Here is a 72,089-nt window from a genome sequence, read left to right on the forward strand (position 1 = left end):
TCTCACAATTTTAGCTTAGGTTGAGTTGAAGTATGATTTTGATGGCAATGAAAAAGGATTGTTGTTTTTGTTTGTTTATTTCAATAGATGGGCAATACATAGCATGTCTACTGGTTATTTTTGTTTGTTTGTTTATTTCAACAAATAGGCAATTCATAATCTGTTACATGTTACTGCTTTTAGATGAATTTAGTATATAGCATAATGACTTATATGGTTAACTAAACTTTATCTTATGGATATTTGAACATGGTGCTTGATATTCTCACTTGGGATGAAAATTGTGTTGTTTCAGGAACTGAATGCCCAAAAGGAGAAAACTGTGAAAATAGAGGAAATAGGAACTGAGTATTTGCAATACAGTATGACAGGGAAATATTTACACTATTAGCAAAGTGGTTTCTTTTATTCGGAATGATACATTAGACATTAAAGATGTTTCTTTTATTCGAAATGATACATTAGACATTAAAGATGTTGAAATGATATGTTTCATTGAATTTAGTTTGCTTTTTAATTTTGGAAACTACACATTTGTTCTTTTTATGAATTTTAGAAGCTTTGAATATTTTGATATTATATTCCTTTTTTAAATGATTTGTGCATTTAAATTTGAGGTAGCAATCAAATTACTACTAGATACCTAATTGTGTTATGGAGAATATAATATAAATAAAAAAAATCTATAATAGGGGCGGTTTTAACCGCTCCTATAGAATCAGTTTAAGGTATTTCAGAATCAAGTTTAGGGGCGGATAAAACCGCCCTTACCAATCTGTCGTTACAATTTATGCTAACCTATCGACAATGATTTTTGTCGCTAATTTGTAGCTTCAGTCCCCTTTGGCGACATATTTGGGGCGGTTGGCAAATTCACCCCTATACCTTGTAGGGGCAGTTAAAACTGCCCCTACACGTAAAAAAAAAAATCTCTGTAGACCGATTTTGTTGTAGTGGTACTTCTTTTTTTTGGTAGAAACAGGAAAGAAAACAAACCAACACCGAGACAAAAGCTAACCTGGGATCAGCCTAGGAAAGCTAACCCCAACTCTGTCCTCTAAAAGGAGAGAAGAAAGATAGATAGGAGGATCAGAAAGGGTGGAAACACCTAACATCCCCTCGTGCCCAGCCGCCGCCAAGCGATCTGCAATTCGATTTTGTTCTCTGTAGATGTGGCTGAACTCTAAGGACTCAAAGGAGGAGCCAAGACTTCTTATTGCTTTGATAAGGTTCTGGCTACTAAGACAAAAAGCATGATTATTAGAGATCATACTAATAGCCTCCATATTATCAGACTCCACAGCAAGCCTTTTAATACCCAGATTTCTGGCAAGCTTGACTCCAGAAAGAATACCCGAAAGTTCCGCTGAAAAGGATGAGCCCAAACCCAGGTTATGGGTGAATCCAAACAACCAGGCACCTCCCGCGTCCCTGAGCACGCCTCCAGCCGCGATCTTTCCATTGTTGAGACAGGAGCCATCCGTGTTCAACTTAACCACCCCATCCTTCGGCCTACACCACCCAACAAGTTGAACCTCTTTATTCTGGGTAGAATTGGCAAGGGGGTCCCCTTTGAAGCTCCCCGTAATGGTAAGGAGCTTTTTAGAGAAGAACTCGGGTAAGTTCTGAATAAAAACAGTCTTCTCACCAAAGATCTCCTCGTTTATCCACTTCCAAAGGTGGTGGCAGATAATAGCAAATAAAATGTCTCCCTGCTCCATGCTAGCCATTAACCTACCTTTAACCCCATTGGAGAACCAGTCATTCTCAGGGTAGGCAAAGAAGGAGGGGAGAATGTGGTGCGGAAGAACTTTCTGCCAAACCTCCTTACTCTTAGGGCAGTCCCTAAGGGCATGGCACAAAGATTCAACTTGGCCTCTGCATCTACTGCAAGCACCTGAATCCGCCAAGTGACATCTATGTCTATCCGAATTAGTCAGCAACCTGTCCTTGACTCCAAGCCACAGGAAGCTCCTCATTCGGTAAGGGATTTTCAGAGCCCAAATGGATTTCCAAGTGTCCGAAAGAGGGTCGGATCTGTCAAGAGTAAAAGCTTCAAAGGCAGACTTGCAAGAGTAAGCTCCATTTTTTTGTCAGGGCCCAGCAATGCCTATCCTTGTCCTCCTCAAGGTTACTAATCTTCACTCCCCTGATTATGAGGAGAGAATCAAGGCTCAAGAAGGAATCAAACATAGACCAAATCCAGTCCCCATCAGAGTCCACCACATCGGCAATCCTCCAGTTGCGGAAATTGCTAGGCGGGGAGAGCAGCAAACCTCTATAAGAGGTTTATCTCCGATCCAGGTGTCATACCAGAAGCTTATGGACTTACCATTACCCACCTCCAGGCCAACCCCCGTGCAGAACTCAGCAAACACAGCACTGAGCCCTTTCCAAAGGAAAGAACAATTGCCAATCCTCTCTTTAGGGCCCCCAAAGATTTTGTCCTTTCGATACTTGCCACAAAGCAATCGAACCCAAAGAGAAGAAGGGTTCTGCCACATTCTCCAGAGGAGCTTCATCAACAAGACCTTATTGTTATCTTTAGCTTGTTTGATGCCAAGACCCCCCCTGCTTTTAGGCTGGCAGACCTCCTTCCAAGGGACTAGGTGAATCTTCCTACCCTCTCCAGACTCACCCCAAAGAAAACGCCGGTTGATTTTATCAAGGTCATTGAGAACCGGCTCAGGCAACTTACATGCTTGCATGATATGATTGGGAGCTACGCAGTTGACAGACTGAATTAAGGTTAGACGGCCAGCCAAGGAAAGAGAATTGGCCTTCCAACTAGCACACAACCCATTAGTTTTGTCCAGAGTCTCCTTAAAGGAGGCTTTGGAAACTCTGTCACTATGAAGGGGGATCCCAAGATACTTTCCCAAGGATTGAGTAAGAGGGATACCCGAAAGATCGCTAAGCTTATTACAGAGGCTTCTATCCATGTTCTTAGAGCAAAGCATCCGGGACTTGTGGACATTGATCTTCTGGCCAGAAGCAACGCAAAAGCACTCCAGGATATTCATGACCACACCAATTTGCTCCTCATTCCCTTCCACAAAGATCATCACATCGTCAGCGAAGAACAAGTGGGAAATAGGAGAGCAAAATATGTTAATGGACACAGGATGGAGACTCCCCTTATTCACAGCTTCTTGAATTAGGTGAGCCAGCCTTTCCATTGCTATCACAAAAAGGAAAGGGCTCATAGGATCTCCTTGACGGATACCCCTAGAAGGAGAAAACTCATCAGACATATCTCCATTGATCAGAACCTGGAAAACAGGAGAAGACATGCAACCTTCAATCAAACTCCTCCAGTTCTCAGGAATACCAGCTTTACTTAAGCTATCCAAAAGAAAGCTCCAGTTTAAACGATCATAAGCTTTCTCCAGATCAAGCTTGAGAGCCACGATCCCTTTCGTACCCTTCCTCATTTTCATGGAATGGACCATCTCTTGGGCAATTACCACATTGTCCATCATTTGCCTACCAGGAACAAAGCTACCTTGATTTTGGCTAATAATCTCAGGAAGAATCCACCGGATCCTATTCGCCACAATCTTAGTGATAGCTTTGTATAAAACATTACAAAGGCTGATCGGCCTCATTTGTAAAAAGAAGGAGGGCTTTTCAACCTTAGGGATCAGAACCAGGAGGGTTTTATTCACCAGGCTAATCTCGTTGGAACCGCGGAAGATTTCAAAGATAAAATTATAGACACCTTCCTTCACCGAGTCCCAGTATTTATGGTAGAAACTAGCAGGGATACCATCGATCCCTGGAGCTTTAGTAGCTCCAATACTGGTGAAGGCAAGATCAATTTCTTTCCGGTCGATAGGATGAAAGGCATCAACAATTACCTCCTCCTCCAGCCTATGAAAGGTGACCCCAGAGTGGGCTTTGTCCAGATCCACAACTTCCTCTTTAAAGAGGTTTTTATAGAACTCAAGAGCAAGGCGACGAATATCTTCTTCCTCATAAATCCAGTCACCATTAGAATCTTTAATAGCATCGATCTGGTTCCTTTGCCTTCTAATAATAGTAGAAAGGTGGAAGAATCTGGTGTTCCGGTCACCATCCTTAATCCAATCCTTCCTAGATTTCTGGAACCAAAGGAGCTCTTCCTGTCTAAGGACCGCTTCCAGCTCGTTCTGGAGAGATCTAAGATGACAATTCATACTGTGGTCAAAACGGATCTCCAAACAGCGTTGAATGCCTTCCATCCTCCTTAAGAGTTTATTTTTCCTTCGGATAATATGGCCAAAGATGTTTTTATTCCATCCCACCACATTTCTTCTAAACTCCTCAGCAGCAAGGAGAACATTAGAATGGGGTTGCCAATTATCCTTAACAAAGTTCCTGAACTCAAGATGGGTGTCCCAAGCAACAAGGTACCTAAACGGTCTATTCCCTTTGGGCCGATGACCTTTAACCAGCTTAACGAGGATAGGACTATGGTCCGAGTGGCGAAAAGGGAGGTTCAGCACGTTTACCTCAGGAAATCTATAGATCGCCGCTACATTCGCATACACTTTATCCAACCTAACAAACACGTTGTTCCTTTTCCAGGTGAACTTGTGGCCAGCCGCACCAAGGTCCGATAGCCCGCAAAGATCCATATTCTGCTTATGGTTAAGGCACCGGTTGATATAATGATTGCCCCCCCTTTCTGATCACTCATCCGGGCAATATCATTAAAGTCACCAGCGACCAACCAAGGATCCAACATATTCGTACTAATAGAGAACATGATCTCCCAAAGCCTCTTCCGGTTAGTCAGGATCGGATCGGCATAGACAAAGGACACAAAGAAAGGTTTGTTGCCAGGATAACACACCTTGCTATGAATGAATTGGTTATCAATAGTAATAATATCAATACTTACACGACCTGGCTTCCAAAAAAGCCAGATCCCCCCTGCTCGACCAGTCGCCTCCGACTTGAGATAACAGGATGGGTAGATTCATCCTTGTCAACTGTTCATCTCATTGGTATTACTAGGTATAACTAATCCTCAGACTCAAAAGAATGTTAATTGGTCATCCTGAATTACTGAATGTGAGACTTTGATCCTGCGGTCCCACGATCCTTAACAGAGATGACTCTGGGGTGTGAACTGCAAAGGTTGGGTGTCACAGGAAGTAATTTCAGGGTAGTTATACATTGGATTGAGCATTTATCACTCCCGATTAATGGGAGATACATCCAATGATCGCTTGTGGAAGACTCGACTCTAAACCCTTGCAAGGTGATAGCTTAAGAGTAGAAATATAGATTTCACTTAACCTATCTTTTTGAGTTGACTCGGCCAAGAACAAGTAAAACGAACGCCTCGCTATATGTGACTTGACATTACCCATAGTCATAAGATTCAGTTCAAGGATGTAGTTGATAAAGGATCGTATTATACCGTAACTAATACGGAAGGGTTAACGACAGAATCAACCTGTCTTCTTAACGGACTCTGGGGGAATGATTACAGACTTGCCTATAACATACTCAGTACATCATTCCGTTATGCAAGGATTAAATATAATTCTTGAAGAAATTAATTTAATAGTTGCATACGGCCAGAAGTAGTAAGGACCTAATGGATCACACATAAGACTTGGAACCAAAAGAGAGATGGATATGATTAATAGATGGAAGCCCAATTGAGCCCAGTAAGGCCCAAATATATGGAGGGGGCCGAAATTTATATATAGAAATAAGGAATTAATTTTATTCCATTAATCCTAATTTGATTAGGATTATGAATTAAATTAATTAAGAGATAATTAAATTAGGAGTTTTAATTAGATTAATATACTCCTATTATTATCCAATTAAGTTATTTATTATTATCCTAAATGTATTAGATATATAGTGAGATAATAATTAGGAATCCTATTCCGAATTGGATTCCTATTAAGTAACCTATTCCTATCTAACTAGGGTTTAGATACAAGCAACTATATATACCCCTCCCTATAGGAATTTCGACTAAGCCTATCCCTCCCCCTTATAGTGATTTTCGAAATTGCTAATTAAAGAGAGAAAAAGAATTCCTATCCCCTAGTTCGTGGACAAGAATTCATACGGCATTCCATCGATTGATTAATCTTATTCATCCCTCTTTCTCCTTGATCTTGTGTTGGTTAATTAGAGGCAATCTAATTTGGTTGCATCTCATAAGGGTTGATTTTATCTTAACCTCACCGTATTCTACTTTGCGGTTGGAACCTCGGAGAAGAATTGTGGGCGCTTCTTTAACAACGGTAGATTGTTCATCGAAAGGTATTCCTTCTTATCCCTCTTTATATGAAATAACGATTAACGGATCCTATGGTTAAAAGGAAATAGGCTAAAATTTTATATTTCCGCTGCTATACCTTAGCCCTAATTTCCTTCAGTGGTATCAGAGCCATCGTTAAATCCGTTATTTCATATATGAAAATATAAAAGTTTTCAATAGGATTGAATAAATATTTATGGTTAGAATTAATTGACAAATAGTTTTGATTAATTAATTCTAAAGATAAATAAAGTTTTGATTAATTGTTAATTAAAACTGATTATGCTTATGTTCCTAATTATTTTGGTTGATAATCATTATAACAAAATCTATTAGTTTTATAGTTAGGTTGATAAAATTAGTTTTATTAATTCTAAATGATAAAACGGAAATCTATTGTAGTTTTTCCTATTTCTGAAAATCGTTTTAAAATTATTTTAGAACTGATATATATACATATATATATATATATTTAATAAAAAAAAATTTATATATAACGACAGCAGCCGAGTCGCGCCTCGCGGCGCGACTGGCCGCTGTCGCGCAGCTGCTGCCTCGCGGCAGCAGCCGCGTGTGGCGCAGGGGCGTCGCTGCCGCAAGGCAGCAGCGTCCCGCGTGCCCTAAGGGCTGCTGCCAATCGGCAGCAGCCCGCTCTCGGGCCCGGCCCGATACCCACTTGATTTTAAATGGTTTAAAATCGTTTTGTATTTAATGTATATATATGTTTCAGAAATTAATAGTTTTGTGTTTTGATTATCGAATGAAAAATTCGTTTAAATGTTTGTTTTTACCAATATGTAAATCAAAGTGTTAAATGAATTGAAATCAAAATAGTTGGGACGTGCATAATCAACGTTTTATATGGTTATATTAATCTAAGGATTAATATAAAGATACAAAACGATTAGAAGTAAAATTGGATGAAAGTTAATTTGACGAGTTAATGTGATTAACCTAAATATTACATAAGCCGGTTATGTAATCAACCAATTAAATTTATTTAATTGAGTCTATGCATGGTTGGAGTTATGGACATATTTGGACCCTCTTTTAGTCTTTTGGTATTTTTGAAATAGGGCCTGCGCGTCCTGCCTTTCTACTATCTATTGTAATTTCTCCTCTCATCTGATTCTCTTCAATTCAATTGAAGTTTTCTTATAGTAGTATAGAAATTAATATGTAATTTCAAGGCGCCATGGAGAAGACGGAGGACCTAAAGAGAAATATGTAATAGTTAGTATTTCCTTAGGTTTGGCCTTTTATTCCGTCTCTGGCTCGACGGAATAATTTAGATGATATGTCCATAACGCCAATGTATGTGAATGTATGTATGTCTGATGTATGCTAAAGCAAATCAAGACTAAGTTAGATTATGAGACTTAAATAAAATCCCTCGTTAAAAAGTTAAGTAAATAAGCAAGTTATTAAAATCGGTTGCCCCTCCCTAATATTATAATTCAGCCGGCAGTACTGGGGGCCTTTGGGTTGTTGAGCAAACTCAAGCTCGGGGTCTTATGGTAACACCTGAATTATCGAAAGTTATTCTTTCATGAATATGGGGTAATACTTAAATTAGATTATGATAATTGGATGAGCAAACTCATGTTGTCATAAACTAATGGGCAATATGGTTGGGATTAATATGAGTAACATATTAGTTACTAATGTGGTTAGTAACCCAATAACCTAGGAGTCACATTCAAGATGTGATTGATTACATGAATCTACCTAACAAATGGGACTAGCTTGTTGAGCAAACTCAAGGCGAAATCTCAGGAGTTAGGATCCTAGCTCACTAAAGGATTTGTGAAATTCTTCGAATTAATATGGAGGGTTATTAATTTGGCAAAATAGTGGGAGCAATCTGAAATAAATTAAAAGGCCTATAATTTTAGATTGTTATACTTTAAAGCAAATGAATGACATACGTTTACTCTTTCTCACTCTCAGGTTTTGTTTAAACACACACTCTTAAAATCATGACTAACACCGATCTGCGTTACATCCTTACCGATAACAAATTGAATGGTTCAAACTTCACCGACTGGTTTCGTAACCTCAAAATTGTTTTGAAGTTCGAAAGGAAAGGGTATGTACTTGATACACCGATACCCCCTTACCCAATGGATGATGCTCCCTACCAAGAGGTTTATGCTTACTTGAAGCATAAAGCTGATGATGATCAAGTAGGGGACATCATACTTGCATCATTGACACCGGAAGTTAAAAGGCAACTGCATTCAGATATGGATGCCTCTTCCATGGTCAAGCACCTTAAAGAGCTATTTGTGATAGAAACTCGGTGCGAGCGCTTCGAAATAACCAAAGAGTTATATAAAAGCAAGATGCAGGAGGGCACATCTGTGATGGTACATTGTGCCAAGATGATCAGCCTCATAACCAAGTTTTCTAGTATTGGAGATGCGATGGACCATGAACTAAGTGAAAACTTACTTCTACAGTCCCTCCCCGAGAGCTACTCACAGTTCATCATGAACTATCAGATGAGTGGCTTGCAAACCTCTCTTGTAGAGCTTGCACATATGCTCGAGTCAGTCGAGCCCATTATAAAAGAAAACGAGGAAATTTTGGCCCTTGCTATTGAAGGATCGAGAAAAAGGAAAGGGGTCGCTCCCGATCCAAACCATCCTGATAAATGCAATGGGGCTGTGCTCACCGAAAGGAAGGGAAAGGAACCAAAGAAGCCCAAAGGAAAGTGTCACTATTATGGTGATTTCGGGCATTGGAGGAGGAACTGTCTGGAGTACCTAACCTTCCACAAGAAGGCAAATAACGGTGCTTCAGCATCTGGTATGTTCTATATTGAAATAAATACGGTTTCATTGTCTGAATCTTGGGTACTTGATACCGGATGTGGATCTCATATTTGTACAAATATGCAGGAGCTAAAACAGACTAAGGAACTAAAGAAAGGAAGCATAAACTTGCGAGTGGGAAATGGAGCAAGAGTTGCCGCCCTCGCAATTGGAGATTATGTTTTACTTTTGCCCTCTGGGCTTGTAATAGAATTAAGGAATTGTTTATACGTTCCTGAGATGTCTCGTAACATTATTTCTATTAGCCGTCTCGTTGACGACGGTTTTCATATTTCAATAAAGAACAATAGTTGCAATTTTTATAAAGATTCGATCTTTTATTTTTCAGGAATATCACAAAATGGGATTTATGTGTTAGATGATAAAACTCCTGTTTTTGCAATTGATACCAAAAGACATAAGCTAGATAATTCAACTTACTTGTGGCATTGTCGTTTAGGCCATATAAACAAGAGACGCGTGCTAAAGCTACATTCAGATGGGCTTATAGATCCAATAAAGGTGAGCGTGTATCAGACACTCTAGGACTCATTCATTCAGATGTATGTGGTCCTATGTCAGTCCAAGCAAGAGGAGGATTCAGATACTTCATTAGCTTCATAGATGATCATACTCGCTATGGTTATATCTACTTGATGAGGCACAAATCAGAAGCCTTTGACAAGTTCAAATGCTTCAAGAATGAAGTGGAAAATCAATTAGGAAAGAAAATAAAAACACTTCAATCTGATCGAGGTGGCGAATATCTTTCTGATGATTTTCTGAATTATCTAACTGAATGTGGGATATGCTCACAATGGACACCTCCCTATACACCACAAAACAATGGTGTATCCGAGAGGAGAAACCGTACCCTATTAGATATGGTACGATCCATGATAAGCATGGCCTTACTTCCAAAGACGTTCTGGGGCTATGCCTTAGAAACTGCCCTCTTCACCCTGAACCGAGTACCAACTAAATCCGCTGTTTCCACACCATATGAATTGTTCGTTGGTAAGAAACCTGTGTTCTCATTCATGAGAGTATGGGGTTGTTCAGCATATGTCAAACGCGTTGCGTCCGACAAATTAGATTCTAAATCTGATAAATGTTTCTTCATTAGATATCCCAGGGAAACCATAGGGTATTACTTCTATCATCCAGATGATCAGAAAGTAATAGTATCCAAACACGCAACCTTCTTAGAGAAAGAGTTTCTCGAAGAAACACAAAAGGGAAGCGTGATTGAACTCGACGAAGTTCAAGAGGAAGAAACAACGACTGAAACAACAGAAGCGGTTGAGGTACCCGAAGAAGTCCCATTAGATGAGACTCCAGTGGCACCTATTCATAGATCATGAAGAGTTCGTGAACTCCCAGTTAGATATGGTTTTCTAGTGGGAGATGATGACGAGGTTCCCGTGTTAGACGACGAACCCGAAAACTACGAAGAGGCTCTTACTAGTCCAGATTCTAAAGCATGGCTTGAGGCCATGGATTCTGAAATGGATTCCATGTATACTAACCAAGTTTGGACTTTGGTTGATCCACCCGAAGGGATAAAACCCATTGGGTGCAGGTGGATCTTCAAAAAGAAGACTGACATGGATGGAAAGGTTAGCACCTACAAAGCTAGGTTAGTAGCGAAGGGATATCGTCAGAAACAAGGTGTTGATTATGACGAAACCTTCTCTCCTGTTGCTATGTCCAAATCAATCAGAATCATGCTTGCAATTGTCGCTCATTTTGATTATGAGATTTGGCAAATGGATGTGAAAACAGCTTTCCTAAATGGAAATCTGCTTGAGGATGTATACATGATGCAGCCTGAAGGTTTCATATCAAAGGATGCAAATAAAGTTTGCAAACTTCAGAGATCCATTTATGGACTCAAGCAAGCATCTAGAAGCTGGAACAAGCGTTTTGACGAAACCATAAAACAATTTGGTTTCGAACAAAATTGCGAAGAAGCTTGCATTTACAATAAAGCAAGTGGGAGCTCTATAGCATTTCTCATACTATATGTGGACGATATACTGTTAATGGGAAATGACATTGCTCTATTACAATCGGTGAAAATATGGTTATCCGGTAACTTCTCAATGAAAGACCTTAGTGAAGCAGCCTATATACTTGGTATAAAGATCTACAGAGATAGATCACGTAGACTGCTTGGTTTTTCACAGGCTACATACATTGAAAAGGTGCTAAATCGGTTTAGCCTGCTTGAATCGAAACGAGGTAACTTATCCATGGTACATGGAGTAAAGTTAAACAATCATCAATGTCCTAAAACTGATGATGACAAACGACGTATGGCTGTAGTCCCGTACGCCAGCGCGATCAGTTCGATTATGTATGCTATGCTATGCACTAGACCTGACGTAGCGTTCGCGTTATCTGTAACGAGTCGTTACCAAGGGAATCCGGGAGATGAGCATTGGATTGCCGTCAAGAACATTCTTAAGTACTTGAGAAGGACTAAAGATATGTTCCTAGTGTACGGAGAAGGAGATCTGAAAATACAAGGATTTTCAGACGCTAGTCATCTCACAGATGAGAATGATTTTAAATCCCAATCAGGATACCTGTTTATCCTAAATGGGGGCGCGGTCAGTTGGAAAAGTTCCAAGCAGGGAAGCGTAGCTTTCTCTACGACCGAGTCAGAGTACATCGCTGCTGCGGAAGCAGCAAAGGAAGTAGTTTGGATTAGAAAGTTCATTACAGAACTAGGAGTGGTGCCTGACATTGTCAATCCCATTACTCTGTACTGTGATAACAATGGAGCCATTGCGCAAGCAAAGGAACCACGGTCTCATAATGCATCCAAGCACTACTTAAAGCGATACCACATCATTAGAGAGATTGTGGCTAGAGGAGATGTGAGAATAGAAAGAGTACCTACAGAGGACAACGTTGCAGATCCGTTGACAAAGCCTTTAACCCAGAAAGTACATGATCGTCATTTAACTTCTACTGGGATAAGTTTTAGAAACAATTGGCTTTAGTCCAAGTGGGAGTATGTTGGGGTTTAGTGTCCTATAGTCAATTGTTGCGGGATACAAACTTATTGTAAATGAATTGTTCTTTATATCATTTGTTTTAATGAGATATATGTTTTATAACTATATAAAGGCAATCCCTTTTAAGCACTAAATAAAGTCTAATAAAAGGAAATCCGTAAGTTTGTTTAAAGTGATTATAAAGTGTTCATACAAGCATGAAGTGAGACAAAACTTTATAATAAACTAATAAACTTAAAACCACCCCAAGTCAAGTGATATGTTTAGGATTGATATATCACAGTTGAGACTTGTATGTAACAATGTCTTCTGTCCGACAGAAAGCTGATCTCACAAGCTTCATATATATAGATATCTGGACAGTTACATAGATCCGGTGAAACGTTGTTCATTAGGATTGGGGATCCGACTTGAGATAACAGGATGGGTAGATTCATCCTTGTCAACTGTTCATCTCATTGGTATTACTAGGTATAACTAATCCTCAGACTCAAAAGAATGTTAATTGGTCATCCTGAATTACTGAATGTGAGACTTTGATCCTGCGGTCCCACGATCCTTAACAGAGATAACTCTGGGGTGTGAACTGCAAAGGTTGGGTGTCACAGGAAGTAATTTCAGGGTAGTTATACATTGGATTGAGCATTTATCACTCCCGATTAATGGGAGATACATCCAATGATCGCTTGTGGAAGACTCGACTCTAAACCCTTGCAAGGTGATAGCTTAAGAGTAGAAATATAGATTTCACTTAACCTATCTTTTTGAGTTGACTCGGCCAAGAACAAGTAAAACGAACGTCTCGCTATATGTGACTTGACATTACCCATAGTCATAAGATTCAGTTCAAGGATGTAGTTGATAAAGGATTGTATTATACCGTAACTAATACGGAAGGGTTAACGACAGAATCAACCTATCTTCTTAACGGACTCTGGGGGAATGATTACAGACTTGCCTATAACATACTCAGTACATCATTCCGTTATGCAAGGATTAAATATAATTCTTGAAGAAATTAATTTAATAGTTGCATACGGCCAGAAGTAGTAAGGACCTAATGGATCACACATAAGACTTGGAACCAAAAGAGAGATGGATATGATTAATAGATGGAAGCCCAATTGAGCCCAGTAAGGCCCAAATATATGGAGGGGGCCGAAATTTATATATAGAAATAAGGAATTAATTTTATTCCATTAATCCTAATTTGATTAGGATTATGAATTAAATTAATTAAGAGATAATTAAATTAGGAGTTTTAATTAGATTAATATACTCCTATTATTATCCAATTAGGTTATTTATTATTATCCTAAATGTATTAGATATATAGTGAGATAATAATTAGGAATCCTATTCCGAATTGGATTCCTATTAAGTAACCTATTCCTATCTAACTAGGGTTTAGATACAAGCAACTATATATACCCCCTCCCTATAGGAATTTCGACTAAGCCTATCCCTCCCCCTTATAGTGATTTTCGAAATTGCTAATTAAAGAGAGAAAAAGAATTCCCATCCCCTAGTTTGTGGACAAGAATTCATACGGCATTCCATCGATTGATTAATCTTATTCATCCCTCTTTCTCCTTGATCTTGTGTTGGTTAATTAGAGGCAATCTAATTTGGTTGCATCTCATAAGGGTTGATTTTATCTTAACCTCACCGTATTCTACTTTGCGGTTGGAACCTCGGAGAAGAATTGTGGGCGCTTCTTTAACAACGGTAGATTGTTCATCGAAAGGTATTCCTTCTTATCCCTCTTTATATGAAATAACGATTAACGGATCCTATGGTTAAAAGGAAATAGGCTAAAATTTTATATTTCCGCTGCTATACCTTAGCCCTAATTTCCTTCACGTGCCATCATTCGGGGCCTCGCTTTGGGCATCCACCTTTAGTGCCGGCAACCCCGCGTCGCTGCCTACACGCGTAGGAGCGCCAGGCGAAGGCCTACCGCCCTCCCCAGCCGGGGCGATAAAATCCGCAACGCAGGCCAAGGATCCCGCCCCCCGCTCATACTCTCCCTCTCCTGCAGCCGACAGAGAAACGGAGCCAGCGCTCCCGCCTACACCATCAACCAGTCCCAGCGCCCCCGAAGCCATGGCCGTAATCTGGCCACACTCCGAGCCACCAAGCCCCGCCCCGGCAACGCCTTCCTCCAGAACAGAAACCCGTTCCCTCGACCTTTCACGGATACGGTCGGTACTGAACCGTCTAACCCGCGGAGAAATATCCGCCGATCTCCTAGCCTCCTCCGCCAATCTTCCATCCGGATCCAGATCCACGCCCAGCCCCTTCGCCGCCACACGAGCCGCCGCCTCCTCCCATCGTCACCCTAGACCTAGCCTCCCGTTCATTCGCCATGAAAAATCGCCAAAAGAATCGCCCGTTTGTTTTTAGGATTTAGGTCTTAAATTCTACTATTAGTTATAGTTAATTTAGTTATAACTAATAGAGAGAGAGAGAGAGAGAGAGAGAGAGAGAGAAAATTGAGTTATAAAATTGATCCTGTGTTTTAGAGAGAGAAGAGAGATCTGAAAGAGAGGAGATAGATCTAAAAGAGAGAAATAGATCTGAGAGAGAGAAGATAGATCTCAAAATTCTCCATCTTCATAAAAATTCTTCACCATGACAACAGATCTGAGAGAGAGAAGACAGATCTGAAAAAGAGAAGATAGATCTAAAAGAGAGAGAAAGATCTAAAAGAGAAGAGATAGATCTCAAAACTCTCAATCTTCATAAAAATTCTTCACCATGACAACAGATCTGAGAGAGAGAAGACAGATCTGAAAAAGAGAAGATAGATCTTCATAAAAATTCTTCACCAAGACAACAGATCTGAGAGAAAGATCTAAAAGAGAAGAGATAGATCTCAAAACTCTCAATCTTCATAAAAATTCTTTACATGACAACAGATCTGAGAGAGAGAAGACAGTTGTAGTGGTACTTCTAAATAATTAATATATTAATAAATAAAACATCTAATTTATTCTATATTTAGTAAAATCGTAATAAAAATGGATGTAATAAGAGGAAATATAGTAATAAAGAACTCAATTTACATTGAAGAGCTAAATTGGATAATAGAAAGAACTTCTAGCTAATTCATGGGTTGCTGAATCTGCTTTTGTTTAATATACTTTCAAATAATTAATATCTTAATAAATAAAACATCTAATTTATTCTATATTTAGTAAAATCTTAATAAATGGGATGTAATATGAGGAAATGTCTTAACGAAGAACTCTATTTACATTGAAGAACTTAATTGGATAACAGAAAGCTCCCCGCTCAAGATCTGTCTCGTCCCAATTTCTATCAAAAATAATTGGATAACAGAAAGAACTTCTAGCTAATTCATATGCCACCAAATCTACTCATTTTAATATACTTTCAAATCATTGATATCTTAATAAATAAAATATCTAATTTATTATATATTTAGTAAGATCGTACTAAAGAAGGATGTAATATGAGGAAATATATTAATGAAGAACTCAATAGCTGAATTGGATAACAAAAAGAACTTCTAACTAATTTATGAGCCGCCAAATTTACTTATTTTAATATGCTTCTGATTAATTAATATCTTAATAAATGAAACATCTTCTATATTAGTAAAATCTATATTCAGTAAAATCGTAATAAAGAAGAATGTAATAGGAAAATAATGATGATTTATTAATAAAAGAATAATTAGTATAAGTTTTGAAGAGTTTTTAGTCATAATTATTTTATGTCCCCATATAAATTTTGATGATTATTTTTTTTAGGGAAAACTTGAAGCTTTAATTAGAAAGTAGGACAATTGACGAGAAACAATACAGACTCTAAGAAGTGTGGAATACTGAAATAAACAGATTAGTATTGGAACAAGCACTCCTAGCTAAAGTATGAGCTACTTTGTTCGCTAACCTTGGACAATTTTAATGATTATTGAACAATTTTGATGATTATTGAACGATTTATATTTTAAGGGGGAGTTTGGTATAAATTTCGGAATCGGAAATGGAATGCAGCGGAATCAGAATTGGAATGACTATTTATTTAATATGTTTGGTTTAATTCGGAATCGGAATCTAATTCCTTTTCAAATTGTTTGGTTCTTTAATGATCGGAATCAGAATGAATAAATTTTTTTTATTAAAAATGATTAAAATAATAATAATTATAACTTCAATAAAAAAATAAATATAAAAAAATTTAAATTATCCAAAAATTAAATTTATGGGTTGTATATTTTGGGCTTATCACTAATCCTAACTAAATATTTATTTATGTTAGGGATTTAATTAATTAGAGATATAATCATATTAAACCTTCTAATTAATATTATAACATAATAAGTTAATTTAACTATAATTATCAATTAAATTAATTAAGTCCCTATATAATTATAATTATCAATTGAATTAATTAAGTCCCTATATACATAAATTTTGGTCCTCTCATCCTCCACTCTCTCAATTACTATTTCATCCTTCGATTCCAAGTCCCATGTGCAACTCAATAGGTTCTTACTGCTACTAGTCGTATATATTTATTAGAATTAATTCAACCAGATTAATTTCAACTAAACATATAACGGAATGAGTTCGAAGACTATTACTAGCAGAATCGTAAACATTCCCCCAAAGCGATAATAAACCAGGTTGATACTGACGTTTACCTTTCCGTATTAGGTCCAATATAATTCGATCCTTCATCAGCTATATCCTTAGACGAATCCGTAAATATGGAATATGTCAAGTTACATATAATGAGACGTTTGTTTTACTTGTCCATGTAGAATTAACTCTGAATAGATAGGTTAAGTGAAATCTCCATTTCTTACTCTTAACCCTATCACCTTGCAATTATTTCCAGTTAATTCTCCACAAGAGGCCATGGATATATCTCTTATTTATCAGGAGTAACGAATATTTCCAATTTAACATTAACTACCCTGCAATTACTTTATGTGATACCCAACACCTACTTGCACACACCCTAGAGTCATCCCTATTATGGAATGTGTTTAAACAGAGTCAAAGTACCACACTTCATAATCCAGAATCACCAATTAATGTTTATTTGATTCTGAGGATTACTTATATCTACTAATACCATTTGAGATGAAACATGTGTGATATTAGATAAATCCATCTATCCTGTTATCTCAAGTCGGGTCTCCAAACCTAATGAACTCCTTCACCGGATCCATGTAACTGTCTAGATATATCCATATATCTAAAGCTTGTGAGACCCTCTCTCTGTTCACAACAGAAGACACTATTACATGTAAGTCTCAACAACACTATATTAATCCCATGAACATATTATTTGACTTGGGGTTGTTTTTATTGATTTATATAAAATATAATCTCACTTCATGCTTGTATGAACACTTTATGATTACTTAAATAAACTTGGGATTTCTTTTATTTAACTTAATTAGTTCTGATAAAAGAATAATGTCTTTATATAGTTAAACATACTATATCTTATAAAAGAAATTATAACGAACGGTTCATTTACAAATAGTTTATATCCTACAACAATTGTCTACAAGACACTAAACCCCAACACACCGATGCCAAGACGGGAAACAATTCTCCTTTTTCTTTACTTTCCCGTTTCCCATTGAAATTAACTTGGGTCTTTATTTTGCCTTTTCCTATTTGATCTCCTTTCAGATGGTCGAGATGGTTCTTGAGACGATTCTTTCCATTTTGATCGAATTAATTACAGATCCAATCAAAAGATATGTTTTTACGCTCTTCAATTTCAACTGTGAGAGCGAGGTTGAGAGACCACCGCGGGGTTCATCAGTTTCAGAACAAGAGAGTCAGGCTGCGGATAATGTTATCGAGTGGCTGAGTAAGTGCTCTATTTGTTTTCTTCAATTTGAAGACTCGTTGATTGAGTATGCAAGAAACCATGTAACAAAATCTAAAGCCACTAGTTCAACCAAACTAGTTGCAATGTTATTGAATTTGGAAGATTCATAAATATTTGAATGCAGCAGATTCAAAATTCTAGTGCATTCCTTGGTGTCATTTGTGGACTCGATAAATATACATATGTCAAATGTAAAATTGATGGATTGATAAATATCATAATTTCTTCAACATCTCAAAGTCTTGTGAAGATCCCAGGAATGAGTATTGAAGGATTGCAAGAAATTTGTAGCAGCATTCCATCAGATGGGATTAGACTTGTCCATGGGTCCGGGTACCCGTCCGCTCCGTCCAGGCCCGTGTCCCTTGGGCCAGGCTTGGATAATGATAATTGATGTTAGGCCCACTCCGGCCGAGGCCCGCTAAAGCCCACTTATTTTTTGGGCGGGCTTGGGATTAATAAAAATAGCACGGGCCGGTCTAGCCCGGCTCGGCCCGCCTATTAATATTAATTAATAAATTTTTATATATTTACATATTAAAATTTATTTTTTATAATTAAAATTTTTTGTATGAATGTTTAGATGAGTTAACATGGACTGAGCTTGAGATTTCATTTTTGGAAAAATTACAGCAAAATTCAAATTTAAAAACTTATTTATAATTTTTTCAATCACTTATTCCAATTATATCAAGTATAAAAATATGGCAGTTAAAAGAAATTCTTTCTATTATTTTCTCACGACTATTTCATCAGTTAAAAAGTTATTTTGACATTTACGGTATAAAGATTTATACTTTTGACATATTAAAAATTAAACCACCATCATTGATAAAACAATGATATTATTGTTATATATGATTTTCATGTAAAGAACCCTTGATTTTTAAGCCCGAGCCCAGCCCGTCTAAATTACAAGTGGGCTGGGCTGGGCTGGGCTTGGACTGAGGACTTTTATAGAAAAGCCCGCCTGGTCCGGCCCAGTCCGACCCATGGCCAGGTCTAGGTGGGATGGTGTAGAATCTTCATGCCTCACATGGGATATCCTCTGAACCCAATTATAAAGATCTATATTCACCGCACTAATTAATGAGACGTTGGATCTTCAAAGTTGATCGGATACATGAGGTGGGGTTGCTTCCATTCCGGTCGTATGACCTGTGGAGGCCCTATACATTCCCTTTATAGGAGCATTTATAATACATAATATATGAGCTTACAGGCTTAGAGGGCTTTGCTAGTCTTGGGTTTGATCGGTTTGGACCTAGTGGATCGTTTTAGATCCATATTCCTCATCATTATCTATAATTTAGTGTAATAATAAGTTACATTTAGATCTCATTGTACAATACTCAAAACTTTATCCTATAATTAAGCAAAATGTAATGCATCCCTTTGTGAAAAGGGATTTTTCAAATTTTGCCACACTTGTGCTGCTGTATAAGATCAAATTATAGACTGTTTAATAGAAGGTGACAGTTAATATTTTATCTATGACAAGACCATCTGATTACACCTATGTCATGTATGTTGATTCTGAATAGGAATTGCAGATAAAAGAAAATATCTATCAACAAAACAATATTTATTCTTGACAAGTAAAGATCCTTTAATTTATCGACTCCAAGAAAAACAGTTTCGACTATTAAGAGGCTATGTAACTAGAACCAGATTAGGATTTTCTTCGACATGTATAAAGAATGGACTAGAAGGATTTTGAGTAAATGTTATAAATTTTACAATTGAGGGCCTAATATTAGCAAACTGGCCACTTTCAGACATCATTAGCGGAACCCTCTCCTTAATTATAATATTCCAATCTACTTATGCGTCATGTTATCACTCATCAGTAAACAAAAACACGTGACATCATATGAGTCTCATCTTGTTTTGATTTTTTATCAATTGTTTTGTACATATTGTAAAAATAATTAAATGAAAAAATGTTCTACATCGAGCTTAAGGTATTCCATCCCTAAGCTCAATCTAAAATCATAAAAAACGTGTTTTTTTTTTTACTTTCTAAATTATATATAATAGGTATAGAATAAATAAGTACATTTTTATTTATTATTTTTTAATGATATATGAATTTGTCTAACTTTCCAACATTAGGTATTTAATTGTATTATTTATACTCAAAAACTTCATTCTTGGTTGAATATTTTAGAAGTTGTCAAAATGTTACAATTTTTTTTTTTTTACATTTACTCTTAGGTTTTTTTTTAGAGAAAATTTAATTTTAGCTTTTGATATAAAATAATATAAACCTTGAACAAGAAGAAGTATATATAGAATAAGAGGAGGAAGAATATATAAAGGAAAACAAAGTATAAATAAAATATATTTTTGCAAAGAATTTATTCCATCTTTAGCTAAAGAGAAATGATTGCTTGCATTATAAGTTTATGATGATTCACTTTTCCAATTTTATATAGTTTATATTTACATTTTAATAACTAATTTCTTTTCCATGGTATCTCAATACTTTGATGAATATAGATAAGTTAGGGCATTGACTCATCAAATAATAATAATAATAACAACAATAATCAATGTACGTGATGCTATTATAATTGATCGAAAGTTCAATATATCAACAGGATATATAAAAATAGGAAAAATAATTCTTTTAGATATATTAATACTATAAATATATAGTGGAGGAAGGAAGCGGTTTAGAAATATAATAACGTGGATAAAGTATTAATTCAGGCCTTTTGTAAGCCAAAATAATATGAAATAATAGTTACATATAATTTAACTAGTGAGCGGTTAAATACCGCCTCTAAATTACTTATCACCGTTTTCACCGTTTTCATTGGACTTTTTTGCCCTTCTCATAATTTTGATAAAAAACTGAAAATTCTCTCCCAAAACCATAAACCCAAACAACAATAATTGAAATTATGAAAATAATTGATATGTGACAACTTGAACCCCGAAAATGGAAGATTATGAGTTGGAAACATTAAAATTTATATTTTCGTCACAAAAAATTGGAGAATTTGCATTTTTCAAAATTTGGCCTAAACGGATGGCGCATTTCCCCCCAGCCCATGGCAGGAACGGATGGCGCATTCCCCTCGACCCATGGCGGGAACGGATGACGCATTCCTCTGGCCCATGGTGGGGGCGGATGCGCCATCCGTTTAGGGCAAATTTTAAAATTTTCTCTCAATTTTTTTTTCCAGTTTTGCAAATTTTTTATGCAAAGAGCAAAATTATCCAAATAGGGACGGTGATAAGTAATTTGGAGGCGGTAAATAGTAAAACCCTTTAACTATTGTGTCAATATTTGTTTTTATTAATTTGTTTAAAATGATTATCATGGTTTATAGTGCTATAAAGTTTCTTCTCATAAGCCAAGAATATGGGTGAATATCGGTTTGGTTTAGATTACTAACCGAATCGAACTATAGATTGAACCAAAATCTTCTTCAAAATTAAAACCGAACCAAATCGAATAAACTTAATAACCAAAAATAACAAACCAAATTTTTTTGGTTCAATTCGATTCAGTTATTAACAAATGACAGGCCAAACTGTTAATCAAATAATTCGCCAAAACGAACCAAACTATAATTTCAATTCGTTTATCGGTTATTGGTCAATTTTGACCACGCCTAGCGAATAAGCCTATAAATGGGTGGTTGTAAGACCCAACCATTTTATTCTTCTTTCTTTCTCTTCATGGCTTCTTCTTCTCTACAGCTTGTTCTTCTTCTCTCTTTACCTTTTCTTCTTGTAAGCTTCACTTCATCCACCCAAATTCCTCAGGTAAATTTCCTTATCCTCCATCATTTTTATTTGAAATTCAGTGAAACTGAGTGAAAACAATTGAAATTCAGTGAAACTAAGCGAAAAACAAAATACATTTTTCCAATGAAGTACCCATCTACTAATTTACTTGTTTTAAACATAATTAACTCATACCCATTTCAGAAAAGGTTAATTCAACCATATATGCATAAATTTTAATTCACAATTTTACAAATGATGGCAGCATTATGTAGTTTATATGGGAAGTTCATCAAATGAAGGCATAGTTTCAGAATCAGCTCATTTGGAATTACTATCTTCTATCATACCAAGGTTATCATAATCATCATCTTCTTCTTATTTTAATAAAATATTATTGTTTTGGGGTTCTGAAAATATATAATTTTTGTTTTGGACAGTGAAGAAAGTGAAAGAATATATGTTATCCATCATTATAATCATGCTTTTAATGGATTCTCTGCCATGCTGACACAGAGTGAAGCCTCTGTTTTGTCTGGTAATTTTGTTTCTTTATTGTCCTCTATTTTACTTTATTCTTTTCCGATTTTGCCCTTACTACTCGTAAAGGTCCTGGTTAAACATTATACCCGTTCGAGGGATTCTACTAATCGAGGAGAATCAGTAGTTAGTTTACTGGTTTCAATTTTTCAAGGAAACCAATAGATTAGCTACGAGGTCCTGGTTAAACATTATACCCGATGTATGACTTCTATTAATCGGGGAGAAACCAGTAGTTAGTTACCGATTTCAATTTTCTAAGGAAACCAATAAACTAGCGAGTGGTTTCTAATTCACTGATAGTTTTTTTTTATATAATTTTAATTTGAAACCAGTAGAAATGGTTTTAAATTTGTGTCAACCTGCGGGCTAACACGGATCCTGCTTTATCAATCAACTAAAAAAATTACAGGTTTCGATGAATGATTAATATACCAGTTAATGTGCTACCGGTTTCCAAAAAAAAAACAAATAAATACATTTTGGTAAATTAGAAATCCGTAATTTGTTTATTAATTTTTTTTACAATTTAAAACCGGTAGAAAAGCTGCTGGTTTTATTCTGATTAGCAGAAACTCCACAGTAGAGATTATGCTTAACCAGGATCTTCATAAAAATTAAATTCTCATAAGGGCACCATTGGGGGCAAAATCCATTATTTTATGGTTCAATAAATTAGTTATGGAATGGACAGTGACAGTGACGAAATATTTGTATATAAATAATTTGACTAGATTTGTCTGTGGGTTTGAATGTCTTCTTTCAATCAATCCCACGTCAATTAATTTTTTCATGTGTTTTGTAGTTTAATTAAAAAATGTATTTCAGAATATAGACATGACACATGTTCTTATTTTTCTCATTTAAAGATTATATGTGGGCATGTGTAATATAGAAGATTCAAGGCATTATACCTATTTGGATAGGGGTGAGCGTGGTCCGGTTCATCCACAAACCGAACCAAATAAAATTGGATCGAATGAAATTATCTCTAACTTTTAGGACCAAACCAAACCAAGTTATAATTCGGTTTAGTCTGGACTGAACCAAATTATTTCTGTCCGATCCGGTTTAGTTCATGTTTGGACCAAACAAAGCACTAGAGACCTATTGTGCATTGACTAACTAAACAATTATATAGAGACAATAATCATATAATTAGGTTTTCTTTTGTATATATAATTAGTTGAAAGAAAAAAAAACATATTTAATTGTTTTTTTGTTTTCTATATATAATTAGTTAATTAATTTAAAACCTTAAAACTAAAAATAGTATCTATTGTATTTCAGTTTGGTTTTATTTGGTTTTGGACCGAACCAAACCGAAAACCAAACTAGCTTAAAAATTAGGACCGAACCAAAATATAATTTGGTATGTTTTTTTAGTCCGGTTGTTTTAGTCTTTGGGTTTTCGGTTCGGTTGTGCTTACCCCTACATTTGGGTCCCTAAACTAAAGTTTTAAAATCAATTAGGATCCTAAACCATTAAAATCATCAATCAGGTTCTTGAACGAAGCAAAAATCATCAATTGAGTCTACATTCTATCAATTGAGTCTACATTCTATCTTAAAATAAAAAACTGTGACTATTTGATATACACTGTGATAATATGTGTGTTGGTTCAAAATGAGTTTGGAGAAGAGGACCTGAAATTGTTCAACCGAATAATTTTCGATGAGACCTCAATTGATGATTTTTGTTTAGAATTTGGACTCAATTGATGATTTTTGGTTAGTTTAGGGATTTGCTTGATGATTTTGATAGTTTAAGGTCCTAATTGACTTTCAAGCCTCCTAATTGACTTTCAAGCCTTAGTCTAGGGAGCAAAATGGGTATTATGCCAAGATTTAAATATATATTGGGTATTGCTATATACCGCAATATGTTTTTCCAACCACCGCACTATTTTGACAATTATGCCCTCCTCATAATTTAAACTCAAAAACCAAAACTTTTTTTTCCTCTCTTTCTCTCCCAAGCCTAAAAACTCTAATTGGACGAAAATGAACCCGAGCATTCCCGAAGACCATGATTTCGTACACGAGGTAATCCTACGATATAAATGTAAATTAAAATTTCGTTTATTAAATTTTGATTTTTTTTTTAAATGGATTTGGCCTAAACGGGCAGCGCGCACCGTTCCACCATAAGGTGGAACGGATGCGCTGCTCGTTCCACCGTACGGTGGAACGAGCATGCCGTTCGTTCCACCGTACGGTGGAACGAGAGCGCCGTTCGTTCCACCGTACGGTGGAACGAACGACGCGTGCCGTTTCCACCACGGGTGGAACGGGCAGTTCGTCCGTTCCACCCGTGGTGGAAACGGCACGGCCCGTCCGTTTAGGCTAAATTCATACGGGTTCCGCCTCCGATTCGGAGGCGGAACCCGTGATTTTGGAGTAATTTTTTTAAAAAAAACCTTACTGGAGCATTCATGAAGCCTTTACCCGGTCCTGCCTTTGGCGGCATGTCGTTTTAGGTCGGGTTTTTTTAAAATCCAAAAAGCTAGAGAGGATTTGAGATTTTTGATTTTTTGAGTTTAAATTATGAGGAGGGTATAATTGTCAAAATAGTGCGGTAGGTGGAAAAAATATTGCGGTAAATAGCAGCGCACATTTTATCAATATTTCACATGTCTTTTTTGTAGAATTGTAAAAATAAAAATTGAATAACATATTCAAATAATTAAAAAAAATTAGTTTGCCAAAAAAGCATCATTTGATACACTTTGGGTGAGATTCTAATCTATTATTTTTATTTGAACATATCAGACTCTCATTTATTTATTTTTTACATAGTTCTTGTTAAATTAGTTAGTTGTAGTTAAAATAATATTAAAAATAAATTTATTTGTATCTGGAATGATATTTTCTACAATTTTTCAATATTCATATTCCATATAAATCAAAACAATAAATTTCAGTAATGCTTTGTTAATTGAGTTTTATATTAAAAACTTAATTTATTTTTACTTGATGTAACAAATAATAAAAGATGAGAGAACTAATATATTAAAATAAAAGATATCATAGTAGTGTTAATCAGGGTCATTTTAAATATTTTTGAGGCCCTGTACTAAATGAAAAAAAATTTGGACCATATTCATTAAAAAAAAATGAATACTTTCATATAATAATAACGTTTCTACAAAATGAAACACCAAATTAATACTTTTAACTTGATTTTTAACATTATAAATGTGATTAAATAATTAAATTAGATATTGTATAATAACAATAAAAAAAATTGGGCCCTTAAGACTCTTAGAGCATTAATTTTCTGAATAAATTAACATTCACTTAATTTTTCATATAATAATTAATAACAATAATTTATTTAGATTTGTATAATAAAAAAAATCAGGTCATCTTAAATTTAGGGCCATGTGCGGGAGAGCTTCTTATACACTTTTCCCCTACTCCCCTAATGTTAATCATGTAATATTATGAGCTATAAATATACTTATTTTTCCTGTCAATATCATGAGCAGACATCAACATTAAATACACCATAACATGTTTGCTTTGATATCACTACAACTTTAATTATGGAATCTGCTTGATTAATGATGTTGGCTTCAATTTTTTATACCTAAATTTTTATTATCTAAAAAAAAAATTACCCGATATCTCACATTGTATTTTATTTTTGGCATGGTCCGTATCTAAAATGGATATATCCAATATAAATAAACAATAGATGCTGATGTGTATCGTGTCATAAATTGATAGATTTCTTCAATGACAGGTTACGAAGGAGTGGTATCGGTGTTTAAAGATCCGACTTTGAAACTCCACACAACACGCTCTTGGGATTTCTTGGAGGGTAATTCTGGTGTAAGAAATACCCATAAAAATAAATATCCACATTTATCAAGTGATGTTATTATTGGCATAATTGACACAGGTATTTTAATTTTTATTATTAAGTTTTGAGAGAATTAATATTTTTCACGAATATGTGAAAAAAATATGGAAATTAAAATTTCCAAGATCATAGGATAGTGAAAGGAAAATCATTATTGTTGATTTTGAGATATAACTAATGGGCCCAACATCTACATTTTGTTGGAAAGCAACACCATGTCTAGACCACCTTTACCAAAATCCATGTGATCAATCCCTACTTGTTTTCATTGATTAATGTAACGGATAGGATCTATACCCTATCCTCATTCATAAATATATCGTTATTTTTATGGATGGTTTTTTTTAGAGACGGGTTGTAGATCTTACAGTTCAGGGATAGTAACATTCATCTCTGTCCAAATTTAATTTATGAGTTAAAATTATCCCACTCTCAGTCCTGTATTTAAAAATTTCGGTTTTTTTCCTGACTATGTCGGTTCGGATCCCAACGGTTTTCGGTTTTTTCCTACCACATTGCCACTCTCAGCTCTCAGTTATACCAATTATGATATTAAGGATACATTATTCTTAACCAATAATAATAATAATAGGAATATTTTTGTACCGTATCTCATTTAAGTGTTTATTTATTTATTTAAGTTGTATGATTTCTGTTTGAATGTCAATAGATTTTATCTTTCAAATTAATTAATTAGTGATAATTTAAATTAATTTTGGTGGTAGGTATATGGCCAGAGTCTCCAAGTTTTAGTGACAAAGGAATTGGGGAAATCCCTTCAAGATGGAAAGGAACTTGCATGCAAGCACATGACTTCAAAATATCTAACTGTAATAGGTAACAATTTTTAATTCCAATTTTCTTTTTTTTTTCTTACAAAATAATTTATTGATATTTCCAAATAAGTTGATTTTTTATTTTTAGCAGATTACAAATATAATTCTATATGCTTGATTATGATTTTATCAATAACTTAATTTATCAAATTGAAAATCAGCAAAAATTAAAAAGATTAGGAGTCTCTAAATGCATTTTTCCCAACATATTAACATTTTGAATATTCATATAATTAATTAATTCCTTAAAATGATATCTACGTAGAAAAGTTGACTGCATCTATACTGTTAATCGGTTTGGATCACATGGATCCCGAGGAACCAAATGTTATCCTATGATAAAAGTCACTTATTGACTTATTGACTTTCTGAATTTTCTTAAATTAACTTATTATCCTCCGAACTTGTTTATAGTGATCTATTGACTCTCTAAACTTGTTTATGTGATATATGCTTCAATTTTTTCAAAATCGGCAATTATTCTACCATGTGATCCTTAAGAGGAATTTATAGACCACTTTAAGTAAGTTAAAGGCGTTAGTTATCTCAAAATTGTCACTCAACTTTAATTTATCTTAATAAAATCATTTAACTTTGATTTTTGTCTCAATCAAGTCACTCTGAGGATTTCAAGAGCAAAAAGACATCGGAAAATCAACTTTCACTGCGGACCAAAATAACACGTGGTTGCCACCTAGATAACATGTAATTGCCACCTACATGACCGAACGATACGTGTCAGCTAGGTGGCAGCCACATGTCGTTTCGGTCAACGGTGAAAGTTGACTAGTGCTGACATATGTACGCCATGCCATATTTTCTGTGTCTTTTTGCTCTTGAAGGCAATAGAGTGACTTTATTGAAACAAAATTCAAGTTAAATGATTTTATTGAAACGAATTGAAGTTGAGCAACCATTTTAAAATACATGTGATAATTCAGTGATAATGGTGCATTTAACCCGAGATCAATTAGGCAAATAACAATGTAACATCATTAACTTCCCTAATACACAACATTTTCACATAGGAAATTGATAGGAGCAAGATACTATGATGACATTAATCAAATCACAATCAAGAACAACAACAACAACAAGACCCACATGACCAAACCAAGTGGTTCACCAAGGGACTATGTTGGACATGGAACTCACACCACATCTATAGCCAGTGGAGCCATAGTGGCTAATGCTAGTTACTATGGTTTAGCCAAAGGCACAGCAAGAGGTGGTTCACCAGCAGCTAGAATAGCAGCATACAAAGCTTGCACATTAGATGGCTGTGCTGGTTCTACAATTTTGAAGGCTATGGAAGATGCAATGAAAGATGGAGTTGATATTATATCTATGTCTATTGGGATGAGTTCAATGTTTTTTCAAGCAGATTACTTGAATGATCCAATTGCAATTGGTGCTTTTCATGCTCAGGAAATTGGGGTTTTGGTTGTTTGTTCTGCTGGTAATGATGGACCTGATCCTTATTCTGTTGGCAATTCTGCTCCTTGGATTTTTACTGTTGCAGCTTCTAGTATTGATAGAGATTTTCAGTCTACTGTGCTTTTGGGTAATGGCAAGTCTTTCCAAGTAAGTGTCCGGTTTTGTTTCTATTTTTCGGAACTGCTTTTTGCCTTTTAATACTAAACAGGAGATAGAAAGTGGGGTAAAAATCCGAAACAACTGCTTTTTGCAGAAAAAAACAACTAATATCTATTGCCTACCAAAAAAAGCAAACAGCAACAACAAATATGAACAACTAAAATAAAAAGGCCCTAAGAACATTTTCTTATTTAATAACGGGATAATTGTCAAAAAGTACTCTTATTGTTCTTAGAGAAGTTGAATTTTATCTGTAATGTACAAAATGAGTTAGTTGAGGATTCAATAACCGGGGCTATAATCGAGCTGAACATCAAACAGCTCATGAGTGGCTCCACTCATTTACAGCCCTATCAATGATCAATAAGGAGAGTAAAGATATTGACCAGTGACTTTCTCGATCATTTTAATCGGAAAGAGTTTAAGGATTACGAGTAATCAGTGGTATTCCCCATATAAGTGACTATTTAAATAAATTTAGTCGGTCATCATTACATCTAACAAGTCTAAATTTAATAGTGACTGATCAAATTTATTTGATAAGTACCTGATCAGTGAACATCATTGTTAATTAGTAATATGACTTCAAAATTGTTAAAAGTATTCATTGATGAAGGACATAGTTGCCCTTATTTGATAATGTTAGATCCTTCATCAAACTGTGAGGGTTTGGACGGGCCAACAGACTCATGAATAAGTCTATTTTGCACCAAAAAGTAAAATTCAAATTTCTTGGCAACAGGGGTCTGCTATTAATTTCTCAAATCTTACTAGCTCAAAGACATATCCTATTGCATTTGGTGAAAATGTTGCTTCAAATTTCACCCCTGCATCAGAAGCAAGGTAATTACGTTTTCTTACTTTGTTTTATCTACTAAATTGAATATTTCTATGTAATGGATTTATTTAATTCTTAAATAAATTGGCAAGTTGATCAAATTGACAATTTATCCTTTGTTATGATTATAAAAATGCAGGAATTGCTACCCAGGATCATTAGACAGAAACAAAGTTGCTGGCAAAATTGTAGTATGCATTGACAGTGATTTTAGCATTCCTCGGCGAATTAAGAAACTAGTCGTAGAAGATGCTGGAGCTAAAGGGATGATCTTGATCAATGAGGATTTAAAAGGTGTACCCTTTGATTCAGGTGTTTTTCCATTTTCACAAATTGGCAATTTTGCAGGATCTCAACTCCTCAAATATATCAATTCTACCAAGTAAGCATTACAATTTCAAATAATAAGCTCCAAATTTATCTTTAACGTTTTCAATTTCGAGCAATTTTGAGTCTATATAACAATATATGGGACACCTTTAGATCCAGATAACAAAACCCCCCAAAAAAATGAGATTCTTACTTGAGTTCGGGGAAAAAGGGCAAGGGAGTGCGGGCATACCTGTAACAATCTGATCCAATATCATGTAGATGCGTTTTAAAATCGTGAGATTCAAGGTGTTGGATTTGGGTAAAAGCGGACAATATCTATATAGTATTGGGTCAGGTTGTTACAATGGCTTAAGCGGACGAACCAGGCCGAAGCTGGTGGGCAGGTAACGACTCGGTCTGGAGTGGGTGGCACCAGGTAAAAGGCTTGGCAAGAAGTGACCCTAAGAGATGACGATGGGGGCAATAGTAAACTGAATCCCACATCAGAAATAGAGGGAGTGAGCTGTGTACTTGATACATGCAAATGGAAGGCCCAATATGTTGTACATGGTGGGTCAAAGAGGGCAATAACTACATAGTATTGAGACAGGATGTTGGAGTACCCCAACACCTCTCTGCAGCCTTCCATCTTCCTATGAAAGATGTTGATTGCACCCCAATAGTTAAAGGGGTTTTTTTTTTCTTTTGCTTCAGCCCGGGCGAAAACAGCTTCATTTTTTAGCGAGTAGTGATAAGAAAAAAAGTAATAATAAGAAGTCCAGCTCATATGGATTGGATTTATTTCTTACACTCTAAGCAATTAAAGGTTGATTGCGCCACTGTTTAAATTCAAAATTGCTTTACATTGGAAACATTGAGGGTAAAATTTAAAATTTCTTATTTTAAAGGTATTTGTACTTCCCAAAAGACGTTAGTGACAAATTTGAACTTTATCGGGCAATTTCAACTACTTCCTTTTCTTTCATACTCCCTTTAGCAACATCCAAATTACATTTATATATGTATTTATTTTGGCAGAAAAGCAAGTGCAACAATCCTTCCTACAACTGATATTATGCAGTATAAACCAGCACCAGTTGTTGCATATTTTTCTTCCAGGGGGCCTGGACAGCTTACTGAAAACATTCTCAAGGTTAATTGTTATTTACATTTTGCATATACATTTGATTGAGAGTTTAAACCTAGGCTTTAACGTATTTCGGGAGCTCAGTTATACCCTTATCGTTTTTTATTGTGCAATTTTAACGATTTCATTTTCAGAGTTTGATTTTTTTTTTTTTTTAAAAGAGGTTGCTGGCTGAGTTCGGGGCCAGCTGAGTATTTTGACAGAGACCAAAATCCTTCACCCACTAAAATAAACTTTTAGGTTGGCTGGGAGGCCAAGGCTCCTTGGCCTCCCCAGCCATAATGTCGGTCCACCTCTAAACATTTTTATCCTAAATCCACTCGAGGAATCAGAACTAAAAATGTTAAGGGTATAATTGAGCATTCCTAAATATGTCGGGCGAAAAATTGGACCCTAACCAATTAAACATGATTAAATTGCTAATGGTTAATAGTGATTATGCAAATTGATCAGCCAGATACAATGGCTCCAGGAGTTGCAATTTTAGCTGCCATGATTCCAGAGAATGAACCTGGAAGTGTTCCTATTGGGGAAAAGGCATCAGGATATGCACCAAGATCTGGTACTTCTATGGCTTGCCCTCATGTTGCTGGAGCTGCTGCTTTCATCAAATCTGTGCACCATGGATGGACTTCCTCCATGATCAGATCTGCAGTTATGACAACAGGTATGTACGTAGGGCTGTTAATTTCTAACACGAGAACACAATTATACGGTCAAACTTTGCATTCATTATGGTCGCTGAACTTTTAAAATCGAATATTATCTCTCTGAACACTTTCTTTCCCCTAATCAAATATGACCTCACAATCAAAAAGTTCAAGAATTAAAATTATTTAAAATATATTTCCATAAGTTCTACAATAAAGAATTACCTCCTGTCGGAGTAGTCATCCTGGTCAACTATAAAAGAGTTTAATATTTCGGTTTTGAAGTTCAGCGACTACAGTGAAAGTAAAGGTAAAGTTAAAGGGCCATGGTGTAATTTATAATACATCAAGTCCATTGTACTTGTTCAGATTATCTGATTACAATGACCTATCACTAGCCTATAAACTTGCTTACAATGACCTACATGCCCTTAAAATTGCTTAAAGTAACCTATTCACCTTCTAAAATCATTACAATGATATATTTGTTTCCTGAACTAGCTTCTTAAAAGTGATACATGTTTTAACTTGTCCAATGTCTTTTTATTATGTTACGTGGATTTATGAGGCTAATGTGGCGTGTTAAGCAAGTTTAGTGGGTAATAACAAATTTTCAAACTTCATAGAGCCAATTGGATAATCTAGATAAGTACATGGATCCGTGATGTATAAATTATATGACATCACAGCTCATTTTTTGACACCCTACTACAACTATGTTTTTGTTATTGTATAGAAGATATTTGAGTTAATTTCTTGAAATTTTCTACAATGGGTTGGGATCAGTACTGATATGTCTGCATGTGACATCATCTGAGTGGACAGAACAGTCACAATGGAACTTCTCTAATCTCTTATGTTTTCTTTGCAGCAACTATTAATGACAACCTGGGAAAGCCCTTGAAAAACAGTTCAAATTCATATTCAAATCCACATGAAATGGGAGTTGGAGAGATAAACCCAATTAAAGCTCTTAATCCAGGATTAGTATTCCAAACCACAACCAATGATTACCTCAAATTCCTATGTTACTATGGATATTCAAACAAAAACATAAAATCTATGGCAAACAATAACAACTTCAATTGCCCCCAAAAAAGCTCTGAGAACCTAATCTCCACCATAAATTACCCATCAATTTCCGTCGGTAAACTCGACAGACACAAACCTTATTTCACCATTGAAAGAACAGTAACAAATGTTGGACCTCCAAATTCAACTTACATAGCCAAAATTGAAGCTCCAGAGGGATTATTGGTTAAGGTTTTTCCAAAGAAACTTAGTTTTGAAGATAAATTATCAAAATTACCTTTCAATGTTAGTTTCAATGGTAAAATGGCTAAACATGGGTATAATTTTGGGTCTGTTACATGGTTTGATGGTAAACATTTTGTTCGTTTAATTTTTACTGTCAATGTTGAGAATAATGATAAAAAGATGAGATAAATATGGTAGGATTTTTTTATTTTTTATTTATTTAACAGTTGCATTTGAAATTTGTTTTGTAATATTGTATAGATAATGATGGATTGATGTTAATCAATTTTTATTCTTTTATTAATAGAGAAATTGGGATTGCAAAGAAATGTTGTATTTTGGATTCAACATATTCACATCTTGCTTCATAAAGTAGTTGTTTTTTTATTTTTATTTTATCAAGTTGGATGCGGATGGAAAAAGGGAATCCGGATATTCTAATTAGATTGGCATCATCAGGAATCTTGATAAAAGAAAAGAAAAAACTAAAGTCAATTAATACAACTTGGAAAATAGGCAAATTAACTAAATCAAGTTGGCTTAAGCACAAACCAAGTACTTGTAACTTATCTATAAATCCGGTTTGATATTCAGTCTGATTCCGAGAAACATTGCTTTTAAACAAGTGAACTACATATGTAGAATCTATCTTCAGCCAAAGACATGCCAACCATTATTTCAAGTTTTGTTAATTGCAAAAAGAAATTGCTCATCTTAGCTCAACCTTAAAAGCAAACGAAGAATTAAAGGGAATGCAAAGTCTCCGTGATGAAAACCCCTCGCATTATGGAAAATTCCCTCCAAACTAGCTTCACCTTGGAGCCCAAATCCAAACCATCCATATTGACTTTCATCCATCCACAAGATGGAGGGTGCCATCGCACTTCTATCACCTCCGATGCTTTTGGAATTCTACCCGTCAAAGTAAGCTATCGAGAACTTGCTTCCCAGTATGAGAACGAAACATGCTTCCATCGTTACTCAGATAGACCTCTGGGATCATACTCCACAACTTCTGTAAAGTAACAAAGATATTCGCAACTAAGGGCAATAAACATGACTATGTTCCATTAACAATCGTCTTCCACAGTGGTATTTAGAGGATTCCAAATGAACATATTTTATATGTGGATCATTGGAATCATTATGGACCTATGGTGTTTGGAAGTGTGAAAAAAATATTAAAGGTTGGAAGAATTGTCGCGGTGGAAGTCCACCAGCCCGTGCCAGAGCCAACAGGTACGCATGCGAGCCAAACTTGGCAGTAGGCCCAAATAACCTCAATTTGTCCGAGGAAGAACCCCAAGATGGCAGCGTGCACGAAAAGTGCGCCCAGAAGCTGCTAGTAGCTGCAAGAGATGTCTGGAAGCTTCGAGGAACATCAGGTCAGCGAGCCACAAGACCAGTATCTGCCAAACGGACCCAGTGTGTGCCAAAACGGCGTGGAACCTTTTAGGACCGTCCAGAATCGCCCTTACACTTCTGTCTCTAGATTTTTCATGGCTTTAAATATAGCCAAGTATCTAGATCTTTCCTAGGTCGGTTTATAGCCTATAAATAAGACATTTAGGCTCATTTATGAGCATCCAAGTGATCCAAGTGAGATGCAAGTGTAATCAAGTGGCATGAGAGTTAGCTAAGTGGAAAGTCAGTGGCTTGAGTGATTCTTTGTAAAATTAATCTTTGTAAAGCATTTTTTAAGCAATAAAGAATGTTTCCTCACTTGATTTCATGCAAGATCCTAGTTACTCTGCTGCATTACATTGCCTAGCAGTCTAGAAAAACAAGTTGGGGTTAAATCTGACTACTAATTGAGTCAGAAATTAGTAGTGTGCACGGTCGACAGATAGCAAAAGGTTGTGTGCGTGTCACAATACACTAAGAGCTACTTCATGAGTGGATCTCTTGTCTTCCATTTTGAATAACAATATAATGCATACTATACTTGTCACATTTATAGGGAAAAAGTTCTGTTGCGGATTAAATTGCTAAGATTAGCTGTCACATACAAGCGAAGGGATAAAGTTAAAGGACTGGATATGTAATTATTCAAGTCCTGTCATTTTGTTAGTTTTTTATTTCTTTGTGCTTTATGCATTATTTATCTTAAATGAAGGTTATTCTAGTCATTAGTGCAATTGGTAGGTGACAGCTAGCTTGTTTGTTATCTTATTTTGTCTTTAGTGAGTTTGTTAGCCTTGTGGGCCAGCTGTGTGATGACACAGGTGTACTAGTAACCGTTTCTCCTCATTGTACTCTATTTAGAGAACAATTTGTACTGAGAAACCTTAGGCAATTAATCAAGAATTATTCCCTCCTTCTATCTTCTTCTCTCCCTCCTAATTCTCTTTCTTTTCTCATCTAAATCCATTTCTTCTATTATCAGAACCCTAAGTTCTGACATTGGTATCAGAGCTCAAGGTCCTTGGCCATCACAACTTGTATGGTAACTAACGCTAAAAAGAAAACCAGAGCAGCCATTAAAGCACAAAAGGATGCTATGGATATTTTCGATCAGCAAATTAAGGAGATTAATGCCCAGATTCTGGAAATTCGAGAGTCTACTGCAGAGCAGATGCAAACCTTGCAGATTCAAATGGTGGATAGGCTCGATGCTCAGCAGCAACGCATGGACTCGTTCAGTCAGGATCTTGTTCAAAACAGGAAGGATCATCTTACCACCCAACAAGCACTGCTGGAACTCAACAAATCCATGGCTGCAATGGCCAAACTCGTTCAAACCTCCTCAGAAGGGTCATCTGCTGGTAATCACTCCTCATCCTTCATTAACAAGGTTATTCTGAGCACTCCTCACTCTTTCCAGCTAGGAGACAACTCCCAAAAACCACCATATTTTAACAAAATGTTACCCAGATGCGATTTGCCTCAATTTGAAGGCACAGATGTGGAGAACTGGGTTGGCAAGTGCCAAAAATACTTCCAGTTATTTGAAGTTGCTCATGAGAAGAGGAAGGACTTGGCAGGCCTATACTTACAAGGCAAGGCGGATAAATGGTTCAATAACTGGTTCTAGGTGAATGAAAGGGCCAGTTGGGAGGAGTTTATTGAGGAAATTAGCAAGCGATTTCAGGAGACTGAGACAAGTGATGTGGTGGAGGAGATGACTCAACTTAAGCAAGAAACAACAGTTGCTCACTATCAGGAGCTTTTTGAAGCCCTGAAGCTTAAGATGGAGAAGAAGTTTCCATCCCTCGAGCAATCTTATTACGTTAGTAGTTTCATCGCAGGGTTAAAACCTGAAATCAGGTCTGCAGTAAGGGCGACCCAACCTGCCGAGATCTTCACAGCCATTAAACATGCCAAGCTCCACGAAACTCATGTCAGGGAGTTGATCGATGTTGTGAAACCCAGAACATCCTTTAAGCCAAACTTTACCTCCAAAACCTGGAACCCTGCCCCAATATCAACTTATAAACCATCAACTTCTTCAGCCATGGTACCCAAAGCACCAGATCCTAATCCTAAACCACCCATAACCTTTCAACCCTTCAAAAGAACTCCGGGTGCTTGTTGGAAATGTGGAGATAAATATTTTCCAGGGCACCAGTGTGCCACAAAGAAACTACATATGATTAATATGGATGAAGGACCTGAGGAAGAAGAGGAAATTATGGAGGACGGAGACTGTAATTCCAAGGAAGAACTGCAAGGGGAAGCTGAACCTATTTCCTTGTCTGTTAATGCTCTTGATGGAGGAGTTAATCACAATACCATAAGGCTGAAAGGAGTGGCACATAGAAGGCCAATTATGATCCTCATTGATAGTGGAAGTACCCATAGCTTCATAGACCAGAAGTTGGCTACCACAACAAGGCTTCCTCTCTTCAGTGTCAAGCCTGCTGCAGTAACAGTTGCAGATGGCAGACAACTCACTGTAAGTGCAAAATGTGATGAGTTCTATTGGACAATGCACCACACTAAATTTGTATTTCCTGTTAGGGTGTTAGAACTTGGTGATTATGACTTGATTTTGGGTGTGGATTGGATGAGGAGTCACACTCCCATCACCTTTGATTTTGAGGGTAACAGGTTGTTGATTCAAAAAGACAATAAACAGTTAGAGTTATTGGGGTTAACAGGGGAGCCTAAGCTTAAGAGCATGTCCCTTAAGGCTATAAACCAATTAGTTTCCAAAGGGTGGAAGGGAGTTACCTCTAGACTATTCTTAATGTCAGTTTCTGAAATGGAGGAATCTAAAAAACAAACCCAACCGGACCATACACCAGTGGTACCTACAACATATCAACCCTTAATTGACAAATACCAAGCTATTTTTCAACCACCAACAACCTTACCTCCTCAAAGGTCACATGACCATGCCATCCACCTAAAAAACACCACTGAACCCATTAATGTCCGACCTTATAGATACTCTCATCATCAAAAGAATGAGATTGAGAAATTAGTTAAGGAAATGTTGTCTAATGGAGTGATACAACCTAGTCACAGCCCATACGCCTCACCAGTTCTCCTAGTAAAGAAGAAAGAGGGTACTTGGAGGTTTTGTGTAGACTACAGGGAGTTGAACAAGGCTACAGTTAAGCACAAGTTTCCCATCCCTATCATTCAAGAGTTGATCGATGAGTTAAGGGGAGCTAGAGTATTTTCTAAGCTGGATCTAAGGGCAGGATACCACCAAATCAGAATGAAACTTGCAGATATTCATAAGACAGCATTCAGGACTCATACAGGGCATTATGAATTCCTAGTTATGCCCTTTGGCCTAACAAATGCCCCAGCCACATTTCAGTCACTGATGAATACGATATTTGAGCCATATCTCAGGAAATTTGTGTTGGTATTTTTTGACGACATTTTAGTTTATAGCAAGTCAGAGGAAGAGCACTTGCTCCACCTTGAACTAGTGTTTCAAATCCTATCCAACCAACAGCTGTTTGCTAAAGGGTCCAAATGTGATTTTGGCACTTCCCAAGTAGCTTACCTGGGCCACATTATCTCTGCTGAAGGGGTTGCTACTGATCCTGCTAAGATCATAGCAATGCAGAAATGGCCATGTCCATCTAATTTGAAGGGATTACGAGGGTTTTTGGGTCCCACAGGCTACTATAGAAGATTCATCAAGGGGTATGGTGCAATCAGTAAGCCTCTCACTGAATTATTGAAAAAAGATGGGTTCAAGTGGACTACAGAGGCTCAGAAATCTTTTGATCAACTTAAGGATATCATGACCAAGGCCCCTGTGTTGGCCCTTCCTGATTTTTCCCAACCATTTATTATGGAGTGTGATGCTAGTGGCACAGGGATTGGTGCAGTTCTGATGCAGCAAGGGAGACCCCTTTGTTACCTTTCCAAATGTTTAAGTCCTAGAAATCAGAGGTTATCTGCCTATGAGAGAGAGCTCTTGGCCATCTTGCAAGCCTGCACTACGCGGAGACACTATTTGGAGAACACTGTCTTCATCATAAAAATAAACCATGAGAGTATAAAACATCTCCTAGAGCAAAAGTTGCACACATATCTTCAACACAAAGGGATTTCTAAACTACTAGGGCTTGATTACACAATTCAATATAAGAAGGGGGTAGAAAACCGAGTTGCAGATGCCCTATCCAGGCAGCATGAAGGGGAAAAACAGTATCAGACTCAGTTGTTAGCCATATTTATGAATATTCCTACTTGGATGGCGGAAATCCAGTCCTCCTATGAGAAGGATGAGTTAGCTTCTGCCCTAATTCAACAGTTGACAATCCAACCGCAGTCACATTCTTCGTATTCTTATTCCAATGGCATTCTTCGATTTCATTCCAGACTTTACATTGGGTCTGCTACAGAATTAAGGCACAACATCATTAGGGAATGTCATAATTCTCCCTTGGGAGGTCATTCTGGAATCAAAGGTACCCTCACTAGGGTTCAGCAACACTTTTATTGGCCACATCTCTCCCAATTTGTGACTTCTTGGGTGGCTCAGTGTGACACTTGTCAGCGTTGTAAGGCTGACCATTCTGCTTATCCTGGGCTTCTCCAACCCTTACCAATTCCTGCAGGAGCATGGCAGGACATCGCCATGGACTTCATTGAGAAGTTACCTAAGTCCTATGGCTATGACACCATCCTAGTAGTGGTTGATCGCTTCTCTAAAGCAGGACACTTCATTGGACTGTCTCATCCCTTCAATGCAGCTACAGTAGTAAGGGTTTTCTTGGACAACATCTTCAAACTTCATGGGATGCCTAGATCAATCGTTTCTGATAGAGATCGCATCTTCACAGGGGTTTTTTGGAAGGAACTTATGAAATTATTAGGCACTCAGCTCCACTTCAGTAGCGCCTATCATCCACAAACAGATGGCCAATCTGAGCGCCTCAATCAATGCCTGGAGAATTATTTGCGTGCTATGTGTTTTCTCCATCCCAAGCAGTGGTCCAAGTGGCTCAGCCTTGCAGAGTTTTGGTACAACTCTTCCTATCACAGTGCCCTTAAGATGTCTCCCTTTCAGGCATTATATGGAGTTGTTCCCCAACTTCCCATTCTTCCATTAGGCTCTTCGAATGTGGCAACGGTGGAAGACTTGTTACAGGAACGCACTCAACTTTTAACTCTCACATTAAGGAATGTTTGTCTGCTGCCCAGAACAGGATGAAGCAGTTTGCTGATTTACATCGCACAGATAGAGAGTTCAACATGGGGGATTGGGTTTACCTAAAACTGCAACCTTATCGCTAGAAAACAGTGGCCCTGCGCAGTTCCCTTAAGTTTTCTGCTCGATATTATGGACCCTTTCATATTGCTGCCCGCATTGGTAAGGTCGCCTACAAACTCTCTCTTCCACCTACTTGCAGAATACATGATGTGTTTCATGTGTCCTTGTTAAAGAAGAAACCTGCTTCTACTGCTACTCCTCTTACTACTTTGCCCCCCCACAGAGGCAGGAGAGTTTGTGATTCAACCAGCCAAGGTCTTGAATTCTCGCAATGCTATTATCGAAGACAGGGCAGTTCCACAGCTTCTCATTCAATGGGAGGGCATGCCTACCATTGATGGTACCTGAGAGGACCACGCTACCATTGCTGCTCAGTTTCCAGCGTTTTTTCATTCTTGGGGACAAGAATGCAGTAAAGGAGGGGGTATTGTCACATACAAGCGAAGGGATAAAGTTAAAGGACTGAATATGTAATTATTCAAGTCCTGTCATTTTGTTAGTTTTTTATTTCTTTGTGCTTTATGCATTATTTATCTTAAATGAAGGTTATTCTAGTCATTAGTGCAATTGGTAGGTGACAGCTAGCTTGTTTGTTATCTTATTTTGTCTTTAGTGAGTTTGTTAGCATTGTGGGCTAGCTGTGTGATGACACAGGTGTACTAGTAACCGTTTCTCCTCATTGTACTCTATTTAGAGAACAATTTGTACTGAGAAACCTTAAACAATTAATCAAGAATTATTCCCTCCTTCTATCTTCTTCTCTCCCTCCTAATTCTCTTTCTTTTCTCATCTAAATCTATTTCTTCTGTTATCAGAACCCTAAGTTCTCACATTAGCACCGCAACTGTTTATTATCATTGTTGGAATTCTCTCCTAATTTTTGTTCTAGTTTCGTTTATAGTGACATTCGGACGATTCTTTCTTCCATTTTTCTTGTTAATAAATTGGTTTCTTGGCCTTTTTAAAGGGTTTTTCTGGTACCAAGCTAGTTGGGATTAGAAGTTCACTTCTATAGCTTTAACGATCCACTTCAATTTCAAAGAAACAGTTGAACAACAAAACAAAATAAAAAAATATCCTCCCATATATATACTATTAGTAACATCATTCCATTAAAAGGCCATTTTGACCAATTCAGAGATAATACAACCACACATAAAATCAGAGATAATACAACAAGCTCATAGAGCTTTAATACATGAACAAAATTAATATCATCTAAAGCCAACACATGACATTACTAGAATTCAACTAAGAAACTAAAATAACAGAATCAAAATCAATCATAATCTTCTACCGCCACAATCTTTATCATTAATTCTCAACATTGACAGTAAACATCAAACGAACAAAATGTTTACCATCAAACCAAGTAACTGACCCAAAATTATACCCATGATCAGCCATTTTACCATCAAACTTTACCTTGAAAGTTAATTTTGATAATTTTTCTTCAAAGAAGAGTTTCATTGGTGAAACCTTCACAAATAATCCTTTTGGGGCTTTAATTTGGGCAATATAAGTTGAATTTGGAGGTCCAACATTTGTCACCGTTCTTTTTATGGTGAAGGTTTTATCAAGTTTGGCAATGGAAATTGATGGGTAATTTATGCTGGAGATTAGGTTTTTAGAGCTTTTTTTTGGGCAATTGAACTTTTCCTTATTTGACATAGATCTTATATTTTTGTCTGAATATCCATAGTAACATAGGAATTTGAGGTAATCATTGGTTGTGGTTTGGAATATTAATCCTGGATGAAGAGCTTTAGTTGGGTTTATTTCTCCAACTCCCATTTCATGTGGATTTGAATATGAACCTGAACTGTTCTTCAATGGCTTTCCCAAGTTGTCATAAATAGTTGCTGCAAAAATAAACAAACATAAGAAATTACCTCAAAAATATCATCTTTATTATTATCTCACAACAATGAAAACATATATGGTGTTAAAATAGATTGTCTTGTTATAATGGTGTCATGTGATTTATGCATTCTACCTGATTATATATATATATATATATGAATTAAATGCAATCTGCTTTCGGTTTTCTCGCTTCTCTTCCATCCCTCTTAAACCACCGATCCTTCTCTTACTTGTCTTCGGTTACTGCTGTTTAGTTGAGGAGGAAGAAGGAAGTTTGTCTTCCTTCTTCCTCCTGCCACAGTTTTCATTTTTTTTGTTTCGTAGTTATTTTCTTTTGTTTGTGTCAGTTTTGAGTTGGATCCTATATATTTCATCGTATCTCTGCGTTTTGGTAGTTAAATTTTCTGTTTTTGTAACCATCTCTGTTTTAGCAAGGACAGAAACAGTAGATCTTTTCCGTAGATCACTGGATCTACGTGGTTGTAAAAGAAAGGACTTAGATCCGAAGGTTCAGAATGGTTCAAAAGTTGAAGATTGGACTACAGTTGCTTTGCGGCGAATTTGGAATTACGATCTATATATAGTTCAAATGTTGTTTATATTTAATGTACCTTTAACGGTGTTTTTTGCTTTTAATAATCATTTTCTTGCCTTGGTGGACTATGTATTAGGCTTTTGCCTATATGTATATAAGGTTTTATTCCTTACTGGTCTCTTATGTACTTGTAATTTTATGATTTAATGAAATATTAGCATTCCTATCAAAAAAAAAAATGCAATGAAAAGGTTTAATACGTCACCTGGTCAGTGACTGACCAAGTGAATTTGATTAGTAACCGTTAGATCTAAGCTTATTAAGATTATGTGGTAGAGATTAAAATAATCGTAAGGCTAAGATTTACACCTCCTAGATCTAACGGTGCTGGCCAAATTCACTTGCTCAGTCACTGACCAAGTAAAAATTACCGAGGTTTAATATATACGTCTTTAACCCTTTGTATGTGTGCAGAAACGTAAAATGTCATATTTACCTTTTTGATAAAACTGTTTCGTTTTAGTGTGCTGAATGAAAAATTAAAAGTTTAGGTTCAAACTTGGAACCACATAGACATATTATGGGCCCGGCCCATTGGGCTTTTATCTAAAAATGTTCATCCCAAGTCCAGTCCAACCCGCTATTAACTTACGCGAGTTCGGACTTAAAAATCAAATCCCAAACCCAGCTATATAGTCCCAAGCCCGCCCAAAATATAAGCGGGCTTTAACAGGGCTGGGTCTAAGGACAATTTTTATTGTTGAAACCCGGCCCAGGGGACACAGACCTGGATAGGCCGGGCGGGTACCGAGGCCCATGAATAGGTCTAGAACCACATGGTTATGGAGGAGTCCTTAACTACCATTTAGACCAACTGTGCAACTTTCATTTTGTTTATACAATCACATTATATGTTATAAGTACTAATTTAACCATTTTAGGGGGCTTGCACCACTATTACTCAGTGTTACATATTGACCCCATAAACTTGCTTAGAGTTACAATTTGGTCACTGAACTTGCTTAAATTGTGGACACTTCAACTTAATTGTCCAAAATCTCCTCTTGCTCAGGGTGTAAATGGGACGTTTTCAAAGTATATAGTGCAGCAGTTGACTTTTCTTGACATTGACATGTAGATGGGGCTAGAGATATATTAGACCAAGAATTTGATAATCATGTTATCTATAAATCATGTTGTTGTGTCAGAAATTGACATTGATTATCATGTTATATTCGTGTTATGTGATTTATATATTATATGTGATTATATATGATGTAAACGTAACGAAAATGATAATCGTATTGTCTTTTTGTTCTCGTATCAAAAATTAACAGCTCTACATACCTGTTGTCATAAGTGCAGATCTGATCATGGAAGAAGTCCATCCATGGTGGACAGATTTAATGAAAGCAGCAGCTCCTGAAACATGAGGGCAAGCCATAGATGTACCAGACCTTGGTGCATATCCTGATGCCTCTTTCACATTAGGAACGCTTTCAGGCTCACTTTCTGGAACCATGGCAGCTAAAATTGCAACTCCTGGAGCCATTATATCTGGCTGAATAATATGCCATTAACCATTAGAATCATAATTATGTATAAAATGATAAAATTGTATCCTTTGATGTTTTCAAACAAAATTAATTTTACTTCTACCTATTAGAAAATTTGGATTGACTATTTTAACCGTCATTTGACGGTCACATTGTATCTTCCGAACAAGTTTATCGATACAATAAACTAAAACATTTTAATGCATTTTGACAAGTTGTTTGTAAATGTGTTATAACATAGTCAATATTTGGATAAATAATTTATTGTCTCTAAGTTTGTGCATATTACAATAACGGATCTCTCCGTTTTCAGAAACACACTATAGAGTTTATGAGTTTTGACAAAACTAACTATGTGCTTAGTCTCCTCGTCCGTGATTCTATTAATCAATGGTTATATTTTAAACAAAATGATCAGTTTAAATTCTATCATTAATTAACTTAACTCATCTTGTGGCTTTGGCCGAGTGGTTAAGGTGCTTGCCTGCTAAGTAAGTGGGGTTTCCCCGCGTGAGTTCGAATCTCACAGGCCACGATTAATGTGAATATTTTGAAGAAAAAATATATTTTTTATAGTAATTATTTATTTTATGTAGTGTCTATAGTTTTAAGTATTGTTTTACTATTAAATTTTTTAATGACATGTGACAAATTCATTTTTTTTTTTTGAAGTGACAAATTCATTTATCCAATTATTAATTATTTATATATATAAATTCAATAACATATAAATTACAAAACTGCATAAATATTAGGTTATCACAAATTTGATTACCCATTTTTAATGAAAAATAATAATATAATTTTATAATAGTATACTATTTCATATTTGCATTAATATGACGAAAAATATACATAAAATTTAACTAAAGAATATATAGATTAATTAATGATAAAACGTAAATTTGTCTCGTATAAAATTTAACTATTAATCAAATGAATAATGGTGTGGTTATTAAATAGTTAGTTTTATCAAAACTAACTATTTAATAGTAAAATTAAAAGACTAACTAGTATGATACGTATAAATTTAGGACCTAAAAAGTTATTTATTCTAAATATTTTATGTAATTTTTTGTGATTTTGGCAGATTATTTGTAATAATGTTAGTAATGCAATAAACATTTCCAATTGATGTTCAAAAGGTTTCAGTACAATTAAATAACAGATCAAATAATGGTAAACAACTTGTTACGTTGTTATATATTAAAATATATGTTAAAATATATGTACTTCCTTTAAAAATGATATGAGGCAAATATGAAACTTGTTTTAATTTATGACATAAATGTATATGTAATTTGTAAACAATAACCTTGAGAATGTTTTCAGTTAGCTGTGCTGGGCCCCTAGAAGAGAAATCTGCAACAACTGGTGCTGGTTTGTGGTGTAGAATATCAGTGGTAGCAAGAATTGTTGCACTTGGTTTTCTGCAAAATAAATAAATAAATAAAATCATTCTTAAATGTAGATTTGTCCACGAGTCTGGGTACCTGTATGGTCCGTCTAGACCCGGGTCCCTTGGACCGGGTTTGGATAATGAAATTTGATCTTAGGTCCAGTCCAGTCTTGGCCCGTTAAAGCTCACTTTTTTTGGGCAGGCTTGGGATTAATAAAAAGAGTACAGGCCGGTCCAGCCCGACCGGTCTATTAATATTAATTAATAAATTTATATATTAAATATTTTATTTTTTATAATTAAAAATTATATATATATTTTAGGTGGGTTTATATGGGTTTGGCTTGAGATTTGATTTTTAAATCCGAACCCATCCCACCTAAATTAATACTGGACTGGGCTCGGACTAAGTAATTTTACATGAAAACCGGGTAGACCCGGCCCATGTACAGGTATACTTAAATGTAAAAATTAAGTGTAAAAATGTTCATTAAACTTGACACATAAAATCAATTTAAACCGAATGGAATTAGTTTAGTAACTAAAATTTGTAATATTTAGATAAATTTGTCAAGATTTAAATTTCAAAACTGGATTAAATTGAAGGTGGTAACTTTAAAGATCATTTTGACCACTTATTTGTATATAATTAGAAATTGAAATACTTACTTGGTAGAATTGATATATTTAAGGAGGTGATATCCTCCAATTTTGCCAATTTGTGAAAATGGAAAAACACCTGCATCAAAAGGTACACTTTTCAAATTCTCACTGATCAAAATCAAGCCTTTAGCTCCGGCATCTTCAACTACTAATTTCTTAATTCGGCGAGTGATGCTAGAATCGGTGTCGATGCATACTATAATCTTCCCAGCAACTTTGTTTTCCTCTAATGATCCTGGATAGCAATTTCTGCATTTTCATTGCACAAGGATTTTTTCATTCTATAAATGCAAGGATATATAATCATAACAAGAGTTAAAATTGTCAATTTCATAAACTTATTAAGTTGGTTCAGATCAATGAATTTACCTTGCTTCTGAGACAGAGATGGAATCGGAAGCAACAGTTTCCCCAAATGCAATAGGATATGTCTTTGAGCGAGTAAGATTTGAGAAATTAATGGCAGTCCCCTGTGACATCAACAACCATAACTTTATTTTCTAATAAAAATCAAAGTTCTGTACACATTTTTTGTGGAGTTCCCAACATTTCTTTGGTTATTAGTGGATGCTCACGTCCTAGTTCAATACCATGCAGATATTGTCAGTTTTGGTCCAAATCCAACACCTTGGATCTCACGGCTTTAGAACGTGTCTACATGTATTGGATTCACACCTTACTAATAAGCTCTAATCACTCTCTCTCCATTTCCGATGGGGGTTCAGTTCATTCCTGCCTCATCGTCATCCCTTAGGGCCGCTCCTTACTCAGTTCTTCTACCCCGGCGCCACTCTCTGCGGACCAGGTCGTTACACAATGTCTCAAGGTTAGTAGGGTGCTTGGTCATCCACTCAGGGGTGGAACCAGCCCAGGGGCCGGAGCCCTCCGGCTATCGATTCCACCCTTGAGTACCCTTAGTTTCGCTCCTTGTAGTCCCTTTAATATAGTTTATATACAATTTATACAGTATTATTTCAATGTTTAAAAATAAATGATATGGTTAAAGATGCATGTTTCTGCTCAAACTAAAAAGCTGGACTTTGAAAAATTACCCCAAACCATCCACTGGTATCCATCACTGTCTAAAGGTCACTAGGGTGCTTCAACTTTTTAGGGTAAATGAACAATTTCGTTAATTAGTGAGTGCTCAAACCTCCTTAGTCCCTTATTGATCCCTCACTATCTAGTGGGATCAAGAGGGTACTTGGACATCCATTGGTCGTCGAAAAACTCCATTGAACTTATGTATGGTGCTTCAACATTACAGGATAAAGGTAGTGAACAAATTTTAATGATCAATTCTATGGAGTTTTACTGTTATTGTTGATCAGTGGATATGCTCAAACCCTCGTAATCTCGTATTGGATCCATCACTATCTAGGGGCGTTAGTAGGGGGCTTGAGCATCCACTTCATTAAATATGTGTGCGAAGCAATTTAACTTTTTTAAGATAAGAAAGTGTTCTTACTTGGAAAGACTTGCCATTTCCCAAAAGCACAGTAGATTGAAAATCTCTATCAATAGTAGAAGCTGCAATATTAAAAATCCAAGGAGCAGAGTTGGCAACAGTATGAGCATCAGGTCCATCATTACCAGCAGAACAAACAACCAGAACCCCAATTTGCTGAGCATGAAAAGCCCCAATTGCAATTGGATCATTCAAGTAATCTGATTGAAAACTTGAACTCATCCCAATTGAAATAGATATAATATCAACTCCATCTTTGATTGCATCTTCAATTGCCTTCAAAATTGTAGAACCAGCACAACCTTCTGAATTGCAAACTTTGTATGATGCTATTCTAGCTGCTGGTGAACCACCTCTGGCTATGCCTTTGGCTAACCCATGGTAACTAGCATTAGCCACTAATGCACCAGCTGCTGTTGAGGCAGTGTGGGTTCCATGCCCAAGATAGTCCCTTGGTGACCCTTTTGTGGTTTGATTAATCTCATTGTAGTATCTTGCTCCTATCAATTTCCTATATACAAGTAGTTTCGGCCCCTCCAAATATTAGTATATATAGACTTTATGTAGTAATATTTTATTGTTTAAAGGTAGATGAGATAGTTAAAACACTTGCTTCTTTTTAAAACGTCATAAGTTCAATTCCCCCTAAGCTCAATTTATTTTAGAAAGTGTTTATTTATTTAAATTTTATTTTTCAATAATTATAAAACTATCTTACCATTATTAATTAATTTATTTATTTTCATAACACTCTTGAACTTATTTTTATTATGTCTTTCCATTAAAAAATTTAATTTCTTATTTTTAAGACTCAGACAACTTAATTTCTAAATTAAATTTTAAAAATAAAAATAAAAAAAAATGTAAGAATGTTATAATTTTTTTAGAAACTAGTATTGAACTAATAAAAAAAAATTAAATATATCCCATTACGTGTTAGGCTTGTCCAAAATTCAAAATTTCAATATTTTGGACCCATTAGGTATTACATAAATCCAAATTTCTAATTTTTTTTAGGCCTGTTAGGCATTTCTAAATCCAAATTTCTAATTTTTTTTTTCTTGTTAAGCCTTTATAAATTCAAATTTCTAATTTTTTTTGACTTGTTAGGCCTTTCTAAATCCAAAATTCTAATTGTTTTGGCATGTTAGGCCTCCATAAATCCAAATTTCTAATTTTTTTGGCATCTTAGGTCTCCTTAAAATTGGTTCTTGACCATTCAAATTATAACACGCATATATACAAAAAAAAAAAAATTAAGCAAGTTCGATTTAGCAAAAAAAAAAAAAATCCGAATGCACGTGTAAAATCGGCCCCCCCAACAGACTAATCCTGTATTCGCCACTGCATATGTTCATATTACTATATATGTGTTGAAGTTTAGTCAATAAATTGGGTTATTTTATTCGAATCCATGTACCAGAATAAAGAGAGATGTAGACAAGTTAAAACGTGTATCACGTTAAACAAGTTCTGAGCTAATAGATTATTATAACTATTTCAAAGTTCCGATTGATCATTTTAAGCAAGTTTAGAAAAACGGACCACTTATTTGGAAATTTTCACGAAAAAGAAAGAAGATTAGAATTAAAAAGTTGATACCTATTGCAGTTAGATATTTTGAAGTCATGTGCTTGCATGCAAGTTCCTTTCCATCTTGAAGGGATTTCTCCAATTCCTTTGTCACTAAAACTTTGAGACTCTGGCCATATACCTATCACCAAATTATATTTTAACTACCACTAATTAATTATTTTTAAAGATAAACTCTATTAACATTCAAACAGAAATCATACAACTTAAATACATAAATAATTAGATGAGATAAGCTACAAAAAATATTCCTATTATTGTTGGCCAATAGTAATTTATTTTTAATATCATAAATAGCATAATCGGAGATATCATTAAAAAAACCAAAATATTTTATTTGTAGGTTTTGTAGAGTTGAACATCAGTTTGTTCAGAAAGTAAAGGTTTATGATTTCAAAGTAGCTATAACCTCGGCATGGGCCGGGCTGGGCCCGGGCCAGATGTCTGGCTTTTTAATAAAACATGACAAGCCCAAACCCACACTAATTAGAGTCGGGTTCGGGCTTAAAAAAGAAATCTCAAGCCCGCCCTCTCAAGTCCATATCTATATTAAAAAAAAGGGTCAAATACATGAATATCATAATTAAGTACAAAATTACAACTAAGTCATATCACTAAACTTAATTCTTAATATATAATTATTCTCTATGTATTATGATTTTACACTATAGTTTAAAAATTCTAAGTTCTAATTCATAAATCATAAACTCTAGAAAATATATTCTAGACTTCTAATTTATAAATTCTAATCCTTAATATATATTAAACGTACTGATTTTATTAGTTTGACATAATCCAAAATTATAACTTGACATAGTTATAAATAGTTGTTAAAAGATGAATTTATGTGTAATTTTTCCTAAAAAAAATTCAATTAAAATGAAATACTAACTTTTTTTAATAAAAAATAATAAACATAATAGTTAATAAGTCTTAGAAAATTATAATAAACTAATAGTTAAATTCGAAATAAAATTACAACATTTAGGGTTAGGAGGAGATGGATTGGAGAGTATATATATGAGGGTAAATAAAAATTGTATATAATTAATATATATATATATATATATATATAACGGGCCAGGCCGGGCCCGACGAGTATTTATATAGCCCAAGCCCACCCATTTTCTAGACGGGTTTATTCGGGCTTGGGCCGGACCGGGCCTGACACCGATTTTATATGTCCAGGCCCGGCTAAATGGGCCTAGGCTCCGGCCGGGCGGGCTCATCAGCCGAGGTGTATAAACCCAAAGAGGATTGAATAAATAGTGTAGTCACAATACAATTTGAGTTCATGAATTATAAGATTAACTCTCAAATGTCGTGTGACAGCGCGTGATTGGTAGCGGAGGTTAATTGTAAATTTGTGAAGTTCCAATCACATATTGTTATGTGATGTGTGATGGGTTATTTATTCCAAATAAGTAAGTTGAATAGGTTAATTGTAACTTTTTCAAATTTAGGAGTCAATTGCATTCTTTCAACAACTTTAGAAGGCTATAAAAGGACTACTTATAACGTTTTGAAATTCAGAGATCAATTGGAGTTTTTTTTTTTTTTTAACTTCTAAAAGCTGGGAATGTATTAAAAGAAAAATGGTTGTTGAAAATGAAATTAGACAAGTAATAACTCATAGCGACATGACAATACACATATAAATTGAGTTCCTTCTTGCGAACAAGATTTTCAACGTGTATGGGTATTGCTATTTACCGTCTCCAAATTATTTATCACCGTCCTTATTTAGATAATTTTTCCTTTTTCATAAAACTGAAAATTTTAGATTTTTGAGAGAAAACACCAATTTTGGCCTAGGTGGATGTCGGATCCGCTCGGCCAATGTCTGGACGGATCCAGCATCCACCCAGCCAATGGTGAGGCGGATGATGCATCCTCCTGGCCATTGGCTGGGCAGGTGGATCCTCCCAGCCAATGGCTTGGCGGATCGCAGCAACCGTCTAGGTCCAAATCTCTCATTCATAAATGTGAATATGTTGTCACTGTCACAACTTTATCATATACACCCACACATAAATCTCTCATTCAATAGCATCCGTTGGACGGATTAGGAGTAGACATGTCCATGGGCCGGGCTGGGCTGTGCCTATCAGGTTTTTAGGTCCAAATCCAATCCAACCTACTATTAATTTAGTTGGGATCGGGTCAGGCTGGGTTCGGACTTAAAAATCAAATCCCAAACCCAACTCATATAAGTCCACCTAAATATAAATATAAAATTATTAATTATAAAAAATAAATATTATACTTAAAAATAAATATATATATTTATTAATTAATATTAATAGATGGGGCGGGCTGGACTGGCCCGTGTTATTTTTATTAATCTCAAACCCGTCCAAAAAATAGACCGGCTTTAACGGGCCTGGGCCGGCTGGGTCTATGAACAATTTTTATTGTCCAAGCCCAGTCCAAGAGACATGGATCTGGGCGGGCCGGATGGGTACCCGAATCCGTGGACAGGTCTAATTAGAAGACATCTACCCCATTCAAAATGTCAATGTTTGAGGTTTTTTGTAATTTCAGAAAATAAAGTATTTTAGAACTCAAATAAATAATTAAATGAATCAATGAAAATAATAAGGAGGATTCAAAGCACATGGATTTTGGGGCCGTTAATTATATATCAAAATCAACGATTTTCCCAGAATTTGTACTTTCTTGATCTTCACTGTCCTATGGCCATGGAAATTTTAATTTGTTCATTCCAACTTTCTATTTTAGAAATTCGTATTGATTCTTCAAAAAGTAATAAATAAATATACCTGTGTCAATTATGCCAATAATAACATCACTTGATAAATGTGGATATCTGGTTTTGGGAGTATGTCTTAAACCCGAATTAGCCTCCAAGAAATCCCAAGAACGCGTTGTGTGGAGTTTGGATCTTTGAACACCGATACCACTCCTTCATAACCTGTCATTCGAAAATACATTCATCTCTGTTTTCTATTATCAATAATAATAATAATAAATAATTCATTAGGCAATTGATCACATTTCCTTTATTTTCTTGTTTATTTTTTTATATTTATATAAATTTGTATACTTTATAGAAAAAATTATAAAGCTAAACCGATTTTGAGAAATTCAAATTATAATCCAATTTTAAGCGGATTTGATTAATCAAAACCTGACATTATAATATTTAGTGTTGGCGTGTCGCATTCTAATTGGCCGGTCAACTCGGACCATGCCAAAATTTTCAAATTAATGTAGTTGAATAAACAATTTTTGTTTAATTATTTTTTAAATATAAAATTTGAACAGATTATACAATATGACTAGGGATAATAAGGGCAGAGTACTTAACAAAATAGCTCTACTCTTAAACTTATCCGGTATTAGGGCCGATCTTTACAAATTATGGAACTCTAAGTAAAAATTATAATAATATATATTCTTATTAATTAATTATGGATTATTAAGGAAATTATGGAATCCTGATTTTGATTTTGATGAAATTAAAGTAGCACACTTCAAGTCAAGATACTAAATAGAAGAGTGAAAAAAGATTGAATTGTAAAATTTCTCTAAAAAAAAATATTGAATTGCAAAATTGATATAGTTTTCTAGCCTTATATGTGTGAAAATAAATTCACAATAAAAATTAATTTAGAGAGAAATTTTTTGTCTTTAATCTAACAAATTTATATAAGTACATTAATGATTGTTTTTTTAAAACCCGGCTATTATTAAAAAATAAAGGCTTAATAGACATCCAGCCCCTTAAACTTGTAACTTTTTTTCACCTGGCCCCCTCAACTTAAGGTACAACCTCTCAACCCCCTTAACTCTCCAAAAACATCACATACAACCCCTTAAAGTTGCAACTTTTTTTCACCTGACCCCCTCAACTTAGGGGACAACCTCTCAACCCCTTCAACTCTCTAAAAACATCACATATAGCCCCTTAACGCCTACGTGGCCCTGACATGGAATAAGTTGGGATTGCACTCATTAGAAAGCGCGTGAAGGTTGGCTTTAGAAACTTAAACGGTAAAAAAATCCCCTTTCTTCTTAAATCTCTAACGTTTTTCTCCTCAGAAATCCTTCATCTTTTCCGATTCATTCGATTCACCACTTTTCTGTCTCCGATTCAAGTTCAACAGTAAGTATTCATCTCCTTCATCTTTTTTATTCCTCCTCTACCTTCTTCTTTTTATTCTTCTCCTTCTTTTTCTTCTTCTGGTTTGCCTCTTTCTTCTTCTGAGATAATTCTTTTTTTTTTGTCAATTAGGTTAGGGCTTGTATTGTTCTTGAAACCGATTTCATGGTGGGTACTCATGAATCATGTTTTTATGGTGAATATGTTGTACTTAAGGTTTCGTGGGAACCTGCAAATCAAGGAAGAAGACTCTACGGATGCCCAAATTATGGGGTAATTTACTGGATTTACATGGAAAAATCTAAGAAAAAAATGACATGTGGCATTGGTGTGGTCAATAGTCTAGCGCGTTTTCTACACGAGTCAATATTTTGACCGGATATAGGGGTGCAAGGGGCTGTAAGTGATGTTTTTGGAGAGTTAAGGGGGTTGAGAGGTTGTCCCTTGAGTTGAGGGGGGCAGGTGAAAAAAAGTTACAAGTTTAAGGGGTTGTATGCGATGTTTTTGGAAAGTTAATGGGGTTGAGAGGTTGTCCCCTAAGTTGAGGGGGTCAGGTGAAAAAAAGTTAAAAGTTTAGAGGGCTGGATACCTATTAAGCAAAAAATAAAAACATTGTTTGTTTGGGGAAAATATCTGCAGGAAAATATTTTTCCAATTTTCCAGTGTTTAAGTTAAAGGAAAATAAGTGGTAAGTCAATGGAAAATGAAGGAAGAAATAAAGGAAAATGTTTTACTCTTTTCACATGAGTAAAACATTTTCCCCAAAACATACACGTTTATAGAAAAATAGGGAAAATGTTAAAAAATGTAAAAATGTGAAAAATGTGAAACACGAAAAACATGAATAACGTGAAAACGTTACAAAACATGAGAATATGAAAAAAACCGCAAAAACATGAAAATATGAACAAACGCGAAAAACACAAAAGCGCAAAAAAACAAACCAACAAACACTTGAAAAAGTGACAAACCACAAAATATACAAAAACGTGAAAAATACAGAAAACACGAAAACATGAAAATACGAAAAACACGAAAACGTGAAAAATGCTAAAACACAAAAACGTGACAATACGTGAAAAACGCGATAAACATGAAAACACGAAAAATGCAAACAAAATACGAAAACGTGAAAATTACGAAAAAACATGAAAAAATGTGGATAACACGAAAAAGTAACAAAATGCAAAAAAAAAAACGCGAAAAAAAAGAAAAGGGAAAAAACCGAAAAACTAAACGTGAAAACATGAAAAAATGAAGAAATGCCAAAAAACACAATAACGTTAATAACACGAGAAAACATACAATTTATAGTAATAGACTTGAGGGTAATGTTATCTTTTGAATGGAAAATTATATATTATATTCTATTTTATTCCACCAACCAAAAAACATATGAATAGTTATTCCTAAAGAATTTCTATTCCATTCTTTGCTATTCTATTCCTTTGGAATCAATTTCATTCTATTCGGCGAACCAAATGACACCTTATAGTTTATGTGTGTTTTTGGTACTTAATTTGTGTTTAATACACGTGAATCTCTTTTTTGTGTTTTATATATACAATTGAAAATAAAAAAAAATATAGAAAATCTATATTTAGTGGTTGGAAAATATATTCCAATGTTGTAGCTAAACACCGGAAAATATTTTTCATTGTTGTTGTCAAATACATGAAAATATTATTTTTCTGCACAATATTTTCCCTGCATAAAAAATTTCAGAACACAATATTTTCCCTCAAACAATCAGGGCCCAAAAAATATTATCATTTTCATAAAAAAAAACATCATCTAAATAACTATTAGCAACCACATTATTAAATAAATTAATATTGAAACAGAAATGATGAGTCATAGAATGAGCCACACCGTAAAGTTTATTTTTATATTTCGCTTTTGTTTATTTAATAATATCTTTAATTTAAAAACTAAGTTAATAAATAATAATTAAGAAAAATTTACAAATTTACAAGGGTCTCAAAAATATTTAGTAATCTCTAATATTTACAATGTTTAGCCCCTAAGACCGAATATGTTCGTTGAATATATTATTCGCATTGTTCTGTTATCTGTTCATGCTAGATAATTTTAAGATATACATTAAATATGTTATTCAATATTATTTGCATGGGAAACATGTTATATTATTTAATATGACATATCTAAAATTGTTAAATCATTTGAATATCTTATTCAATATTCATTTTTTTCTTTAATTCTACAAAAAGCCATGTGAAATTATCATAAAATATATATTTAAGGGTTAGTTACATAATAGTCAGATTTGGTTAACTATTTACAACAAACCACTAGTGTAAAAAGAATTTTTTTAAATGTCAAGTTTTAAAAAAAATATGGTTATATTATCAGACATTGTAACTACTGAGATTTTTTTTTAATTAGAAATAATTTAAAAATAACTGAAATGTGATAAAAAACAAAAATAAAAAATGGTAGAATGAGAAAAATCTAAAAAAAAACTAGCAAATGATAAAAACAGAAAAAGAAGTTATCAAACTGTAAAATAATTTTCAAACATGTTTTTATACGTAATTTCCTCTATATTTAAAGCTTGTATATTGCACATGTCTCATATAATTTAAACTCGGAAAACTAGGAACATGTGACAAATTATTTAAGAAAAAACTTCTCTAATTCCCTTATTTTCTTTGATTAAACCTCTAATCTTGTAATTTCACACATTAAACCCTTAATTAATTATACTCTCGCATAATATGCCTCTACCTCTATTTTTTTTAAAAGAATTTGCGCACAATGCGCTTACACTAAAAAAGAAAGAAAAACTTCCACCCCACCCAGATGTGATTCAAACCCATAACCTCCCTAATCATAGATAAGCTCTCAACCACTAGGCTAAGAGCTTCACCACCTCTACCTTTATTTATTTAATTAACTAGCAATAAATATCTAACTCAGTAAAGAAACGTTACTTATTCATCTTCGTCTGATATTATAGGTTTTATCGTTCGAAATAATATTTTTACAATTTCTCGCATCGATCGATATAACAAAAAATGTTGTCGAACTATAAAATAAACAATTTTTTAACACATGAAATTATTAACTGAATTTTATATTTAAAGTTGTTTTTCCTAGTCACCAAAAGCTTAATTTTTTTTTATGTCCAACTATCTGGTATATCCAGTAAATCAAACTAATCTAGATTCAAACTCGGTAGGTCTTTCGAGAGGTAAAATTCTCTCATCAAGTATTTTAATTACAATTGTATTTTTATCTTCAAGATTTGATCCTGGCTGAGTTGATGCAGTACTTTAACCACCTGGGCCACGTATTTAGTGATTCACCAAAAACTTAATGTATACAATTATATAGTTGATCAAAGTTGAATGTGTAAAATAGAAAAGATGACCATCTTATAATGCTTTTTCCTTTTATTTATTTGAAAGGATTTGTTTCAATATATCCAGAACACTTGTACTTGTCTAAAAAAACCAATTGACCGGTTAAATTAAAAAAAAAAATTATTAGTCTTCTTAATTTACTTAAAACGGCATTGATGAGGGCATCCCCGATATGGACCCGTACGAAAGAGCCAAATTTGCCGCATCCGAAGACACAAGCTATAAGAAAACAAGAAGTTGCTGAACTGTTGCTCCACGCATCGTGTGGGCTGGCCACACGCGGTGTGGAGCAGCCCTTAAAGTCTCTGCTGTGGAGCAGCCCTTAAAATCGCTGCCTAGCATTTCTAATTGAACACTGGCGTGTGGGCTAGGAGGCAATTTCCCACACGCCGTGTGGCCCCTCCCTACGTCGTGTGGTAGGTCTGTGACTGCAATCCGACCAGTTTTCTCTCTCCTGTCATTATTTGATTAATTTCTGAATTTTCTATTTCGCCATGTTGGTTTAATTACCAACATGCCACTTATCCCCTCTTTTATTTTATTACCCCTATCTTTAAGTGAATAGTTGTAACTCTGGTGGGGTTAGTTAAGTCTTTGATCTTGTTTTTGGGAGAGGTATTTAATCTTTCTTTTTGTAAGAAAGACAACTTTTTGATTAATATGAAAATCAGCCTCCATTATTGGGAGCTCTTTCTTGTTATTTGGGATTTACTCCTTCAAGTTTTGGCTTGTAAAGAAACTTTTTTGTGGATTTAAGATCAAAATCCTCACTTCGATTTCAATCCATATCAGGCATGGTTAACCCTAATTCACATGATAGAACAAATCCAGGTGGCCAAATTGAAATATATATATCAGTTTAAAATTCAGGTGGTCAATAAATTACGACAAGTAAATCTATCAAATCAATATATTCTTATTAAACAAATTGGTGTTAAATAGGTAATTATTAAACAAATTGGTGTTAAATAGGTGATTTTAAATAAGTTCCTGGTGACTGTCACTGTCGATTCCATAACATAATCTCCAAAATCTGAAGGTGTAATTTTCCGATCTATCTAGTGTTTATTGAAGCAGAAAAGATTATAGTAAAGCAGAGAACAATAAAAAAAGAAAAAATACCAGACAAAACAGAGGCTTCACTCTCTGTAAGCATAGCAGAAAATCCACTGAAAGCATGATTATAATGATGGATAACAGATATTCTCTCACTTTCTTCACTGCCCAAAACAAAGATTATATATTTTCAGAACCCCAAAACAATAATAATTGATTAAAATTAGAAGAAGATGATGATGATGTACCTTGGTATGATGGAAGATAGTAATTCCAAATGAGCTGATTCTGAAACTATGCCTTCATTTGATGGACTTCCCGTATAAACTACATAATGCTGCCATATTTTGCAAAATTATGAAGTAAAATTTATGAATTTATGGTTTGTTAGACATCCCACCTTGAGGCAATCCTCACCTTTTATGTACCTTTTGGGGTGAGTTATGTCTTTGTTTACACAGTATCAGAGCCATAGTTCAATATTGGGGCTCCCGCTGATATTAGCATCACGCACCAAATGAATTGGGCGTGAGTTAGACATCCCACATTGATAAATGGGGAAGCTATATGGCTCCTTAAATATGTGAGGCAATCCTCACCCTTTGAAGTACCTTTTGGGGTGAGTTAGGCCTTTGTTTACACGGTTGAATTAATATTTTCTAAGCTCATTGCGTTTAAAACAAGTAAATTAGTAGATGGGTACTTCATTGTCAAAATGTACTCTATTTTCACTCAGTTTCATTGAATTTCAGTTGAAAATGAATGAAGATAAGGAAATTTTACCTCAGGAATTTGTGTGGATGAAGTGAAGCTTATTAGAAGAAAAGGTAAAGAGAGAACAAGAAGAAGTTGCACAGAAGAAGAAGAAGCCATGAAAGGTAAGATTAAAAGAACAAGAAGAAGAAGAATGGAATGGTTGGGTGTTGTAACCATCCATGCATTTATAGGCTGATTGAGTTAATAAGGATAACAACTTCTTCACTTTGATAAAAGAAACTTTGTGGATAAGATTGAGGAAAGCAATGTAATCTAAGTTTTAGATTATAATTTAAAATGGTATTGACAGTAAGGTTTTTTCAGCCTTATCAAACCTGGATTAGACAGGTGGGTTTGACTAGTTGAATCGGAAACCAGTCAGATCTCCGATCGTGAGGGTACTGGTTTTCTTAATTCTTGATAGACCGGATTGATTCGGGATCAAACCGGGATCTGATAGCTCAACCGGGGCTAAACCAAAAATAAAATGTGAAATACGAGAGAATTTAATATATATAAAAATAATATTTAAATATATATATATATATATATTTTCTCCATTTCATATTACACGTCTTTTTAGAGATTTTTTTGTTTCATGTTACATGTCATATTATATTATCAATACACATTAAGTCACATTTTATGAAGAATAATTAAAATAATGGACTCATTATATATTAAATAACTAGTGGAATCAATAAATAAGGGACAACAAAATCTTTTTCCTAATATTCTTGATTTTTGTTCAATTCTCCAAAAAGACATCTAATATGAAACAGATTGAGTATTATTTATTTATTACGTCATTTAGTTTGACTAATTTGAGTCATGCCTCAATTATAAATTCAGTTTGATGTCTAGTTCTAATAATATTGTTTTTTTTCTCCTAAACATGAGATGGGGGATTTCAACTTTATTCTACATAATGTTCGAGATTAGAGAGTGTCAATAAAATAATTGCATATGAAAAAGAAATTTTTTGCTAAATATTAGATTTAAAAATATATTATTTTGTTTCATTTTATGAAACTTTTTTTACCTTTTAATTTAAAACATAAGATAAAGCATGTTTAGTAAAATTTTGAATTAACTATTTTGAACAAAAAAAATCAACTAACGTTTACTGTCTATCACTAACGGTAACAAGAAATTCATTATTATAATAACTATAAAACTAAATTTGTACACTGTCTCCAACTTTCTACTACATCATGGTTGACTTTCATTGTATGTGGAATTATTTTATTAATTAGCTACTATTATTGAAAAAAGAAATATTATATTTGATATGGAAATCCAGATTCCATGTAAAACCTCAACTATAATATTGTATGAGTAACTCGTTATTAATTAATTAATTAATAATTAGCTAACGAAGGAACAATTTTTGTGCAAAAATTTTAATTTTTTTATTTTCTTTTATATATTCTTCCTCTTTTGAATAATTTTTTTTTATTGATTTGCTGAGTTTTGACCGTATGGATTTTAATGACTATATAATATTTAGTTATTCACCATTAGAATCCTAGAGTGGAAATTGAAAGCATGTTAAAACTTAGATTTAATAAATCTATATCGAAGGGCGAATGACCAAATACTGTCTGGCCATTAAGGTCCATGTGAATACTGTTGCTGATCTACTATAATAGATTTGGTAGTTTTGTAGCTTTTTTATTCTTTGTTCTTTTATATGTGGTTATGATGTCTTATATATGTAGTTGTCGCATGTCTCCTATAGAGGTGTTATCATGTTTTCTTTCATAGAAAACTAGAAGAGTTTTTGTTTTCTTCTATAGAAAAACATGAGAGTTTTGTCTATTATTACATGGATCTGACTCATTGAAAGATCATGAAGTCATTCCTAAAAAAAAGACGATGAAGTCGATTCTGTGTAGAGTGTGTTTCTCGTTGTTGTGCCAAAAACAGTTTCAAACACTATCTACTATTTCTCTATCACAAACTATAATATTGAAAATACAGATTCAAATTTTTCTAATGTACTTCTCGATTATAACTTGTTAATTATTTATGTCAAAATGTTCTATTTCTTTGGATGAAACAATTATCTTTTTTCTAAAAAAATATATTAAACTGAAATGATGACTCGTTCCTATTGAACCGAATCAACCTATCCGGTTTGATTCAATTCTGACAACTATGATTCCATCTAAACAAAATGCAATGCAATGTTCCAAATGAATTAAATATTTCCATGAAAAGGCACGCTCACTTCCAGAGTATAAAATTTTTAATGATAAAAGTAATCACATAAAAATGTATATGAGCATGCATGTGCATGTTAACAACTATCATTCTGTGCGGGTACGTAATTAATTAATAATAATAACTGATTAAAAGTTAGTGGTGTAATTAATTACTAATAATAATAACTTTTTTTTTCTTGTAATAATTGCTCAATTATTCTCAAGTGCATATAAGAAAATTAAATTAAACAATCAAATAATAATACTAAATTAAGATAAAAATTTGGATATGTATTGTTTGTAATAAATTTGACATGCAAAACATGAAATTAAATATATAATCACGAGAACAATAGGTTTACCTAATATTAGACTATTTTTATGTACATCAATGGACGATGAAAAGTATATAATTCGTGGAAAAAAAAAATTGGTATAATGTTAAAGAAAACACATCATTTATCCAAGTATCTATCTAACTCATATATATACAGTTTTGATCATATGAATCTTAATGATTATGTAGTATTTGGTCATTTATCATTAGATATAGACTTATTAATCCTAATGTGTAGAATACCATGACATTATTTAAGTGGAATGATCATTACTGATCTCGGTAACAGTAAAAAAAATTCCATGAAATGATCACTTGAAAATTTCAGCAGCATCAATCCATTCTAGAAACTCATCCCTAAATACCTTTGTGAATTTAGAAGAGGCAGATTGGTCCACAAAAATGGGTGAAATCAAATATTAATTAGCAAGTTGAGTTGACCTTTTTCCTCAATAGAAAAAGTGTGTTATGTTATGCATGAGATCAGAGGCGGAACCAGGAGGATTGGGTGGGCTCGAGTCCCGGCAGACTGCCGAAAAATTGCGGAAAAAAAAATTAGTAATGGTATCCGATAATATTTTGGAACGAATTATATTGATTCTATGTAGTATCATTATAGTGTTTAAAGGTAGATGAGATGGACTTCTATTTGAGAGGTCTTATGTTCAACTCCCTCCAACCTCATTTTCTTTTAAAAGTTTTTATTTATTTTAATTTTATTTTTCAAAAATTATAAAAACATGTTACCATTATTAATTTAAATGGAATCTTTATTTTTATTTGATAACACTTTTGAATTCATTTTTAATATGAATTTACCATAAAAAAAATAAACATATTTAATATTTATTTTTATTATGTCTTTACCATTAAAGAAAATAAACATATTTAATTTTTTATTAGTTCAATATTAATTTCTAAAAAATGATAACATTTTTACAGTTTTAACACGTTGGAGACTAAAAAAAATTTACCAACCCTAACGAGCTGGATTTTAAAAATTTACCGTCAACCGCACGGTTAAAATTAGCTCTCCAACTTATTGTGTTAAAAATTGTTGAATTTTACATGATATAATATTTTTAACGGTATAAAAATTATTATTAAATATTTAAACCCCAGACTAGTTTGACTTGTGATTCCGCTCAGATATATATGATGAGATTATGATGGGTCTATAGCATGGACAATACAACTAAAACATTCCAAATAACTAAAAACAACTATGAAAAAGTGTGACAGTGTGTATTGATATGCTACTTTTCACGTGCTATCACATGCATATTAATCCCTATTCCGACTATTTTGGACCAATAAATTTTACTACATAAATTATTTAACACAATTACATTTTTAGGGTTAAAACTTGAGACCTCTAGTTAAGCTAACAGTTAAATCGGTTTCAAGATAGGGTATCAGGGCCGTTTGAATTAAATGATCGAGGATTCGAGTCTTGGTAACTTCATAATTTGTTGAATTAAAAACATATGGCGGGTTGGGTCTGTGTTATACACGTTGCAAGCCCAATAGGCATTTACGTGTGGGGAGTATGTTATAAATTAATATAAGATATATGATTGAGCCAGCTTTTAATTAAACGGTTCCACGACACATCTCCGGTACTAGAAGTATCAAAATGAATTATCGCATTATATTCATGTCATCTTGTCTCTATATTCTACATGATTACACATATGATAAAAATACAACAAAAAAATAATAATCATATCAAAGAGGTTGTATCAAACCGAATTATCCCTGAAAAGTGTCAGAAAATGAAAACCTATACTATTAGGATTTTTATGAAAAATATAAAAGAAATAATAAGGAAAATGGTGCTAAGAATTTTATTCAATCTGTCAATATTTTACACGGTGTAAAAAATACATATTGATGGTCTTTTTAAAGGCTTATAATTCAACTAAAAAAAAGAGAGATTTTAAAGAAAACACTAAAATTCTTACTGCTTATCCCACTAACAAGATAAAGAACAAGTAAAACTATACTTAGTCAAAAATAACTTTGAATCCGAAAATCAAAATCTCAATATTTCCTCCCGATTCAAAGTTTTTTTTACATACGATATAGTTTCCATCATCATCTTGTAATCGGAGCACTTCTCCCCACAAATGGTTTCTCGATGCACTTCTCACCCACCTTCGATTATTGGAGCACTTCTCTCTAACATTAAAATGTTAATTCTTCATCACTAACATATATGTCAATTTGAGATTTTCTTCTGTTTTATTATTTTTGCAATTCTTTTGAACGTGCCCAAATTTCTTGCGTTTGAAACACTGGGGCTTCTCCTTGTGCCAACAGTCTTTTTCTTCGTGACTATGTTTCTCACAATGACCATACTGGAGAATTTTCATTTTTTCTTTTGAAGTTTTGACAAAGAAAGCTTCCTCAACCATTTTTTTATTTCTCATTGCTCTTCTTTGTTCTTGAGCCTGCAAAGATTAATTAATACGAATAAAACCAATTCACTTATATCTCTTGAATCTTCAAGAGATGTCAATTCTGCCTCAAACCTTTCATGCAAGCTTACAAATAATTTTTCTACAATTCTACTATTGGGTAGATCTTCTCCCATCAGTCGAATTTTATTCACCACTGCTATCAACTTGTCATAATACTCATGAATCGACTCTTTTTCTTTCATATTTAGAGTTTCGAAATCTCTTTTGAGATTCAAGGCTTGCATCCTCCTTGTTCTTTTATTGCCTTGATAAAGTTCTTTCAACTTATCACAAGCCTGTTTTCCTGTTTCACAATTCTTGTGAAAATTGATTATGAGACGGCAGCACTGATCAAGCTCTTAGAGCCTTTGTTGATTCATCTTCACAAGCGCTGGTTTGATTTAGGGTTGCATTGTTTCCAATAGGTGGTATTTCCCTCTCAGATTCAATCCACTACCATAAACTCAAACCTCTCAGATGAGCTTTCATATTGACAGTCCAAATTTGGTAATTTTCGCCATTAAAAATTGGAGGGGAAAGAATCGATCAATGGTTGTAAGCCATGGTTGGGTTTTCTTTCAAATACCCACATATCCTTAAAGATCAATGAAGCTCTGATACCAATTGTTGAGATTTTTATAAATAAAATATATAAAAGAAATAATAAGAAAAATGGTGCAAAGAATTTTATTCAATCTGTCAATATTTTGCACAATGTAAAAGGTACAAATTGATAGTCTTTTTAAAGACTTATAATGCAATAAAAAAAATTGAAAAAAAAAACAATTAAATTTTCACTACTTATTTCACTAACAAAATAAACAACCAATAAAACTAGATTTAGAAATTCAAAATCTCAACGTATTGGTGGTACCTTTTTAATATTAGGCTTAATAGGTATCCAACCCCCTAAACTTGTAATTTTTTTTCACCTGGCTCCCTCAACTTAGGGGACAACCTCTCAACCCCCTTAACTCTCCAAAAACATCACATACAACCCCTTAAACTTGCAATTTTTTTTCACCTGACCCCCTCAACTTAGGGGACAACCTCTCAACCCCTTCAACTCTCTAAAAACATCACATATAGCCCCTTAACGCCTATGTGGCTCTGACATGGAATAAGTTGGGATTGCACTCATTAGAAAGCGCGTGAAGGTTGGCTTTAGAAACTTAAACGGTAAAAAAATCTCCTTTCTTCTTAAATCCCTAACGTTCTTCTCCTCAGAAATCCTTCCTTCCTCTTTTCCGATTCCTTCGATTCACCTCTTTTCTGTCTCCGATCGGTCTCCGATTCAAGTTCAACAGTAAGTATTCATCTCCTTTATTCCTCCTCTACCTTCTTCTTTTTATTCTTCTCCTTCTTCTTCTTCTTCTAGTTTGCCTCTTTCTTCTTCTGAGATAATTCTTTTTTTTTTGTCAATTAGGTTAGGGCTTGTATTGTTCTTAAAACCGATTTCATGGTGGGTACTCATGAATCATGTTTTTGTGGTGAATATGTTGTACTTAAGGTTTTGTGGAAACCTGCAAATCAAGGAAGAATACTCTACGGATGCCCAAATTATGGGGTAATTTACTGGATTTACATGGAAAAATTTAAGAAAAAAATGACACGTGTCATTGGTGTGGTCAATTGTCAAGCGCGTTTTCTACACGGGTCAATATTTTGACTGGATATAGGGGTGTAAGGGGTTGTATGTGATGTTTTTAGAGAGTTGAAGGGGTTGAGAGGTTGTCCCCTAAGTTGAGGGGGCCAGGTGAAAAAAAGTTACAAGTTTAAGGGGTTGTATGTGATGTTTTTGGAGAGTTAAAGGGGTTGAGAGGTTGTCCCCTAAGTTTAGAGGGCCAGGTGACAAAAATCTACAAGTTTAGGGGGCTAGATACCTATTAAGCCTTAATATTATAAGCTAACATTTCCCTTTAGCTAAAGATGGGGAATAAAACTCTCTGCATTAGGATTTGTTCAAAAAAAAAAAAAAAACTCTATGCATTAGGATAATTTTTAATTAATCTTAGCATATTTATTTCTTCAACGTATCTTATATAATCTTAATCTAGTATATTTTACATATAGAACCTCATCCTTTGTAGAAAGATGCGCAAATACACTCACTATTTTCCATTTTTCATAATAAAATAACAAAAGAACAGAAAAAAGCACAATTAAGCCCTAAACATGGCATACATTTGATCCCTCTTTTTCTTAAAGCAAAAGAAGCATTTTTCAATATGCTCTAGAACTCCTCATTGGATAGTCCGTCCACTAAGAAGAAACCGAAAAATGGAAAATTAATATATATATATTAAGATAAAAAGGAAAAAAGTTATACACTATATTTTAACATGTGCAAAAATACATTAGCCATATTGAGATCTAGAAAATTCAAAAGCAAAGGTTATACTCTTTAAGACAATGATAACCAGGCTCAGTTATCACGCAACGAACCTAGCTTCGGCTACTCTTGAGTGTTCCCGTAGGTATTTATTCGGCTTCCGTCTAGTATGACTGCGGTCTTATATCGTCTTCGGCATATCCTTCTGGTTACTTGCTCACCAAAAAGTCAGGAATTACATACTCACCAAGGAGGTGGGCATTATTTGCTCATTAAGGAGACAAACCCGACACCAGTCTGTTTTCTACGATTTACTTTTTTGCAATTAGCTCTTATTTACTAAATTATCACTTGTCTTACCTTCATCCCAATAGTACCCTTGTTTGATGTTTGTGAATGAAAATCCTTGTAAGGGCTTGTAAGTCTTCTGTCCCTTTCCTTATGGGTATTTAAATCCCTAAGTTGTAAGAGGAAACTTTTTCAATTTTTATCAAATCAAATTACAATATTCTCTTTGAAGTTTGTTAAGGTTTACACCTTTAAGAATAGGATTTCACCATTCTTACGGATTTAGTCCGTGAAATCTCGGGATTAACTCCTTTAAGCTAGGTTTGAGACGAAACTCTTTGTGGATTTAAGATAAAACCTTCTACTCCGATTATCAATCCGGATTTCACTATTCCTAAAGATTTAGTCTGTGAAATCTCGGGATTAACTCTTTCAAGTTAGACTTGAGAAGAAACTCTTTGTGGATTTAAGATAAAAACTTTCTACTTTGACTATAAATCTATATCAGGCAATGCTTCAACACGCTGTCTTGAAAAAAGATTAATTCAAAACAAAGAGTAAGATCTATTATTCATGGAACTTAAAGCGTACATCTTGTGACGGATCCAGATTCATTGATAAAAAGGTGTTTCGGGTGTTCTCTCATAACTTGTGAGTTTCAATTGATATTCTTTTGGATTTTTATATACAAATTTAAAGTTTTATACACAACTTCCATAGAGTTTGTGAAAGATATTTGTTTCACTTGTTTTCAAGGTATTTCATTTAAGGATCATTTTCCAAGTTACATCGAGGGTTATGATATACTATACCACACTGAATTCCTACATCTTGGTAACTGTTGATTGATCTATTATACAGTTAGAGTGGCTCCAATGCTCTCATTAGCTTACTCTATCGAGAGTTTACAATTGTATTGCACTCTCTTCGAACCTAGTATTGTTTTTTCTTTAGCTATATATATAAATCCATTTGTTTCTTTATATCATCGAATTGATGAAGTAAATGAAAGTTTTCTTTCTTATTGTTCATTCAAAAGCTTGAGTCAAGCTTTATATGATATTAGAGTCATGGTTTAATTTGAGTTATTCACTGTATAACATCATATAATATGAAGTAATGTTCACATGGAACCTGCACTACTAAATGAATTGATGACGTAAATGAAAGTTTTCTTTCTTATAATTCACTTTTTGCCTATAATTATAGGGTCAACCCTGAGTACACTATATCACTTGTACTCTTAGGGGAAATAATTTGATATCGCTTCACACCTTAAGCAATAAAATAAGGGTAAATTACAAAACTAGGTCAAATAGGAGGCTCATTTATATATTTAACCCATTTACTCAACCTACTACATATATCTGCACTGAATTTTGTGTGACTTTTCTATAATACCCTCAATATTTACGCGCATATGTCTCGCTCCCGTATGACTTCGCAGATTCGATCATATGTGAAGCCTCCGAAGCTAATGTTTGGTTTACTTGATGAATTTAATTAGCATATGCGAAGCCTGGATGTGTTTTCAAGTTAATTCGCGAAGTGGTATATAACAAAAAATGCCAAACAACAACAGATTCTAACATTAAAATCATAACATTATCAAAATTTACAACAAGATTGCCACAATAAACTCCTAATAAATCACTTCATAATACATAGGCTCCTATTCAATACCGATGGATGGATGAATGTGTCTCACGGTACAGAACAAGATTACCACAATAAACTCCTAACACATCACTTCATTATACATAGGCTCTTATTCACCACCGATGGATAGATGTCTCACGATACATGGGCTCTTATTCACCAGAGGGGTGGACCTGTCCCACGGTGTAGACTCTTATTCACAACTGATGGTTGGAAGTCCATGCCTTTTGGAATGGATGTCTCTCATGGCACCCCAGCACGCCGGCTTCCAGGAATAAATATTATGTATTCAACCACCTTCAGAAAAATTTAATCGTGTTAGTCAGAAAAAAGGAAGATTTGGCTTTGCGAAATGAGGATTAGCTAAGTATGCGAACATAATTGTGCAAGGAAGAGGGTGATTTTACTTAGCGAAAAAATGATTTCGCGACGTCCGCGAGGAGAAATGTGACGCTCTGACTTCGCGAAACGATGATTTCGTGGAGTCTGCGAGAGAAATTTATCGAATTACCTCGCAAACTTCGCGTAATCATCATTTTGCAAAGTGAAATCGATAAATTTCTCCCTGCAAACTTCGCGAAAACCGCATATGCTAAGTGGATTTATGGGGAAACGCAGAAAAAACAGTATATATTTATATTTTTTTGACGAAAACAATATGATAAACTGGGAAAAACGATGAAAATAACATAGAATCACCATTTCTTCGATGGTCACAAGAAGAAAGAAACCAAGAAACGAGCAGAAAATGGAAGATGATCTCATGGCTTCGTTTTCTATGATTAGGAAGTTACAGAATCAAGAGATGGAGAGAAGAAGAAAAGAAATACATTGTGATTTGGAGAAATGGTATAGATTTCGTGCAATTTAAAGGAAGATAGGAAGATCAAAAGTCTTGGAATCATTAATGGAGGAGCTGCCAACCGTTTCGCGTAACCAAGGAGAAGAGGGGAGAGAACGTTCTCGTAAGGGAAAAGTGGGAAGGTTAAGGGTATTATGGAAAAGTCACACAAAGTCAGACTAGATATATATATATAGTAGGTTGAATAAATGGGTTAAATATGTAAATGGATCTTCCATTTGACCTAGTTTTGTAATTTACCCATAAAACAATGATATTATTGATTATTTGAATAAAATTTTAGAACTTAAAATATACCTAAACCCTAAATTATAAATATTGTAATTAGGGTATGCGTCAATATTTTGACTAATTTAATAAACAAAATACTGATTAAGAATATTTTTTTTTTAAAAGATGAGTTTCAACCCACAACTTTAAATTATAAATATTATAATTAAGGCATGTGTTTTGACTTATATTTTTAGAAATGTACATATTAAATTTTCCATCAATTATCACCATATAATGAGTTTATGATTAATAATTATCTTTTATAAGTCAATCTGCTAACTAAATTATCTATATCCATGTATGTCACTCACCTAGAGGGCCAAATTAGTAATTCGTTCAATTTTGGACAAAATGGATTATACTTATCAAATTATCCAGATATACCATGGAAAAGAAAAAGACATAATTAAATAAAACATTCGTTATTTAAATATAAAGTTTCCCCTTTGTATAAAAATTGGAAAAGTGAATCATAAACTTATAATGCAAACATTAATAATTTCTCTTTATCTTTAGCTAAAGATGGAATAAATTCTGTGCAAATTTTTTATTCTATATTTATATTTCTTCTTTAGCTAAAGATGGAAAAATAATAATAAATTAACAGAATGGAGAAAATAAAAAAGCACAAGGCCATAAAAATTAAAAAATGGCATTTGACTCTCTTTATTTTTCTGGTTGTTAATATATATAGCAACTTGATCTAATTAGAGCAAATTATTTTTTCTTTAATATGCTTTACAACTCATTGCATATGGTTCTCTAAGAAATTTATCATTTGAAAATAGTCCAAGGAAAAAAAACAATAAGGTCCCTCTTTTTCACTTTTCTTGATTAATGATGCATCTTCAATTAATCATAATCTTACTTGATTATTAATAAATTTATTTGTAAACATATGAAAGTCGATTCAAAATATATACATGTCATCTGTATTTAAAATTATATTTTCCAACAACTTAAAATTATTTTCTTTAAAACAACACAACAAATTAGCTAGTACCAATAATCGAATGCTCATAGTTGTTTTAAAATAATCATGCGCTATAAAAAATTTTAAAATATGTTCTTACATTTAATTTTATTTTCAAAACATTTATAGGAATATTTTAGTAAAATAACATTATAATTAAAAAAAGCTTAATACATTACCAGCTCTCTGAATTTGTCCAAAATAGTAGATTGGTTTCCTGGACTTTGCAAGTGTCTCACCAGTTCTCTAAATTTGTTTATTTCGTATCACCAGCTCCCTATACTTGTCTATAAAAATATATTAGTTCTCTCAACTTTGCAAGTGTCTCACCAACTCTCTAAACTTGCTTATTATGTAACAACTAAATACAAAAATTTATTAAACCTAAATTCTAAAAATATTTCTTCATCTATCCAAGAGGTAATTTTTTCGCTTCTCCTACCTTTCAACCTATTATAAGAGTTAGTGTTGCAGATTTGAGAGATTAAATGGATGAGGATCCAAAGTTAATATTATGGTTTTTTTATTTAGTTGTTACATAATAAGCAAGTTTGGGGAGTTGGTGAGACATTTGCAAAGTTCAGGGAGCTAATCTACTTTTATGGACAAGTTTAGGGAGCTGGTGAGACACTTGCAAAATTCAGAGAGTCAATCTACTATTTTGGACAAGTTCAGAGAGCTAGTGATGTATTAGGCCTTAAAAAAATTCACAAATGACATGAAGTAATAACCAAATACTAAATGAATTTTTTACTCACCATCAGATCTAGACCGATTAAATTTAAGTCTTATGATACTTTTAATCTTTACCATAAGATTTTATTGACAAATCTAGATCTAACGGTGGGTAGCCAAATTCATTTAGTCATGAACCTTGTGAACACTATTGCATTTATATGTTTTCGAACAGTAAAAATTGGCATGCCCTACATATATAAAATGAGACAGCATGCTTTAAATTGGATTAGTATCCATCCAGCTAGCCAAGAATTCAATCACGGTATTGTATGGATAATTATTTGGTTAAAGATGGAGAAGTTGTAGAGATTAGAAAGGCTCTTAGTTGGTTAAAGAATTATGATTTCGATAATTATTTGGTTGAAACTAATACAACAATAATATTGAACATTTTAGACAAACTCATTTTCCATCAACATGCGGTCTTCCTTTAAAAGGTTGTAATTCTTTACTTTCTTTTTAATGATATTAGTGTCAAATTTATTAGTCATTTATTAGTCTATTTATTAGTCTTTCTATGGATAGTATGGCTCACGAACTAGCTAGAGTTGTCTATTCTATAGTTGGACTTATGGAATAACCGAATAGACCACCAGATTTTATTTGTCCAGCTTTTTACTTTGTTCTGCAGTAATATATCTTTTTATATGACTCCTTGCCCTATTAATCTCGCTGATTTTTGCTAATAATATCTTATTTTCCGCAACTTCATCTTCTTCCTCGACTTTCGATAATGACCAAACTTTCTTTTTGTTTTTCTTTTTGATACTGTAACTTTGATTCTATGTCCTTACTTTCGCAGAAGAATCGATCGGCATCCAGAACACGGAAACCAGGAAACCTTCAATCGGCTAGCTATGAGATTTAGACTAAGAGCATCTCTGTCCCCTTGCATATTCAATTCCAATGAGATTGTTAATGCGTAGGTAGCATTGAAATCGAGAAAGAATTTCATAAATAAAATAATAGGTATCAGATTGCTTCTTGGTTTATCCCAAATAATGAAAAAATCAAGACATAAATTACAAAAACACATTTGCATCTCCTAAAACATTCTAATTTCGGAAGATAATAGAATCGAATTCAAGTTCGAAAGGGAAATTATCCCAAGAAACAAACAGTAAACGACAACAAACCTCGTGACCTCATCGCAACAGCAAACAAGCTCTTTGGCTTCTTTATGCCTCAAAAGCCTTGCTATACTGAAATTCCCAGCACCCAAATCCTTCACCAACTCATTTATCCATCTTGAACACATAATTACACAAAACCTTCAAAATTTCTGTGGAATCTTAGGTAAGAATTCTGTGGAATTCACATGCACAAATAATGGTTTTGAAAATTAGGATTGAAATCTGTAAACAGAGAAGAACAGAAAAAGATCGGAGCTGGAAAATATGAGAGAAAATGGAAGTCATGAGGAATGAGAGAGAGAGACAGCACATGTTGGGAATAGTTATTAAAGGTACACGGCACACTAAGGTGCGCAAGGGGGTCCTGGAGCTATGGTGCATGGCACACGACGATGGCGCGCAACAAAGCGACACAAGGCGCATTAACAAAAATAAAATTTATAAAACTATAAATGATAATATTTAAACTATAAGAAATTGTGATAGTACAAACATAGTAAGTGTATGCATAGGCGAACACGATTCTGTTTGTATAAACATAGTACAAACATAGCACGAACCAAGTAGTGATAGTACGAAGTACAGAAATTGAAGTACAGAAATTGTGGAACCAATCGAATATCAATTCTTAATTCTGTTTGTACATGTGCACAATAATTGAATGCAAACACAATTCTATTTGTACAAACATAGTACAAAGTACAAACACAGTGGAACAAATCAAATACCAATTTAGAATCAGAGCACAGAGTACAAGAACTAAATAGTAAACAGAAGCGGAAGTTTATTAGATCATTGTCACGCATGTATCTTTTGTTTTCTTCCTTTGTTTTTTGTTTATTTTGGACCCTTAGATGTGTCTAATCCAAGGGTGAACATAAACCTACAATAAAACAATTTAAGAAACCCTAAATACATACATATGCCACCGAGGTGCGCCTCTGATCTCTGT

At 34.4% G+C, this 72,089-nt stretch overlaps 1 protein-coding gene, 1 non-coding gene and 1 pseudogene across 2 annotated transcripts; 2 read left to right on the forward strand and 1 right to left on the reverse strand.

Annotated features, from left to right (window-relative positions):
• Positions 1-21,695: 21,695 nt before the first annotated feature.
• On the forward strand, positions 21,696-33,098 carry LOC136221647 (CO(2)-response secreted protease-like). Its single transcript, XM_066009055.1, has 11 exons — positions 21,696-21,782; positions 22,009-22,097; positions 22,184-22,281; positions 26,032-26,190; positions 26,877-26,988; positions 28,016-28,571; positions 29,326-29,426; positions 29,561-29,803; positions 30,772-30,886; positions 31,334-31,547; positions 32,402-33,098. The coding sequence occupies exons 1-11, from the start codon at positions 21,696-21,698 to the stop codon at positions 32,974-32,976; spliced, it is 2,349 nt and encodes a 782-aa protein (XP_065865127.1). The 3' UTR covers positions 32,977-33,098.
• A 7,677-nt stretch (positions 33,099-40,775) lies between these two features.
• On the reverse strand, positions 40,776-58,001 carry LOC136224648 (CO(2)-response secreted protease-like; annotated as a pseudogene).
• Positions 43,880-43,961, forward strand: TRNAS-GCU (transfer RNA serine (anticodon GCU)). The gene has a single exon. It is a non-coding gene; the product is annotated as a tRNA-Ser (tRNA).
• Positions 58,002-72,089: the final 14,088 nt, after the last annotated feature.

Source organism: Euphorbia lathyris, chromosome 3 (assembly GCF_963576675.1).
Source record: "Euphorbia lathyris chromosome 3, ddEupLath1.1, whole genome shotgun sequence".
Lineage (NCBI taxonomy): Eukaryota > Viridiplantae > Streptophyta > Magnoliopsida > Malpighiales > Euphorbiaceae > Euphorbia > Euphorbia lathyris.

Coding starts and splice junctions, on each gene's coding strand:
- LOC136221647 (XM_066009055.1), top strand. CDS start 21,696: ATGGCTTCTTCTTCTCTACAGCTTGTTCTTCTTCTCTCTTTACCTTTT. Junction 22,098..22,183: donor CTATCTTCTATCATACCAAG/GTTATCATAATC, acceptor TGTTTTGGACAG/TGAAGAAAGTGAAAGAATAT. Junction 29,804..30,771: donor AAATATATCAATTCTACCAA/GTAAGCATTACA, acceptor TTATTTTGGCAG/AAAAGCAAGTGCAACAATCC.